This window comes from Salmo trutta, chromosome 39 (genome assembly GCF_901001165.1).
Source record: "Salmo trutta chromosome 39, fSalTru1.1, whole genome shotgun sequence".
Classification (NCBI taxonomy): domain Eukaryota; kingdom Metazoa; phylum Chordata; class Actinopteri; order Salmoniformes; family Salmonidae; genus Salmo; species Salmo trutta.
The window spans coordinates 24159714-24231802 of NC_042995.1; the positions used below are offsets into that span (position 1 = coordinate 24159714).

Below are 72089 nucleotides of genomic sequence, written 5' to 3' on the forward strand. Positions count from 1 at the left end.
CTTGGTCTAATATGTTAATTATTTAGGTGTCCTTTATAAGCACTCTGGCAAAAAGGGTGTTCCATCCTTTTGGCATAATGTCTGTGCTCACGTGGGCGTGGTTACTGACTGGTTAAAACTTTACATGAAAAACAATTATCTCATTTGGAAGGCTAAAATCACATTTCATCTTCTCACAAATTTGTTCATCTTAAGTCATATAAGTTTACAACATTTAAATGTAAATCTCATAACTGGGACGCACACATTTGTAGAGTTACCGTTATTTGGTTATACAGTCCTCAATGATATCACAAAACACCAACTGATTTGACATGATTATTGTTTAGTGCCCCACCAACCATTTCCCACATTATTTGTGTTAGGAATACTGTGTCATTATCCATTTTGGGATGTTGTAGTTTTGGCAGGAGGAATCTCCTTTTAACGAAAGGGTTATTTACCCTCAAGCCTGCATGCCAAATGAGAGACAGTTCCTGCAAGGTATTTATGACCATCATAAAACTGGCCAACTTCGTCCCTCTCCCCCTCTGTGGGAGAGAGAGGGTGCTGTAGAGCTGACCCACTGTAACCTGATCCTTCGGATCCTCACAGGAGAGTCATGACATTTCAGTATGAACAAATCACCTTTACGTACAGTTATTCATCAAAACAATTCTGTGCTTTTTCAATCTCACTCATACACTGCTGGGGAGATGTTTTAACCTATTATCATCACATTTACATTTCTGTTAATATTGTAATTATTTTAGAAATGCATAACAATGTAGACATCCAACAGATTACCTAACACTTTTTTTGTATTTTTTGCCTTTTCTAAAGACAAGCTCAGTGTCATCGGGAACATCATGCGCATCGTCTTGTTCGTGTCTCTCACTTTGGTTGTCATGGGGTTGTGTGGGCGTTGGGTTATGAAAGATAAAGGTATGGTACCAATCTTCCTACTCCAGCCAAAATAATCTAAACAAACAGAGGACAATATCCATGTTTTACATTTCCTTTTATGTTTTGTTATGAAATCATTGTTGGGAGACTTTGGACCAATCCCAAATGTATAGCTAAACCTTTTGGGATTATTTGATTGCTATAAGCAAACTGAAAAAACCTCCACCTAGCCTTTCCGAGGGCAAGGTGGAGTTGTTATCATATTGATTGCACCTGTCAAATCCTCTCAGATCTCCACAAGTGTATAGCGTGTAGGGTCTAGTGGTCCACTTGGGCCCCTTATGTTACTGAATGTCACCCCTGTGACCTGCAGGAAAATGCTGTCCTGTGTGGATCCCAGCACCAGAGGGCAGTATAATGCAGTGTTCCAATGAAGAATCCCCACAGGCTGGCTCGTCTAATGTGGAGATGACCACTATGGCTGCAGCAGCAGGGGCTGACTCCCCAGAAGACTCCTGTGAAGAAGATTATGATGACTGTGTGTGATGCTGATCTGAGAAATACTATACAATAATACAATAAGGCTAATATTGTGTCGCTTCCACCAGTATAGTGTAACTGTAGATTAAGCATTCATTGGGCATTTCACTTTTAGATGAAAGTTTCATTTTTCCAGACCACAAAAGGAGACTGGTAGACTATTTTTGAGATATGTCAACAAACCCATCAATTGTGTAGATCCAGCTATAGGCCTCAATCACCAATGAATTGGAAAGATAAGCAACATCTAACTACCTAGGTTCATTTGGTGCTTATCTTTTCCATTTTTTGGGGGGGTTGAGGAATATAGATGGATCTACACAACCAACGGTCTGGGAATAGGATACACTGTACCTTAACACTGGTTACCCTCTTGCAATCTATTGACTTTGATAAACATCTTCATTCTACATGGAGCTGTATTTCCATATTAATACTGTCAGGAAATCAGTTCGCTCATTCAGGTCTAAGGTCAAGTGTATAAAACTGACCAGGGGGTCCCTGCTTATATGTGCCTGCTTTACTCATGTGCTTTTATTAATTTTAAAGAAGTTTATCTAGATACATTGTAGTTAAAATCATATTGTTAAAGTGATGCAGCAGAGTTTTTGTATAATTTCAGCTAGTAGTTTTGAAAGTAGTGCTCACGAGTCAAAACGGGTTGACTGAAATTGTACACAATTGTGTACAACGTCAACCATTTCGAATGATATGTTACATCCCAGAATTTTTTTTTTTTTTAAATCCTGCAAGTCGTATATATTATGAATTTGTAAGTGCTTAAGATCCCGTTCAATCACTTTAATGAATAACAAGGCAACAGTAAAGATGTCATCCACAACGTATGATGCAGCGCCTCCCCTTTCGTCAATTAGTGACAACAATTCAAGCTCAAATGGGACAGCAGATATGCTTGTTCAAAGTTTGGAATTACTAACGTACGAACGGACTAAGACAGAGCCATAGTCTCCCCTCCGATTTCTTTCTGGGGGAGAATAAAGTGCCAATTACACGCCAGCGAAGAGCAAGACCGATGTGTGAGTTAAATCTACTCCCTTTTCACTTTTAGTATTTGTCCAAATTTGAACCTACTAGGTAAGACAGAACCTACTAGAGAAGATACCAACTAGGGAAGAAAGAGAATAAGCAAATAGCCTAATACACAAACTCTGAACCTCTATCTATTGAAGGGGAAATCTGGGATTGGTATATCAATTTGGGAATTTCACCAGGGTGGTCGCTTTGTTGTTGTTTGAATCGCAGACTGCCCCTTTAATTCTGTGCTCATTTTCAAACATTAATAGGTAGCTATTTATTCATAAAATTATGATTATTCAATTACATCAGAGGGATTCATTCACTTTTGCCCAGACATCAGGCTGCTTTTGCCTCCAGCAGATAATACGTACTCAGATAGAAAGGATCAAAGAAGATGACATATCCCTTCATCCAAATAATAGATGGATGATAAGGGTGCACTCTCCTGTGCTCATGCATCACACACATGCAGGCACACACACACACACAGATGCATGTCTGTGCACACACACTGCTGTGATTTTACAAGGCTTCTCCATCAGACTCCCACTCAGATTGGTCCTAAAAATGATCCAATTAAATGGCTTTCTCCTTTCATCACTGTCACTCCCCATCATTACCCAGGATGCTTAGCGCCCTCTCTGATTGGTCACTGACTCAACACAAAGTAGTACACAATAGGACAGGCAGCGGAGTCTGTACATTCCAAATGGCACCCTATTCCCTAGTCTAGTGCACTACTTTTGACCAGAGCCCTATAGGCCCTGGTCACAAGTAGTGCAATAAATATCCATAAATCAATCAAATGTATTTATAAAGTCTTTTTTACATCAGCAAATGTCACAAAGTGCTTATACAGAAACACAGTCTAAAACACCAAACAGCAAGCAATGCAGATGTAGAAGCATAGTGGCTAGGAAAAACTCCCTAGAAATGCAGGAACATAGAGAGGAACAAGGCTTTAATGGGTGGCCAGTCCTCTTCTGTCTGTGCTGGGTGGAGATTACAAGAGTACATGGCCAGGAGGTTAAGGTCTGATTGTTCTTCAAAATGTTCAAACATTCATAGATGACCAGCAGGTCAAACAATAATCACAGTGGTTGTAGAGGGTGCAGTAGGTCAGCACCTCAGGAGTAAATGTCAGTTGGCTTTTCATAGCCAAGCATTCAGAGGTCGAGACAGCAGGTGCGGTAGAGAGAGAGAGAGAGGGAGAGAGAGAGATGGTCGAAAAAAGCAGGACCAGGGCAAGGTAGCATGTCCTGTGAACTGGTTAGGGTTCTTAGCCCCCCGGCACATAGACTATTGCAGCACAGATAATGGAGGCTGAGACAGGAGGGGTCAGGGATAGTGTGGCCCTGTCCGAGACAGCAAGGGTGCTTCGTCACTCAAGTGCCTTGCTGTTCACCTTCACACCCCTGGGCCAGACTACACTCAATCATAGGACCCACTGAAGAGATGAGTCTTCAGGAAAGACTTAAAAGTCGAGACTGAGTCTACGTCTCACATGGATAGGCAGACCATTCCATAAAAATAGAGATAAATAGGAGAAAGCCATGCCTCCAGCTGTTTGCCTACAAAGTCTAGGGAGAATAGGGAGGCCTACGTCTTCTGACCATAGCGTATGTGTAGGTACAGTATGTACGGCAGGACCAAATCAGAGAACAAAGTTGGAGCAAGTCCATGCGTGTCACAATTGTCGTAGTGATGAGACCAAAATTCAGCAGGGAAGTGTATACTCATCTTCTTTATTGACGGGAAAAGAAGGAAAAACCAAACAAAAACGTATACAAAAATAACAAACCGATGAACGCCGAACAACAGTCTTGAAGGCAACACAGCAATCCAAGAACAATCTCCCACAAACACTAAACCAAACACATACCCATATATAGGACTCTGAATCAGAGGCAACTAGAAAACACCTGCCTCCAATTGAGAGTCCAACCCCAATAACTAGACATAGAAATACAAAAGACTAGAGACCACATAGAAATACTAACATAGAACATAACCCCAAAAACCCGGAACTAACTAAACAAACACCCTACTAAATAAATCACCACCCCGAACCACATAAACAAAATACCCTCTGCCATATCCTGACCAAACTACAATAACAAATAACCCTTATACTGGTCAGGACGTGACAATGTGATGCTTTATAGGTTAGCAAAAAAACATTGAAATCAGCCCTTGCCTCAACTGGAAGCCAGTGTAGAGAGGCTAGCACTGGAGTAATATGCTAGATTTTTGAGGTTCTAGTCAATATTCTAGCAGCCAAATTTAGTGTATTTATTGCTTTATCCGGGTAGCCGGAGAGTAGAGCATTGCGGTAGACTAATCTTAAAGTGAAAAGGTATGGATTCGTTTTTCTACATAATTTTTGGACAAAACATTTTAGATTTTTTGCATTGTTATGGAAATGGAAAAAAGCTGCCCTAGAAATATTCTTGATACTGTATGTTCATCTAAAGAGAGATCAGGTTCCAGAAAAATGCTGAGGTCCTTCCCTGTGTTATTTGCAACGACTGTACAACCATCAAGATTAATTGTCAGATTGTTTCTTGTGACCTAGAACTAGCATCTCTGTCTTGTTGAAATTTAAAAGTGAAAAATGTGCCTCCATCCACATCCTTATGTCTGAAACACAGGCTTCCAGGGTAGGTAATTTTGGGGCAGCACCATGTTTCATCTAAATGCACATCTGTTTGTTGTCCACATAGCAGTGAAAGTTGACATTGTGTTTCCTCTTTACCAAGAGGTAAAATATATAGTGAAATCAATAGTGGTCCTAAAACGGAACCTTGAGGAACATAAACTTACCATTAATTTGTCAGAGAACAAACCATCCCCAAATGGTGTCAAAATCGGAATTGATGGTGTCAGAAATGGCACTAAGGTCTAAGACCACAAGGACAGACGGAGAGCCTTGGTCTGACACCATTAACCTGTTTGGGATAGGGGGCAGTATTTTCACAGCCGGATAAAAAACGTATCCGATTTAATCTGGTTACTACTCCTGCCCAGAAACTAGAATATGCATATAATTTGTATATTTGGATAGAAAACACTCTGAAGTTTCTAAAACTGTTTGAATGGTGTCTGTGAGTATAACAGAACTCATATGGCAGGCCAAAACTTGAGAAGATTCCATACAGGAAGTGCCCTGTCTGACAATTTGTTGTCCTTCTGTAGCATCTCTATCGGAAATACAGCCTCTGTGCTGTAACGTGACATTTTTTAAGGCTTCCATTGGCTCTCAGAAGGCGCCAGAAAGTGTCATTGGGTGTCTGCAGTCTCTGGGCGAAGAACAGCAGGAGAATTTGTGAGTGGTCAGGCTGGGAACAGTGACACTGGAGATGCGCGTCCACGAGACTACTCCATTTTTTTATTTCAGCCTTTGAATGAATACAACGTCGCCCGGTTGGAATATTATCGCTATTTTACGAGGAAAATAGCATAAAAATTGATTTTAAACAGCGTTTGACATGCTTCGAAGTACGGTAATGGAATATTTTGAATTTTTTTTTCACGAAATGCGCTTGTGCGTCACCCTTCGGATAGTGACCTGAACGCACGAACAAAACGGAGCAATTTCAATATAACTATGGATTATTTGGAACCAAAACAACATTTGTTGTTGAAGTAGAGGTCCTGGGAGTGCATTCTGACGAAGAACAGCAAAGGTAATCCAATTTTTTGATAGTAATTCTGAGTTTGGTGAGGGCCAAACTTGGTGGGTGTCAAATTAGCTAGCCATGATGGCCGGGCTATGTACTCAGAATATTGCAAAATGTGCTTTTGCCGAAAAGCTATTTTAAAATCTGACACCGCGATTGCATAAAGGAGATCTGTACCTATAATTCTTCAAATAATTTGTATGTTTTTTGTGAACGTTTATCATTATCTTTTTGTCGAAGTAGTTCATGAATTCATCACTGCAGAAGCGAAAGCCATCCTCACTTGGAGAATGTCGTTTCTTTTGTTTTTTTTTGCTTTGCGACAGTATAAAAACCACATTTTTGATTGTTTTTAATTCTCCTCAATCAGGTTGGAAAAGTAGGCTGATTCAGCAGCAGTAAGGGCTCTTCGATATTGTACGGTACTGTCTTTCCAAACTAGTCAGAAGACTTCCAGTATGCTGGAACACCATTTTCGTTCCAATTTTCTGGAAGCTTGCTTCAGGGTTCTGGTATTTTCTTTATACCAGGGAGATAAAGTTTTTTTTTTGTTTTTAGCAGTTCGACTGCATCAAGGGTATTATGCAAGGTTAAGTTTAGATCCTCAGTTAGGTGGTACATATTTTTGTACTCCAATGTCCTTGGATAGGTGGAGGGAGTCTGGAAGGGCATCTAGGAAACTTTGGGTTGTCTGAGATCCAGGGTATGATTGTGGCAATAAGTAGGTCCGGAGACAGGTTGGACAAAACCCAGTCGATAATGGCGCCAAAAGCCTTTTGGAGTGGGTCTATGGACTTTTCCATGTGAATATTGAAGTCACCAAAACGTTGGATATTATCTGCCATGACTACGAGGTCCAATAGGAATTCAGGGAACTCAGTAAGGAACGCTGTATATGGCCTAGGAGGCCTGTAAACATAAGCTATAAAAAGTGATTGAGCAGGCTTTATAGACGTTATGACTAGATGCTCAAAAGACAAAAACGCAGTCATTTGCTGTCATAAATGTTAGCAACACCTCCATCTTTGCGGGATGCGAGGGAGATATGGTCACTAGTAAACCAGGAAAAGAGGCTTCATTTAACACAGTAAATTCATCAGGCTATGATCAGTGATTAGTTCATTGACTCTGACTGCCTTGGAAGTGAGGGATTTAACATTAAGTGGTCCTCCTTTGAGATGTGAGATATTATCAAAATCTCTTTCAATAATGACAGGAATGGAGGTCTTTATTCCAGTGAAGGGTAGAGAAGAGAACCGAGAAGATCAGGTTCTGACTCCAACTCATTGCTTAGAGGGGACAACTGGTTGAATGTTTTTATTGGCTGAATGAACGTCACAAGTTAAGCATGCCTACAGCATTTCTTTCCAGAAGCCATGAGAAAATTGTTCATCTGTGGGGACTGTGGAGGGGTTTTAACACCAATACCTGTATTTACTTGTGACACAGAAACTTTACCATCCTTTCCTAGACTTAAATTGCCCTTGCCTAACGATTTCGTCTTAAACCAAGCTTGCAAGTCGGCTCTCCTCACCATAAGGCAATAGTTCTCCTGTATATTAAGAGTACAGCGACTGCAATGAGAAGGCATAATGTTACTTAGCTTTTTTTTTCGGCCAGGGAGATCCCACAGATCTATGTCCAAAAGCGTCCGGGTGAAAAAGTTTAATGAAAAATGTTGTGTGAGGACAAAACTAAGATCTTGGTAGACTTGTTAAATACAGAGTTTTATCAAATAGTTATTAAGAATAAAAAATGAAAAAGTTTGGCAGGTAGCGAAGTAGCAATAAACAATGTAGCGGTACGGAGACAACGCAGAAGTGTGTTGCATCACCAGCCACCAGTCAATAGGGAATAAGGTGGCATTTGGGATACATCCACTGACACATTAGGCTTTCTTCTTTGGATACATGCAGAAGGAAATTAGGAATCCTCTTGAGGTCAAGGAGAAAATAATAGGATGAAAGTATGTTTGAGTCATTGCCTTTTTTCTAGGGGATTGTGGATTGTATGCTTTCACACTGTAGTCTGTCAGTGATCTCCAAGGCATTTGTAGTCGATCACCAAACACTTCTGTAAAACCAACAATGATAAAGCCTTGCTTTTCTTTTTTCCTTTGTTTAGCACTTTTGGCGGTAGGTGCACTTGATTCAGCAGCCCATCGCCAGGAAAGCAATGTGTTCCCATTTTGAATCATTTCATGTGTCTGAAGGTAGAACTCTGCATACCCAGCAGGCCCAGAGAGCAAATGAAGTGCACCGATAGGCCTACCGCTGGCCAATCAGACAGCTCCGATCACCGTGTCTGCACAGCTTAGAAAGAAGCCTCGATACTGTAAGATTTCAAAATGTTTAAAATCATGACTAGAGAGATAATCAATGAATACAGCAAATAGCTGTATTAGGGAGGGAGAGCAGAGGGACGGGGAGGTGGATGAGAGGCAGCCTCACTGCTGTCCCTCCCTCTCTCCCTCTATTGCTCACTCAGTGTGATCACATACCGACAATTTTGAAAGATAATTTTGCAGGGCAATTTAATCATAGACAATATGCTTTAAAAAAAATCGTAATGGTAGAATCTCGGCTTGCTTTTGGACTCAAAAAGTAATCTTGACTCAGAAAAGGTTGGTGACCACTGGGCTAAAGTGTTGTAACTTCCACTGGGAGGCAGTATCAAGCTACATTATATGCTACTGTGCTGCAGTTAAGTAACTGCATGGCCCCTCATCCCAAACACCCCTCTCCAACGCGTGTTTATATGGTGACACAGAGAGAGAGGGGAGAGAGAGCGAGAGAGAGAGATATCCTTCAGTATAAAAACACACACCCTCTCTCTATATGCCAGAAAATTTCTCAGGTCTCCACGCAACAGTAATGCCAGTGTGCTCTCGGTGACTCTACTCACGGATCTGCATCTTTCTACAGACTGTCAGTGGATTGACATATATGACAGCTCGCCTACAGAACATTTCTATGTCAAAACGACAGGAGTAAATTGGAAATAATCCTGTGGACCAGATTTGCTACCATGGGCATTTTTGTGATGCACTTCGCAACTTTATAATTCTTTCATAGAGATAAAACTGATAAGGATGAAAAGTCATTTATTTGATTAATTTTAATAGCTTGAAGAACAGAGAAAAAAAACATGGCTTTACAAACTTCGAATGACACTTCTTTGTCAACATTCCTGGACTGTCTGCCACGCCTGCAGAGCAAATCATCCATGAATGCATCTGGAAATATGAGCAAGGAAGTTACCAATACCACCTGTACCAATGCGTCTGTCATCACAAAACCTCCATCCACACGACAAAAAGGTAATACTGGAAGATTCCTAAAGATTCTCTATAACTATCTCTGTTGTTTTGAGGTTCTTGAATAATTTCCTATCATTAAATTAATTACATGAGATGAATTCCTCCATTAAATGATATGATGGGTTGCGAAGAAAATTATTTTCTATATTTGGCATTGTTTGTCACAGCAGCAGGTTGTTCCCACCACATTGAACAATAGGGTAACTTGGGGGAAAACGCCCACCTTATTAAGGGAAATGTATATTTTCTGACAGAAAAAAAGTAAAGTTTGGTAAGATTTAGATATGTGCATGCTGGCTATCCTTAGGCAAACACATTTTGAAGGGAAATAAGTGGGCAGAAGTTTTGTTGTTGTAAAATGACCCCTGAAGATTTGTGTGTTAAAATTTATTTTAGTTTGTCATTTTTGAGTAATTGTCTCTTAAAAAACAATAAATAAATCAAATTTTGGAACAAAATGACATTGCACATGTAAAGGACGTCACATGCTGCTTGCTTAGAGAGTACTACTTCCTCCCGATTTGGCCCATACCTGGTGCAAACTCTGCCTTGCTGGCACAGGTGACACCTTCCTGAAGCGTCTTACCAGTCAATGCCACACAAAAGCTAGTTATTCGGTGATGCAAGTGGGGACACTTTAGATAAAACAGATGAAATCTTTAGTTGAACAAGACTAGTGGCATCCAGGGAAAGTGTTGAAAATAAAATTGGTGACCACTCATTCAGTGTGCACGTAAGGTAATGGTTCTTTATCAAGGCACAAAAAAAAGTTAATATACAATACCAGCTAAAAGGTTTGGACACACCTACACATTCAAGGGTTTTTCTTTATTTTTACTATTTTCTACATTGTAGAATGATAGTGAATACATCAAAACTATTAAATAACACATATGGAATCATGTAGTAACCAAAAGTGTTATATAAAAATATATTTACATTTTGGAGATTATTCAAAGTAGCCACCCTTTGCCTTGATGACAGGTTTGCACACTCTTGGCATTCTCTCAACCAGCTTCCCCTGGAATGCTTTTCCAACAGTCTTGAAGTTCCCACATATTCTGAACTCTTGGTGGCTGCTTTTCCTTCACTCTGCCGTCCAACTCATCCCAAACCATCCCAGTAGGGTTGAGGTTGGTTGATTGTGGAGGCCAGGTCATCTGATGTAGCACTCCATCACTCTTGGTCAAAGAGCCTTACACAGCCTGGAGGTGTGTTGGGTAATTGTCCTGTTGAAAATCTAATTATAGTCCCTCTAAGCGCAAACCAGATGGGATGGCGAATCGCTACAGAATGCTGTGGTAGCCATGCTGGTTAAGTGTGCCTTGAATTCTAAATAAATCGTAGACAGAGTCACCAGCAAAGCACCACTACACCATCACACCTCCTCCATGCTTCAAGGTGGGAATCACACATGCAGAGATCATTCGTTCACCTACTCTGCGTCTCATAAAGACACGCGGTTGGAACCAAAAATCTCAAATTTGGACTTTCCGCTGGTCTAATGTCCATTGGTCGTGTTTCTTGGCCCAAGCAAGTCTCTTCATCTTATTGGTGTCCTATAGTAGTTGTTTCTTTGCAGTAATTCAACCATGAAGGCCTGATTCACGGACTCTCCTCTGAACAATTGATGTTGAGATGTGTCTATTACTTGAACTCTGTGAAGCATTTGGGCTACAATTTCTGAGGCTGGTAACTCTAATGAACTTATCCTCTTCAGTGGTGGTAACTCTGGGTCTTCCTTTCCTGTGGCGATCCTCATGAGAGCTAGTTTCATCATAGCGCTTGATGGTTTTTGCAACCGCACTTGTATTTCTTGGAAATTTTCCGCATTGACTGACCTTCATGTCTTAAAGTAATGATGGACTGTCATTTCTTTTTGCTTATTTGAGCTGTTCTTACCATAATATGGACTTGGTCTTTTACCAAATAGGACTATCTTCTGTATACAAATAGGGCTATCGTCTGCCTGTCACAACTGGCTTAAACGCATTAAGAAGGAAAGAAATTCCACAAATTAACTTTTAACAAGGCACACCTGTTTATTTGAAATGCATTTCAGATGACTACTTCATGAATTTGGTTGAGAGAATGCCAAGAGTGTGCAAAGCTGTCATCAAGGCAAAGGGTGGCTACTTTGGAGAATCTCAAACTGTTTTCTGGTCACCTGGCTGGAGTGATTTCTATTGATACCCCAACCGCATCGATCTCAACACATTCAAATTATATTATTCAATTAAATGTGATATCCTTCAATTTTATATTTGGTAATATTTCATTTAAATGAGGCATCTTTAATTCATATTCAAGCTTATTATGATCTACAAGAATAAAAAACAAGCAGTTGTTATATGCTCGACTCTCTTTGAGTGACAATAAGAACAAATCCGTTTTTGCTGCTGCTTGTCACGTACCACTGAACATTACAATAGTTGAGAAACACCTCACGGCTGGCTGTGTCTGGTGCATACCTAGTAGACTAGGGGTCTATTATCAGACTGAAACAGACCTTGTGGTTTCAGGCTATTCGCTGTTCTCTCATAAGTTTTTACTATAGTAGAGGAGGAAATTAAATCAAAGTCCTCTAAATAATTCTATATATTTCACACTCCACTGGTGCATCACTTTTATGGCCCAATATGCTGAAATTGCATTTTCCATAGAGCATCACTATTAAAGTTAATATATTTTTAACTTAACTATCACCAGACAAAGTTGTGTAATTAATAAATATGGAAAAAAATGTAAAACCTGTAGAGATACCTTTCCTCAAACTAGGAGAGGTATGGACCAAAATTATGGGGAAAAGGTATAGAACTGCACCCATAGATATGACACAAGCCCCCCTTACATACAAGCGTATGCACGCATGCACTGACATGCACGCAGACAAGCACACACACACACATACAGCCCTGACATACCTTTCTTATAATGTAGACTTCATCTGCAGACTCCATGGCTAAAAGGTTTTTAGCTGACTCAGCTGTCTCGTAGACAGAACAATTTATGGCCTGACAGTAGCTGTGTCACGGCTGTCTGAAGAATGGACCAAGGCGCAGCGGGTGTATCGTTCCACATTTTATTATAACTGTGAAACTATGCAAGACATACAAATGAACTAATAAACAAAACAACAAACCGTGACGAAGAGGTGCAACATACACTTACTCAAAATAATCTCCCACAAAACCTAGTGGGAAAAATAACAACTTAAATCTGATCCCCAATTAGAGACAACGATGACCAGCTGCCTCTAATTGGAGATCATCCCCCCCAAAAAACATAGAAATACAGATTACTAGAACCCCACATAGAAATACAGAAACTAGACAAAACCCCCAACATAGAAAAAAAGAAACTAGAACCAACATAGACATAAATAAACTAGACAAAACCCCCTGTCACGCCCTGACCTACTCTACCATAGAAAATAAAAGCGGACTCCAAAGGTGCGGACTCCGAACGCACAACCTAAACAACAACAAAAAAACAGGGAGAGTTAGGGTGGGTGTCTAATGTCGGTGGCAACTCTGGTGCAGGACGAAGAACCTTCACATCCCGCGGATCCTCCTGCATCGGAGGCGGTTCTGGTGCAGGACGAAGAATCCTCACATCTTGCTTATCCGCCAGCATAGGAGGCGACTCTGGTTCGGGGTGTAGCCCCCGCTCCGCAAGCTGATCGCTCCGCTTTCATGTCACCGGACCGTGGATCATCGCCGGAGGCTCTGGGCTGCGGACCACCACTGGAGGCTCCGGACTGTGGGCCATCTCAGGAGGTTCCGGACTGTGGGCCGTGTCAGGAGGTTCCGGACTGTAAAACATCGCCGGAAGCTCTGGACTGGGAACTGTCGCCGGAAGCTCTGGACTGGGAGCTGTCGCCGGAAGCTCTGGACTGGGAACTGTCGCCGGAAGCTCTGGACTGGGAACTGTCGCCGGAAGCTCTGGACTGGGAACTGTCGCCGGAAGCTCTGGACTGGGAAGGCGCACTGGAGGCCTGATTCATGGGGCTGGCACAGGTGGCGACAGACTGGCACCTCAGGGCAAGTGCGAGGAGCAGGCACAGGGCGTACCAGGCTGGAGGCTCACTGGAGGCCGGGTGCGTGGGGCAGGTACAGGATATACTGGGCCGTAGAGGCACACCGAAGGTCTCGAGCATAGAGCTGGCACAACCCGTCCTGGCTGGATGCTTACTTTGGCCTGGCAAATGCGGGGCGCTGGCACAGGACACACTGGGCTGTGAATGTGCATTGGCGACACAGTGCGTGGAGCCGGCGCAGGATATCCTGGACCGAGGAGGCGTACTGGAGACCAGGAGCGCTGAGCTGGCACCACCCTTCCTGGCTGAATGCTCACTCTAGCCTGCCTCGTGATGCCATCTATTTTGTGAACTGCACCAGTCCCTCCTGCAGCAAAGCACCCCCACAACATGATGCTGCCACCCCCGTGCCTCACGGGTGGGATGGTGTTCTTCGGCTTGCAAGCCTCCCCCTTTTTCCTCCAAACATAACAATGGTCATTATGGCCAAACAGTTCTATTTTTGTTTCATCAGACGAGAGGACATTTCTCCAAAAAGTACAATCTTTGTCCCCATGAGCAGTTGAAAAACTGTAGTCTGGCTTTTTTATGGCGGTTTTGGAGCAGTGGCTTCTTCCTTGATGAGCAGCCTTTCAGATTATGTCATTATGTCATGTTTGTCGTAAGAAGGAGCGGACCAAAGTGCAGTGTGATTATCGTTCCACATTTTTATTGAACTGTGAAACTATGCAATACATACACAATAAACTGAATGAACAAAAAGAACAAACCGTGACGCAGAGTTAAAACATACACTACTCAAAAACAATCTCCCACAAACCAAGATGGAAAAAACAACTACTTAAGTATGATCTCCACTTAGAGACAACGAGGACCAGCTGCCTCTAATTGGAGATCATCCCAAACAAAACCCAACATAGAAATACAAAACTAGAACATAACAACATAGAAAAACTAAACTGGAAAAACCCCTGTCATGCCCTGACCTCCTCTACCATAGAAAACAACAGATTTCTATGGTCAGGACGTGACAGTACCCCCCACCCCAAAGGCGCAGACTCCGAACGCACCAACACAAAAAAAAACAAAGGGATGGTTAGGGAGGGTGATAAATGTCTATGGCGGCTCTGGTGCAGTACACAGAACCTTCTCATCGCGCGGATCCTCCAGCAGAGGAGGCGGCTCCGGTTCGGGGCGTAACCCCCGCTCCGGCCGCTGATCCCGCCGCTTTTGTGTCACCGGACCGTGGATCATCACCGGAGGTTCTGGACTGCCGACCGCCTCTGGAGGCTCTAGACTGCAGACCGCCGCTGGAGGCTCTGGACTGCAGACCGCCGCTGAAGACTCTGGACTGCAGACCGCCGCTGGAGACTCTGGACTGCAGACCACCGCCGGAAGCTCTGGACTGGGAACTGTCGCCAGAAGCTCTGGACTGGGAACTGTCGCCGGAAGCTCTGGACTGGGAATGCGCACTGGAGGCACAGTGCGCAGAGCTGGCGCAGGATATCCTGGACCGAGAAGGCGAACTGGAGACCAGGAGCGCTGAGCTGGCACCACCCTTCCTGGCTGAATGCTCAACCTAGCTCGACAAATGCACGGCGTGGGCACAGATCGCACCGGGCTGGGAATGCGCACTGGCGACACAGCTTTCTATGGTCAGGACATGACACATTATAAGACTTGTTTTACTGTGGATATAGATACTTTTGTACCTGTTTTCTCCAGCATCTTGGTCCTTTGCTGTTGTTCTGGGATTAATATGCACTTTTCGCACCACAGTACGTTCATCTCTAGGAGACAGAACACATCTCCTTCCAGAGCGGTATGATGGCTGCGTGGTCCCATGGTGCTTATACTTGCATACTATTGTTTGTACAGACGAACGTGGTACCTTCAGGCGTTTGGAAATTGCTCCCAAGGATGAACCAGACTTGTGGAGGTCTACAATTTTTTTCTGAGGTCTTCACTGATTTCTTTTGATTTTTTCATTATGTCAAGCAAAGAGGCACTGAGTTTGAAGGTAGGCCTTGAAATACATCCACAGGTACACCTCCAATTGACTAAAATGATCAATTAGCCTATCAGAAGCTTCTCAAGCCATGACATAATTTTCTGGAATTTTCCAAGCTGTTTAAAGGCACTATCAACTTAGTGTATGTAAACTTTTGACCCACTGGAATTGTGATACAGTGACTTATAAGTGAAGTAATCTGTCTGTAAACAATTGTTGGAAAAATTACTTGTGTCATGCACAAAGTAGATGTCCTAACCGACTTTCCAAAACGGTAGTTTGTTAGCAATACATTTGTGGAGTGGTTGAAAAACAAGTTGTATTGACTCCAACATAAGTGTATGTAAACGTCCAACTTTAACTGTAATACTGATGTTTTAGTATGTGATCATTATCATCTGTCTCTCTCTCTCTCTCAGAGATGGACTCGGTGCGCATCCTGCTCTACTCTCTCATCTTCCTGCTCAGTGTCTTTGGCAACATTCTGATCATTGTGGTCCTGACGGTCAACAATCGCATGCGCACGGTCACCAACTCTTTCTTGCTGTCGCTGGCAGTCAGTGACCTGATGATGGCTGTCTTCTGCATGCCCTTCACGCTCATCCCCAACATGCTGGAGGACTTCATCTTCGGAGCCGCCATGTGTAAAACGGTCACCTACTTCATGGGTAAGATTGTGGCCACATTCCAGACCGTCTGCAAAGCAGTCGAACTGCACAAATTCACCAATTATCTAATACCATGTTGTCGTGTCTGGACTATCATTAAGTGTGAAGACGTGTTTATATAAAATCCATACTATAGGTTTATTACGTGATTGAACTAATCCTGTAAACATTCATTAACTAGGAAGTCGGGGCACAACGGAAAATGTTGAGAATTACAGAGTTATAATTTCCCAAATATAAATCTTCAGATATTTTAATATCTGATCAATTAGTCTTCTACTAATGACATATTATTACCTCATCAGTTCCCATTACTGAATGTCGCAAACCCTTGGATATCTGCACGAACCCTAGCCTAAATGATAAATCTGCGAAAAAAATGCTTAATTATTTATTTACTAATGAACTAATAATCACAAAAATACATCCGTAACATACGAAGAGTAGATATTGGTTACTACACAATATATTGATATGTCCCTAGTGGGCTAAACCGGTATGGCGGCTTGGTAGACAATGGAAAGGGGTGGGGACAGATAAAAGAGCGGGAAAGACAAAATGGATTCACTACACACAGTTGTTAATTATATTCATTGAAATGCTAATCCTTTGCACATGAACGGCCGCTCATTCTTAAAGAAATTGCAATGTACATATTTACGCTTGTATGTCTTGTTGTCACTCTCTGATGAAATCGCTGGTCCGTCTGCTGTAGAGTCAATCGACAGAAAGTCTTGGGTTGTGTTCATAATGGATACGTCAGGCGTACCATGTTCTTAGAATAGATGTTTCGGCAGATGTCAGTATTCTCGTCCTAGGTTTATATAATTTCTAGCTACAGACTAGTAATTCTACGTTTAGGATTTGCTCTTATTCTGTAGTGATCGATAGTCTCAGAGTTTAACCATTTCTAGCCGTGTAGCCAACACCACACACGGTCTGGTTTTCTGGACTTGTAGTCAGGAGTGGGTTTTATACACTTCTGAGAAAAGGGCGGTCCATGACACCGATGTAATGTCTGGGCTCAAGGGGGTGTGGCCACTGACTAGTTAAAACTTTATAACTAAACAAGTATCTCATTTTGAAGGCCAACATGACATTACATCTTCTCACAAATAGTTTAATATTCAATGATATATTTTAAACATTCAAGGAAGGTAACTAATAACTGAGAAATGTTCACTTCCAAAGCTACCGTTATTCTGTGCTACCGTCCTTCCTGATGTCACAAAATAAACAACTTCAACAGGATTGTTCTTTAAATACCCACGGACCATTCCCACATTCTCAAAAAGATAAATATTGTTTAATCCTCCAATTGTGTGGATTAGGAGTTTATTTCCCATCTCTTTCTACATGACCAGGGGGAGAGAGTCTCTGCCAGAAATGTATGATCTGTCATAAAGTCATAAAACTTGTGGTGGGAGAGAGAGAGTGAGAGGGGAGGGGCACGATATGCTGAGGTCAGGGTGCACACAACCCATCATGCCAGAGCCAGTTGGACTGTCATACGTCTGCAGGAGTGTGACTTACTGATGAGCTGGCCATTCATCAGGCTGGGCCCAATGGACCACAATACATCCCTGAGTCAGAGAGAGAGAGAGAAAAAGAGGAGAGAGGGGGTAAGAGAGAGAGTGAGAGGGAGAGAGAGTGAGAGAGAAGGGGAGAGGGGCAGACAGAGAACAAAAGAGAGAGAGAGAGAGAGAGAGAATGCGAGAGAGTGAGAGAGAGACTTTTGACTTTTTGTCTTTCTTTAATGAAACGTTGTCATTTCATTAAAACCTGACCACCCCCCTTAAAATAAAACACCAAAATATATCCTGTACTGCAGTACTGCATACATGTACCATACTCACCTTGCCCAATGATGAAGACAGCCCGTTTCCTGCTTGGTGGTTGGTGACGCAACAGTGACTGTAACTGTAACTAATTTCCTTTTCTATTTTCTGCATTTTTGGGGGGTATTGTTTCCACTTATGGTCTCATAATTGGTCAATGAATAGACGTTTTTAGAGCTGGGATGCTTGGAGGAAAACATACACAGTGGCATGTTACATCAACATAGCATCTAGCAGTCGCTAGGCCCCGCAGTTGCGGCTGAACAATTTGTTTGTGTGTTTAAAACCTGTTAGGGCTAGGGGGCAGTATTTACACGGCCTGATAAAAAATGTACCCGATTTAATCTGGTTACTACTCCTACCCAGTAACTAGAATATGCATATAATTATTGGCTTTGGATAGAAAACACCCTAAAGTTTCTAAAACTGTTTGAATGGTGTCTGTGAGTATAACAGAACTCATATGGCAGGCAAAAACCTGAGAAGATTCCTTACAGGAAGTGCCCTCTCTGACAAGATCTTGTTCTTCTTGTCTCTGTTTATTGAAGACTGAGGATGTTTGCTGTAACGTGAAACTTCCTACGGCTCCCATAGGCTCTCAGAGCCCTGGAAAAAGCTGAATGATATCGAGGCAGCCCCAGGCTGAAACACATTATCGCCTTTGGCAAGTGGCCGATCAGAGGACAATGGGCTTAGGCGCGTGCACGAGTCGACCCCGTGCTTTATTTTCTTTCGTCTATTTACCTAAACGCAGATTCCCGGTCGGAATATTATTGCTTTTTTACGAGAAAAATGGCATAAAAATTAATTTTAAACAGCGGTTGACATGCTTCGAAGTACGGTAATGGAATATTTAGAATTTTTTTGTCACAAAACGTGTCGTGCGCATGACCCTTATTTACCCTTCGGATAGTGTCTTGAACGCATGAACAAAACACCGCTATTTGGATATAACTATGGATTATTTGGGACCAAACCAACATTTGTTATTGAAGTAGAAGTCCTGGGAGTGCATTCTGACGAAGAACACCAAAGGTAATCAAACTTTTCTAATAGTAAATCGGAGTTTGGTGAGTACCACACTTGGTTGGTGCCAAAATAGCTAGCCTGTGATGGCTGGGCTATCTACTTAGAATATTGCAAAATGTGCTTTCACCGAAAAGCTATTTTAAAATCGGACATAGCAAGTGCATAAAGGAGTTCTGTATCTATAATTCTTAAAATAATTGTTATGTTTTTTGTCAACATTTATCGTGAGTAATTTAGTAAATTCACAGGAAGTGTTTGGTGGGAATGCTAGTCACATGCTAGTCACATGCTAATGTAAAAAGCTGGTTTTTGATATAAATATGAACTTGATTGAACAAAACATGCATGTATTGTATAACATAATGTCCTAAGATTGTCATCTGATGAAGATCATCAAAGGTTAGTGCTGCATTTAGCTGTGGTTTGGGTTTATGTGACATTATATGCTAGCTTGAAAAATGGGTGTCTTATTATTTCTGGCTGGGTACTCTGCTGACATAATCTAATGTTTTGCTTTCGCTGTAAAGCCTTTTTGAAATCGGACAGTGTGGTTAGATAAAGGAGAGTCTTGTCTTTAAAATGGTGTAAAATAGTCATATGTTTGAGAAATGGAAGTTTTCGGATTTTCGAGGAGTTTGTATTTCCCGCCACGCCTATCATGCTGTAAAATAGTCATATGTTTGAGAAATTGAAGTAATAGCATTTCTAAGGTATTTGAATAACGCACCACGGGATTCCACTGGCTGTTGAGTAGGTGGGACGCAAGCGGTTAAAGCTTGGTCACAAATGGGTCTTACAAATGGACAATGACCACAAGCATACTTCCAAAGTTGTGGCAAAATGGCTTAAGGACAACAAAATCAAGTTATTGGAGTGGCCATCACAAAGCCCTGAGCTCAATCCCATAGAAAATTTGTGGGCATAACTGAAAAAGCGTGTGCGAGCAAGGAGGCCTATGTCAACTCAACTAAAACTGCCCACTGATGTTGTGCGTAATGTCACTTTCTTCAGAGTCCATAGAATAGGTAAATCCTCTGGAAATAGGCCACGGGCTATTATTGCATGTTTTGACAAATTTAAGCAAAAGGAAATGACGAAGAACATGGGCAGAGAACTCAGAAACACTGATTTTGGAATGAACGATCACTTCCCCACCGAGATCAATGAAAGGAGAAAAACTATATCCCATCATGAAGGAAAAACGTTGCCTGAATCAACGAGTCTCTATGGTGATGGATAAACTTTATATCAACGGGCAATTGTATCGGGACTCTAGAGTAACTCCCTGGCTATTTTAATTTAATGTTCAAATTTGAGTTTGTGTGTTGTAGTGTATCATGACAACTTCAACTATAACGAATACATGCTCTATTGATCTTCACTTGATAAGGAAAGGGTTGCATATAGCTCAGGTTAATGTATGTAGCTTTCCTAACAAAATACATGCTTAATGATGTCCCTTAACATACCCACTGATCTTGAATGAGGCTCCTCCCCATTTCTATCTTTCGTAAAATCCATTGTGCAGGTCCAGACCCCGCCGACCACCAGCGTCTCCTCAGGCGCTACCTGTGAGAGTTCCTGTCTAAGACACCCAAATAGACACCCTCTCTCCCTGTGTTAGGCGCAAACACATTTATAAAGACACAACACCTGTTGTTAATTTCTGCTTTTACTACAAGCAGTCTACCCCTATAAAGCTCCTCTGAGGAGCAAATTTTTACAGGTACAAAAAGGACTGCCACCCTTGCAATAACATTTGTCCCATGGCTCAGCACACTTGCCCCTTTCCACCAAAGCCCTCAATTGACTTCATTCACCAAATCACTATGCGTCTCCTGCAGAAACAAAACCTTTACTTTTTTTGTCCTACATATTCACCCAACACACCCCTTTTCCCGCATCTCTGGCACCATTTATATTAAGCGAGCCTATCCAAAGAGTCTCCATAAGAAGTGGGAGAAAAGCAGGAAAGAAAGAGAGCAATGGAAAAGCTCAAAAAGACCCAGTGACAGAAATAAACCATTCATCTAAACAGCATCTGAAGGTAGACCTTTACCCACTTCCACAACATAAACCGTTTCCTGGGAGAGAGGACACCATGCCCCTCATACAAACTTTACCAGATCGCAAAAAAAAGCCTCAAGATTAACTTTTTTCCCCTTAGTCTCATTCAGGAACCTTGAGAATTCCCTCACCATATACTTTGTCCCCGATTCCTGACTGGCTGTCAGCTCTGGACCCATTGAGGAGGAGTCTTAAAATAAATCCTCCTCATCGTCCTCTTCCTCAGATTCACCTTCCTCCTCCTCATCCTCCTCCCATCTCCCATCCTGAAGACCTGCCCTTTTTCTCTAGTCTCTCTCACACCAGCCTCTCCCCTACCTTTTCCTTTTCCTATCTTCTGCCCCTTTTTTCTCTTCCCCATGACACCGTCCTCCACCCCCCAGTCGCTTCTCCTTCCCCACTATACTCTCCTCATCCACTAGCTTAAACAATTCTCAGCAATCTAAGTCAGAGTACATTTTTCATCAGTATTAAACAAATCATCATGTTGACACTTGCACACCCCCATTGGTCAGCAGGAAGAAACAGACGCCTCAAAAGTCCTCAAATGGCAGCTTCATTAAATAGTACCCGCAAAACACCAGTCTCAATGTCAACAGCAAAGAGGCAACTCCGGGATGCTGGCCTTCTATGCAGAGTTCCTCTGTCCAGTGTCTGTGTGGTTTTGCCCATCGTAATCTTTTCTTTTTATTGGCCAATCTGAGATATGGCTTTTTGATACTCTGCCTAGAAGGCCAGCATCCCGGAGTCGCCTCTTCACTGTTGACTTTGAGACTGGTGTTTTGCGGGTACTATTTAATGAAGCTGCCAGTTGAGGACTTGTGAGGCATCTATTTCTCAAACTAGACATTCTAATGTACTTGTCCTCTTGCTCAGTTGTGCACCGGGGCCTCCCACTCTGCTTTCCGTTCTGGTTTGAACCAGTTTGCTCTGTTCTGTGAAGGGAGTAGTACACAGCGTTGCACGAGATCTTCAGTTCCTTGGCAATTTCTAGCATGGAATGGCTTTCATTTTTCAGACTGATGAGTTTCAGAAGAAAGTATTTGTTTCTGGCCACTTGGAGCCTGTAATCGAACCCTCAAATGCTGATGCTCCAGATACTCAACCAGTCTGAAGAAGGCCAGTTTTAATGCTTTTTTAAATCAGCACAACAGTTTTCAGCTGTGCTAATATAATCACAAAAGGGTTTTATAATGATTGATTAACTTTTAAAAATGATAAACTTGGATTAGCTAACACAACATACCATTGGAACACAGGAGTGATGGTTGCTGTTAATGGGCCTCTGTATGCCTATGTATATATTCCATAAAAAAATCAGCAGTTTCCAGCTACAATAGTCAAATCAAATCAAATTGTATTGGTCACATACACATGGTTAGCAGATGTTAATGCGAGTGTAGCGAAATGCTTGTGCTTCTAGTTCCGACAGTGCGGTAATATCTAACAAGTAGTTCACAACAACTACCTTAAACAGACAAGTGTAAAGGGATGAATAAGAATATGTACATAGAAATATATGGATGAGCAATGGCCGTGCGGTATTGGCAAGATGCAGTACATAGTATAGAGTACATTATATACATATGAGATGAGTAATGTAGGTTATGTAATCATGATATAAAGAGAAATTGTTTAAAGTGAGTAGTGATACATTTATTACATCAAATTCTGAATTATTAATAAACTCTTACATCTAGACGTTCCGCTAGCGGAACACCTGCTCCAATATCCAATGATAGGCGTGGCGGGAAATACAAACTCCTCGAAAATCCGAAAACTTCCATTTCTCAAACATATGACTATTTTACACCATTTTATCTAACCACACTGTCCGATTTCAAAAAGGCTTTACAGCGAAAGCAAAACATTAGATTATGTCAGCAGAGTACCCAGCCAGAAATAATCAGACACCCATTTTTCAAGCTAGCATATAATGTCACATAAACCCAAACCACAGCTAAATGCAGCACTAACCTTTGATGATCTTCATCAGATGACACTCCTAGGACATTATGTTATACAATACATGCATGTTTTGTTCATATTTATATCAAAAAACAGCTTTTTACATTAGCATGTGACGTTCAGAACTAGCATATCCACCACAAACTTCCTGTGAATTTACTAAATTACTCACGATAAACGTTCACAAAAAACATAACAATTATTTTAAGAATTATAGATACAGAACTGCTTTATGCAATCGCTATGTCCGATTTTAAAATAGCTTTTCGGCAAAAGCACATTTTGCAATATTCTGAGTAGATAGCTCGCCATCACGGGCTAGCTATTTTGAACCCCACCAAGTTTGGCCCTCACCAAACTCCGATTTACTATAATAAAAATTGGATTACCTTTGCTGTTCTTCGTCAGAATGCACTCCCAGGACTTCTACTTCAATAACAAATGTTGGTTTGGTTCAAAATATCCTCTGTTATGTTCAAATATCATCTGTTTTGTTCGTGCGTTCAAGACACTATCCGAAGGGTGACGAAGGGTGACGCGCCCGATGCGTTTCGTGACAAAAAAAATTCTAAATATTCCATTACCGTACTTCGAAGCATGTCAACCGCTGTTTAAAATCAATTTTTATGCGATTTTTCTCGTAAAAAAGCGATAATATTCCGACCGGGAAACCCTGTTTTCATTCAAAGACGAAAAAATAAAAACATGGTGTTGCCTCGTGCACGCGCCCCAGTCTCATTGTTCTCTGATCGACCACTATCCAAATGCGCTACTGTTTTTCAGCCAGGGGCTCCAAAGGCATCATTCACCGTTTTGCCGCCTTCTGAGAGCCTATGGGAGCCGTAGGAAGTGTCACGTTACAGCAGAGAACCTCAGTTTTCAATAAAGAGAGTGTAGAAGCCCAAGAAATGGTCAGAGAGGGCACTTCCTGTAAGGAATCTTCTCAGGTTTTTGCCTGCCATATGAGTTCTGTTATACACACAGACACCATTCAAACAGTTTTAGAAACTTTAGGGTGTTTTATATCCAAAGCCAATAATTATATGCATATTCTGGGCAGTAGTAATAACCAGATTAAATCGGTACGTTTTTTATCCGGCCGTGCAAATACTGCCCCCTATCCCCAACAGGTTAAAGACACCCAGAAATGTGAGGGGTGCGCCATCCTCAGGAAATGAACTTATCAAGGCGTCAAGCTCATTGATGAACCCTCCAAGGGAACCTGGAGGGCGAAAAATGATAAGGATGTTAAGCTTGAATGGGCTAGTGACTGTGACAGCATGGAATTCAATGGAGGAGATAGACAGATGAGTCAGGGGAGAAAGAGAGAATGTGCACTTGGGAGAGATGAAAATTCCAGTGCCACCACCCCGCTGACCAGATGCTCTCGGGGTATGCGAGAACACGTGGTCAGACGAGGAGAGAGCAGTAGGAGTAGCAGTGTTTTCTGTGGTAATCCATGTTTCCGTCAGCGCCAAGAAGTCGAGGGACTGGAGGGTAGCATAGGCTGAGATGAACTCTGCCTTGTTGGCCGCAGACCGGCAGTTCCAGAGGCTGCCGGAGACCTGGAATTCCACGTGGGTCATGCTCGCTGGGACCACCAGGTAAGAGTGGCAGCGGCCATGCAGTGTGAAGCGTTTGTGTGGCCTGTGCAGAGAGGAGAGAACAGGGATAGACAGACACATAGTTGACAGGCTACAGGAGAGGCTACGCTAATGCAAAGGAGATTGGAATGAAAATTAACTAAACAACTGGGGAAGCGAGAGAGCAGGGCCTCCCTCACTAACCATTCACTGAAACACTCAAATATAACTTTTCCAACTTCCACTTTAGAAATTATAATTGATGTAAACTACAGTGGTTCAATGTTTCCAGGAATAGGCTCAAACTTAGTTTATTCAGCTAGATAACTTGGAACAGTATTCTTCCGCGAAACCCACCCAGTGCACCGTGTCCTATGACGCCGTAGCTAACTAGCATGCTAGCATCCAATAACACACGGTTTGCACCAATACTTGGTTACAACAAACTACCAATGGATCATTCGTGTCCATGTCTAGTTCCTTTCATAACGCAGAAGTAATCAAACATTGGCTAGCTAACACAAAGTCAGTCCTGCTAGCTACACAAGTGGACTACACAACTCGAAAGTTCAGAAAGTTAAGCTTACGTTGCAAAAATCTTATTGACTAAAAATGATACACTACTGCTAGCTGATAGAGTTGGTAGAGTTGGCTAGCTAGCAGTGGCTGCGTTTAGCTTTATCTTTTATCTTTGATACAGAGACAACTATGTAGCTATGTAGCTAGCTAACATTACAGCTAGCTAACATTACACTAATCAAAACGTTCCGTTGTAATGTATTTAGTTTCTACAGTACTGCTAGTTGGTAAAGTTGGCTAGCTAGCAGTGGCTGTGGTGTTGTGGTGTTGACGCCGTTTGGAAAATGCCGCGAACGAACAAACGAATACAGCTGGCTAGCTAACCTTGTTAGTTTCTCAAACTTAGTTTCTCAAAGCTACACCTACACCTTTAGCTACAACTTTATCCTTGATGCAAAGACAACTATGTAGCTAACTAGCTAACATTACACTAATCAAATCGTTCCATTGTAATGTAATGTAATGAAATGTAATATTACCCGCGGAGCGAAGTACAGCACGACGACTCACTCCAGCATCCGGTCCAGGATACTCTCCTCCATATCCCCCTATTATGGCATATTATGGCAAGAACAGCTCAAATATCCAAAGATAAATGACAGTCCATCATGACTTTAAGACATGATGGTCAGTCAATACAGAAAATTTCAAGAACGCAATACACATTGAGCACTATGTTGAAACTGGCTTTCATGAGGACCACCACAGGAAAGGAAGACCTAGAGTTACCTCTGCTGCAGAGGATACATTCATTAGAGTTCACTGCACCTCAGATTGCAGCCCAAATAAATGCTTCACAGAGTTCAAGTAACAGACACATCAATTGTTCAGAGGAGAATCTGTGATTCAGGCCTTCATGGTCAAATTACTGCAAAGAAAACACTTCTAAAGCACACCAATAAGAAGAAGAGATTTGATTTGGCCAAGAAACACGATCAATGGACATTAGACCAGTGGAAAACTGTCCTTTGGTCTGATCAGTCTAAATCTGATGGTCTGATGAGTCCAAATCACTGTGTCTTTGTGAGATGCAGAGTAGTTGAACAGACGATCTCCGCATGTGTAGTTCCCACCGTGAAGCATAGAGGAGGAGATGTGATGGTGTGGGGGTGATTTCCTGGTTACATTTTCTGTAATTTATATAGAATTCAAGGCACATTTAACCAGCGTGGCTACCACAGCATTCTGCAGTGATATGCCATCCCATCTGGTTTGCGCTTAATGGGACTATCATTAGTTTTTCAACAGGACAATGACCCAAAACACACCTCCAGGCTGTGCTAGAGCTATTTGACCAAGGAGAGTGATGGAGTGCTGTGTCAGATGACCTGGCTTCCACAATTACCCGACCTCAACCCAACTGAGATGGTTTCGGATGAGTTGGACCGCAGAGTGAATGAAAAGCAGCCAACAAATGCTCAGCATATGTGGGTTTCCTTCAAGACTGTCGGAAAAGCATTCCCCATGAAGCTGGTCGAGAGAATGTCAAGAGTGTGCAAAGCTGTCATCATGGCAAAGGGTGGCTACTTTGAAGAATCTAAAATATTTTAGATTTGTTTACATTTTTTGGTTACTACCTGATTCCATATGTGTTATTTCATATTTTTGATGTATTCACTATTCTACAATGTAAAAATAAAGAAAAACCCTTGAATGAGTAGCTGTGTCCAAACTTTTGACTGGTATTGTACATGTAGGTAGAGGTGTTTGGTTACTACATGATTCCATTCATGTTATTTAATAGTTTGATGTCTTCTATATTATTCTACAAATAAAGAAACCCTGTAATGAGTAGGTGTGTCCAAACTTTTGACTGGTATTGTACATGTAGGTAGAGGTAATGTGACTACGCTGGTGTAATAAACAGAGCAGCGGGGGGGGGGGGGGGGGGGGTACAAGCTGTTAAGAAGCATTTTGGACCTAAAACTTGACTCTCCGGTACCGATTGCCGTGCGGTTGGAAAGAGAACATCGTATGACTAGGGTGGCTGGAGTCTTTGGCAATTCTTAGGGCCTTCCTCTGACACCGCCTGGTAAAGAGGTCCTGGAAGGCAGGAAGCTCGTCTCCTGTGATGTACTGGGCCATATGCACTGCCCTCTGTAGTGCCTTGTGGTCGGAGGCTGAGCAGTTGCCATTGCAGGCAGTGATGCAGCCGGTCAGGATGCTCTCGATGGTGCAGCTTTTTGAGGACCCATTCCTAATGGGGAATATGCTTTGTCGTGCCCTCTTCACGACTGTCTTGGTGTGTTTGGACCATGTTAGTTTGTTGGTGATGTGGACACCAAGCAACTTAAAGTTCTCAACATGCTCCACCACAGCCGATAAGAATGGGGGCGTGCTCGGTCCTCCTTTTCCTGTAGTCCACAATCATCTCCTTTGTCTTGATCACATTGATTGAGAGGTTGTTGTCCTGACACCACACTGCAAGGTCTCTGGCCTCCTCCATATAGTCTCATCGTTGTCAGTGATCAGGCCTACCACTGTTGTGTCGTCGGCAAACTTAATGATGGTGTTGTAGTCAGGAGTGGTGTGTGGCAAAGATGCACTATAGGCGCACTGATGATGGTGCATACTTAATGATGGTGTTGGATTCGGGAGGGGTGTGTGACGAATATGCACTATAGGCGCAGTGATGATGGTGCAAACATAATGATGGTGTTGGAGTCGGGAGGAGTATGTTGCGAAGACGCACTGATGATGGTGCAAACGTAATAATGGTGTTGGAGTCGGGAGGGGTGTGTGGCGAAGACGCACTACTTTTGCGCACTGACTCCGGCCAATTAGTGCGTGCTGTTTGTTTCATTGTGTTAATTGTTTGTCAATGTTTATCAACGCACCTTGAAATATATATTCATCAGTGAAGTATGCATTGTTAATCCCAACATATTTCCCCATAAATGTAGAAGGTTTCCATATGGAAATGTTGTTAATTCATTGAATATAATATACATTTACACCATTTTCATTCTCGAAGTGGAAACAATGCTACACTTCTGATAAATAACTTTGGATTTATTCAGTTGCATTTACCAGTTTCCTGTACATTTCATTGTTGTCTTTGTTTGTCGTATTTAATATTGTGTGAACTCGTGCATTTTAACGTGCATAGATATACATTGCATTCGAAATATTTTCAGACCCCTTGACTTTTTCCACATTTTGTTACATTTTAGCCTTATTCTAAATTTGATCAAATATTTTTTTCCTCTCATCAATCTACACACAATAACCCATAATGGCAAAACAAAAACAGGTGTTATACATTTTTGCAAATGTATCAAAAATAGATAAATGAAATTTCACATATGTGACCCGTTTCAGGAAACTAGGTGTATGTCGCAAGTCATGACTTCACAGGAGAGCCATTTGAACATTTTTTTTTAAAAGAAGAAAAAAAATCATTTTTTTGGGCAGATATGTCTTCTGGAACATGTGAACTTTCATGTCCCTTAATAACAAACTTGTATGCCATCTGTAAATACTAATATAATTGTTACATTACGAGCCTTGTTGGTAAACCACCGAAAAAACGAGCAACCTTCCCACCAGCCATGATTGGCTGAGATAATGAGTGGGCTGGACATGCCGAGAAAGGAGTTTGGATTGGTCTACAAATAGAAGGCTTCTGTCTATTTGAGCTCAGTCTGTGTTGGTAATCCTGTCTAACACATTTTTTTTTTTAATGTAGCTGCATAAGTGTTGCTCTCCACTTTCCGGAAGATTGTATTTTGAAATCAGTGGAATTAGAGTATGATGGCTAAAGAGATGGCAAACCACCTATTTCCGGATTATGTCTTCAAACTAAGGCCATTTCTGACATGGATCCGTGACAGGGAGATGTGTCCAGCATGCATGATGATGTATACAGGTAAAACAGTCTTGCGTCAGCTAGCTACATGCTACATTTTCAGACATTACATGTTCCTAATTTTGACAGAAAGTAGATTCATTTCAAGCTAAAGTGTACTGTTAGCTAGCTAACATTAGCTGGCTGGCTCACTAGCTAACACTACGTGTATTATGTTATTATTCATTTTTGTTTAACTAGCTAATGTTAGCTGGCTGGCTCGTGATGTGTAAATATTGCACTTTGTTTACCTAGCTAGGTTCATTGTTTACCTAGCTAGCTCGCTACATGTCTTAAGCTAATGTGTACTGTTAGCTAGCGTCAGCTGGCGTGCTCCCTAGCTAATGTTAGGTGGCTAGCTTGTTAGCTAACGTGACGTGATGTGTGTGATCTTACATGTTATGTATCTAGCTAGGTTCATTGTTTACCTAGGTACCTAGCTACATGTTTTAAGCTAAAGTGTACAACACTCGTTGAATATGGCCGGCGTCAGTAAACGTTGGCAAAAAAACATAATGAAATTCTTGCCAGCAGGGCTGGTTAGGCTGTTTTCATGTTAGCCAGAGATAAACAAATCATCGGCCAGATTGTCACGTGTGCGCTCTGAACGCTCCGAGAATGAAACGAGATGGGTGGGGCTAAAGCTTAAGAGGGTGTGAACAATGCTGAATGGGTATAGACAAAGAAGAGCTCTCTCACTGAACTACTAAAATGCCATTTTCTCAAAAGTGAGTTTACAGGTTTTAAACTTTCAAAGCAGAATTACTTTCCCATTGTTCCTCAAATCCATGTATGATATACCGTTTTGTAGCTCTTTACCTTTTTCAAATGTAAAAAGAAATTCAAATTTTGCTACGTAAGACTGAATCCAGGTGGTGAGTCACATTTACTTAAGTATTCAGACCCTTAACTCAGTACTTTGTTGAAGCACCTTTGGCAGCGATTACATCCTTGAGTCTTCTTGGGTTTGACGCTACAAGCTTGGCACACCTGTATTTGGAGAGTTTTCCCCATTCTTCTCTGCAGATCCTCTCACACTCTGTCAGGTTGGATGGGGAATGTCGCTAAACATTTTCAGGTCTCTCCAGAGATGTTAGATCGGGTTCATGTCCGGGCTCTGGTTGGGCCACTCAAGGACATTCAGAGATTTGTCCCGAAGCCACTCCTGCATTCTCCTGTTGGAAGGTGAACCTTCGTCCCAGTCTGAGGTCCTGAGTACTTTGGAGCAGGTTTTTATCAAGGATCTCTCTGTACTTTTCTCCGTTCATCTTTCCCTCAATCCTGACTAGAGTCTCCCAGATTGACCATCGGTTCTTGGTCACCTGCCTGACCAAGGCCCTTCTCCCCCGATTGCTCAGTAGTTTTTTTTTACCCCGTTTTCTCCCCAATTTCATAGTATCTAATTGGTAGTTACAGCCTTGTCTCATCACTGCAACACCCATACGGACTAGGGTGAGGCAAAGGTCGAGAGCTGTACGTCCTCTGAAACACAACCCAACCAAGCCGCACTGCTTCTCGACACAATGCCCACTTAACCCGTAAGCCAGCCGCACCAATGTGTCGAAGGAAACACTGTACACCTGGTGACCGTGTCAGCGTGCACTGCGCCCGGTCAGCCACAGGAGTCGCTAGTGCGGGTTGGGACAAAGACATCCCTGCCGGCCAAACCTTCCCATAACCAGGACAACTCTGGGCCAATTGTGCACCACCCCATGTGTCTCCCGGTCATGGCCAGCTGCGACAGAGCCTGCACTCGAACCCAGAATCTCTAGGGCACAAATAGCACTGTGATGCAGCCCACTGCGCCACTCAGGAGGCCCACCAATTGCTCAGTCTTGGTGGTATAGTGCTGTCCTCATTCATCTGTGTAGCCAATATCAGGTTTACAGTCACAGTAAGCACACACGTAACACACATAAAAGCAACAGTTCACCCATCATCAATACTTGAATTGAAAATAAACAATCGGCAATGTTATTAACTAAAAATGTACAATTATTTTGTTTAAAACTAACAGTGAAATACAACTTAGTGTCAAGGATATCCTTGGTAGCAGGAAAGGGGCAGAGTCAAGTGCAGGAGACTGAGGTCCGTTAACACAGATGTTTATTAAACACCGTATAAATAAGGTAGCCACAAGGCAGGGTGCGCAAAACACACGACAGGAGAACAGCTCCAAAATTCAAATTGCACGGGGCGCAGCCCGACAATCCCAGTGTCTGATCCAAAAGTACGCTGCGTAGTAAAAGCAGCGTAAAATACCAACTGCCACTCATACATGACATGAAATAATCCCGCACGAATTCCAAACGAAAAAGACAAACTAAATACCCCCCCACTAATGACTAAAAAGGAACAGGTGCGGACCTAGACAGACAAAACCAAAAGACACAGAAACATAGATTGGTGGCAGCTAGTAGGCCGGCGACGACGACCGCCGAGCACCGCCCGACCGGGGAGGGGTGCCACCTTCTGTGGACACTGTGACACTTAGACTCATTATCTGGCTTCAAAACGTTAAGTCCAACACTCATGGTAGTTCAATTGTAAATGTTGTCTGGAGCTGTATTCCATCTAGTCACAAACGCTATTTCTGTCTATTAAAACTTCTTATGGATCAAATCCCGTTAGCGGGATCGATTTGACAACATCCGGTGAAATGGCAGAGCGCCAAATTCAAATTAAATTATTACAAATATTTAACTTTCATACAATCCCAAGTGCAATACACCAAAATAAAGTTTAACTTCTTGTTAATCCAGCCACTGTGTCAGATTTCAAAAAGGCTTTACGGCGAAAGCAAACCATGCTATTGTCTGAGGACAGCACCCCATCAAACAAACACATGACAATCATATTTCAACCCACCAGGTGTGACACAAAACTCAGAAATAACGATATAATTCATGCCTTACCTTTGAAGATCTTCTTCTGTTGGCACTCCAATATGTCCAATAAACATCACAATGGTCCTTTTGTTCGATTAATTTCGTCATTATATCCCCAAAATGTCTATTTATTTGGCGCGTTTGATTCAGAAAAACACTGGTTCCAACTCGCCCAACATGATTACAAATGATCTAATAAGTTACCTGTAATCTTGGTCCAAACATTTCAAACAACTTTCCTAATCCAACTTTAGGTATTTTAAAACGTAAATAATCAATAAAATTTAAGACGGGATAAACTGTGTTCAATAGCAGATAAAATCAAATTGGAGCGAGCTTCAGGTCGCGCGCCCCAAACAAAAAAAGTACACTTGGCTCTACTCTCAGAAAGGAAAGGGCTACTTTTTCATTACTCAAAGGAAAAACATCAACCAATATCTAAAGACTGTTGACGTCTAGTGGAAGCCATAGGAACTGCAAGCATATTTCTATTAAAACTATTGTTAACTAAATGTTTCATACATTTTATGAAGATTTTGTAATGTTTATTGACCGAGTTGGAAAACGTGCTGAGATTGTGCCAGTGCTTTGCTACCTAGCTACATTAGTGAATGATGGGGAAATGCTAGCTTGCTTTATCACCACCCTGTGTTAGTACATTTTAACATACTTATTGCTTTGAGTCTGAAATGGGGAATTGAATTTGAATGGTTTGAATATGAATCTTTGTCAAATCCATTAAATAAAAGTTAAACTGAAAAGTGTTCTCCTGTCACCTTATTTCTCCTGGTCAGCCTATTGTCTGCAAAGGTTGTTACATTGTAACTGCAAAGTAATTTAAATTTCACTTAAATTGCTTGCTCCTGTGTAAGTACATTTTAAATACATGTATATCCTTGTAACAACATTGTAATTACAGAGTTGGTGGTTAAAGATTATTACATTGTAAGAACATTTTACTAGAAGGGTTAAGCCTAATGTTCTTCTGTCTCCTAATTTCTGCTAGTTAGCCTATTGTCTCTAAAGGTTGTTACTTTGTAACTACATTTTACATATAAAGGTTATACCCTACCCTGATTGAGAACCAAACATAGAAAATAAAGAACATAGAAAAAGGAACATAGAATGCCCACCCTAGTCACACCCTGGCCTACCCAAAATAGAGAATAAAAAACCTCTCTATGGCCAGGGCGTGACAGTACCCCCCCCCCCCCCCCCAAAGGTGCGGACTCCGGCCTCAAAATCTGAACCTATAGGGGAGGTTCTGGGTGGGCTTTTCTCTGTGGTGGCGGCTCCGGTGAGGGACGCAGACCCCGCTCCACCTCTGGCACGGCCCACTTAGGTGGCGCCTCTGGAGCGGGGACCCTTGCCGCCAACCCAGGACTGGGCACCGACTCTGGCAGTTCCGGACTGGAGGGCGACTCTGGCGGCTCCGGACTGGAGGGCGACTCTGGCGGATCAGGACTGGAGGGCGACTCTGGCGGCTCCGGACTGGAGGGCGACTCTGGCGGCTCCGGACTGGAGGGCGACTCTGGCGGCTCCTGACTGTAGGCCATCGCTGTCGGCTCCGGACTGTAGGCCGTCTCTGTCGGCTCCAGACTGTAGGCCGTCTCTGTCGGCTCCGGACTGTAAACTGTCGCCGGAAGCTCTGGACGGGGGACTGTTGCCGGAAGCTCTATACGAGGGACTGTCGCCGGAAGCTCTGGATGGGGGACTGTCGCCGGAAGCTCTGGACGGGGAATGCGCACTGGAGGCTTGATGCATGGGGCTGGCTTTGGAGGCGCCAGACTAGTGACACGCACCACAGGGCTAGTGCGAGGAGCAGGAACAGGACGTACTGGACTGGACAGGCGCACTGGAGGCCTGATGCGTGGGACTGGCTTTGGAGGCGCCAGACTAGTAACACGCACCACAGGGCTAAGCGAGGAGCAGGAACAGGACTCACCAGGCTGGTGAGACATGCAGGAGGCCTGGCTCTGGGAGCAGGCACAGGACTCCCCAGGCTGGGGAGACCTACTGGAGGCCTGGTCTGTGGAGGTGGCACAGGATAGACCGGGCTGTGGGGGAGCACTGGAGATCTGGTGCGTAGGCTTGACACCACTCTTCCAGGCTCAATGCTCACTTTCGCCCGGCACAGGCGCAGCGCAGGCATAGGACGAACTGAGCCTTCCCAGCGCCCCGGAGACACGGTACGCAGAGCCGGCGCAGGATACCCTGGGCCGAAACGTCACACTGGAGACCAGACGCGCTGAGCTGGCACAATCCGCCCTGGCTGGATGCCCACTCTCGCATGGCACTTGCGAGGGGCTGGCATATAGCACTCCGGGCTATGAGCACGTACTGGAGACACCTTGCCCTTCACCGCATAACACGGTGCCTGACCAGTACCACGCTGCTTTCGGTAAGCATGGGGAGTTGGCTCAGGTCTATCGTCTGACTCCGCCAATCTCTCCGTGTGCCCCCCCCCCACAATTTTTTTGGGGGGGCTGCCTCCTCACCTCCTGAAATGGAGGATATAATGCCTCATACCTCCGTCGTTCCCTCTTAGCTTCCTCCAGCTCCTCCTTTGGGCGCTGGTACTCCCCAGCCTGGCTCCATGGACCCTTACAATCGAGGATCTCCTCCCATGTCCATGACTCCAAATAGCTCTCCATCTGCTCCTTCCTCCGTTGCTTGGTCCTTTTTTGGTGGGAGATTCTGTCACATCGGTTGAAAGGAGAGGACCAAGGTGCAGCGTGGTGAGTGTATATATTCTTTTTATTAGAAAAGACGCCCCGGAACAAAACAATAAACACTACCCAACAAACCGTGAAGCTAAAGGCTAATTGCCAAAAACAAAGTCAACCTCCCACAACACAAGGAGGGAAAAGGGCTACCTAAGTATGGTTCCCAATCAGAGACAATGATAGACAGCTGTCCCTGATTGAGAACCATACCCGGCCAAAACATAGAAAATAAACAACATAGAAAAAGGAACATAGAATGCCCACACTAGTCACACCCTGGCCTACCCAAAATAGGGAATAAAAAACATCTCTATGGCCAGGGCGTGACATCCTGTCCCCGCAGGAGGCCTTATGCCTTTTAGTAGGCCATCATTGTAAATAAATTGTGTTCTTAATAACTGACTTACCTAGTAAAATAAAGGTTAATAAATAAAAAATACAAAAATTCAGAAGTGTAAATGAATTCCCTGTAAGAGATTAAAGCGATACTATTGTACTGTATGCTGACTTAAAATGTAATTTGAACACAGAGCACATAGCTTTACAATCTTCACTTCAGAGGGATAGAGTAGAATTCTATTATCTTAGCATGGAGCGCACGTTGCATATAGTGCTTAGGAAAATATACTGCCGAGTGCTCACTATAAAGCTGGGGTTTCCAAACCTCAAGAGGGTCAAATTGTCTTTCTGTGTGTGTTATTGTCTGTCTGTCTGTCTGTCTGTCTGTCTGTCTGTCTGTCCATGCCAAAAAAAACAATAAACAGGTAGTCTATGAAATTAATGCCTCTGTGGATGCAGCCTTCTGCTGATCAGAGAAATGTAGTGCAAAAACAAAGCATTTCTGTGATTGTGAAATAGAGTATGAGTTGTCATGACTCTCGCTCCTGGGTGAGAATCAAAGATAGCCCCCCCCTCTCCCACCAGAGAGGAAGAGGGGAAGTGGAGCCGGTTGTATGACTTTAACGACCGGTTGTAAACTTTCTCTCTCTGGACCTGCATTATGGAAAAGTCAAAAATTGAGAAAGACTCTTGTTAAAAACTTTAGCATCAAAAGATTGGACATTGGAACATTAGTTTTGAAATCCAAACTTTTGGGAAGGTTGGTGGAGATCCAAACAATAATCATGTCAGATCATTTATTATTTAGTGATATCATTAAAGACGTTATAATGGAAACATTGTAACTTTATGTCACGACTTCCGCCGAAGTCGGCTCCTCTCCTTGTTCGGGCGGCATTCGGCGGTCGACGTCACCGGCTTTCTAGCCATCGCTGCTCCATTTTTCCATTGTTCCATTTGTTTTGTCTTGTTCCCTGCACACCTGGTTTTCATTCCCTAATCACACTGCATGTATTTATTCCTCTGTTCCCCTCCATGTCTTTGTGTGAAATTGTATTTGTTACATGTTTCGTGGGTATGCGCCAGGCTGGGTTTTTCCCGTTATTTCCGTGGTAGTTTCACGAAGGTTGTTTATTGTAACATTTACTCATTTTTTGAGACTCTTTCGCGCCTTGCACTTTTCCTTTGGCTTGAGGTTTTGACGCAGTGGCGTCTGTCTGTTTTATTGCCTCTGCCCAAGTAAAGTGTGCACTTGTTCACAACTCTCTGCTCTCCTGCACCTGACTTCTGCACCAGTAATGCTCACCGTGACACTTTAAGAGCTTTCACAATGTATATGTCAGAGTTACATCTAAATTTTATAAAACATATATGATTCAATAAAAAACTATTTGTGAGAAGATTACATTTGATTTTAGTCTTCTAAATTAGATCATTGTTTTTCACGTAAAGTTTTACCCAGTCAGTAATCACGCTGACGTGAGCACAGACATTATGCCAAAAAGATGGCATGCCCCTTTTGCCAGAGTACTTTCTAAGGACTTCTAACAAAATTTACATCAGACCAGTACATTGCCTGTGGCGTGTAAAATGGTCGGGAGCTGAACCCTGAATAATCAACCATTGAGACAAAGCAAGTGGACGGTGTTCAGTTGAACGTCACGAATGGCTAGACTCTACCAGACCAGTATACGTGCAGTGCGAGCTGAATACGTGGAAATGGTTTAAAACTACAAAACTAGAAAATGGTTAGAAACCCTTAAACTTTCAACAGAGTAGAAAAAGACATGCACCGCTTGCAGCTCTAATTTAAAGTAGTCTAGAACTCTGACCAAAAACATGAGGAAGATCTCAGCAAACGACCATTGGAATGTCTGATGTATCCATTCTATTGAACACCCAGAGACAAAGAAACCTACAACTAAGGACATTGTGACCTCTGGTGGACAACCAGAGACTTACACAACCAGAGACTTCAATCGAACTGCTCCCCATATAGACAGACCGGGTGATATCAACAGAGAGATGACCAAGACATACAATCGTAAATATATACATTGCAATTGTTTTGAATGAGCGGTCGTTCATGTGCAAAGTATTCATTCTCATGAGCATAGCTTCCACATGTATGCACCAGCCCACTCACTTAGTCTCTCCCGCTCTCTTTATCTTGCCCCTCCCTTTCATTATGTAACAAGCCCTCATACCGGGTTACTCCACTAGGGACTTTTCATTGCATTATGTTACTAATCTACCTATAATCTATCCTGTGTGTGTGTTTATGTACTTCTGTATGATTATTTTGTTAGTTAGTAAATAAATAATTAAGCCAATTTGTGTATCGCTGAATGATCATTTAGACTAGAGTTCACGCAGATTTGAAGTCAACAACGTTTAGAATGAGACTGATATAAGGTAATAATTCATGAATGACTGGTATGACAATGGTATATTCTGATATATTCTTGAGTTAATTCGGGAAACGATAACTCATTAAACAAACTTTTTCCGTAGTGCCCCAAGTTACAATTGAGTTAATTGTTACATGATTCATTTAATTACGTAATAATTAAACATAGTTAATTGATTTGATAAAATAGATGTCATCACATTAATGATAGTCACGTCACGACAGAGTGCTAATGGTGGGTCTGGTGTTGAAGTTGTGGATCTTTCTAAAGAGGGAGGATTAGTGGGTGGAATATATTAGAGGGTCTCAGGTTTTGGGTAATGGCTGCCGGTTTAGTGCAGGTACAGTATGCCTTTATTAATGCTATTTATCTTCACTGCTGACTCCTTGTCTGACTGCAGACCGATTGAGCGCACTCCCTCAGTGCAGCTTCATACATATTCATGTAGGCAAACACAGTTTGGGTTGAAGATTTTCACTAAAGGTTTTTCACTCAAGTTTGAAACCAATTACTAGGGTGTCCTTGGGTATTATAATGCACTTTACAGATCTAACATTGAGCAGGACAAAACGACAATGGTGTGATTCCATAAGTGTGAGGCTATTTGTCTGGAATGTAATGTTCTTCATGCCTTTACTTAATGATAAGCTAAAGAGGCTTCACCATTTGTCTTCACTTTTTTGGTGGCATACTGGCATCTCTCTGATGTGTCAAGCCTGCTCAAATATATAGGTGTGTATCACTATCAGACCTGGTAATATAGTATTTGTTTTCATTCAAATATGTTTTCTGCTTAATTGAACTTGCCTTGCTCAACGGAGACAATGGAATTGTCCCAAAAGTTGAAACCCCGTACATCTGGCACTCCAGACAGAAAGAAAATAAAACAAGTACTATTTGAACCCAGGTTTGATCACTGTTGATACTTTCATTTTAATCTCTCTCTTATTGACCTCTCCGCCTTCCATGCGTTCCCATAGGGCTCTCCGTCAGCATCTCCACCTTCAGCCTGGTCGCCATAGCGACTGAGAGGTACAGCGCCATCTGCAACCCACTGAAGTCGCGGGCGTGGCAGACTCGTTCCCACGCCTACCGTGTCATTGCTGCCATCTGGGTGTTGTCGTTGGTCATGATGTTGCCCTATCCAGTGTTCAGCCACCTCAAGTCCTTCCCCAAACCCGACCGAACTACGGGGCACATGTGCCGCCTGGAATGGCCAAGCGGTGGGGTGGAACAGACGTGGTGAGTAAGTTTCTGACTGGAGACCTCTAGTGCAGTGGTCAGAACGGGCTTCTGACCGGTCCCTTAGATAATTTCCTGACAATAATTGTCAGTTCTTGTGTGGTAGTTTCAAAGTAAGCAGGCATCAAAGGAACATAGATTGCCAGTCCCTTGTACAAAAAAGTATCTTGGGTTTGTTCGGTTTGTTTTTATGTTTGATTGCTTTTATTGAATAGATTTGTTTCAAAATAAATATTTTCTCATCAGGGAAACAATCAAGCATGTTATGCTATTTTCAATATATTTCCACTGACATTACATTTGCCCAAAAGTAAAGTCTTCCCTTTTCCCCCTGCAAGACTGAACTGAATTGTCACATTTAGGAGCACCCCAGCAACATCTAAGGCAAAGCAATTATATTTTACGACAGATTAGTTCGCATTGACTCAGGGCTAGGGAAGCAGTTTTAGAAGGTAATTCCACTCTAAAGATCAGCAGTTTATTAAACAATGGTCTAAGATTAGTAATATAGCTAGAATAAAGTTCCACTGCCCGAGTTTCTGCATCTGCAGTTCAAGCCCAGGCTTTTTCTGTAGAAACTGTTGCTGTTAAGTTTGGGCACAGAGGACTATTCATCAATTTGCCCATAAACAAACAGAGAGGCGGTGGAGCAGAGCAATTAAAGGAAAATTGACATTCTCCAGGGGTTCTCCCCGGCCTAATACAGCTCTCTCGTCTCTCTCCTCCAGACCATACTTATATTTTACACAAAATAAGCTCTCTCTCTGCAGACCTTACTACTTTGATTGTAAACTCAGCAAAAAAAAGAAACGTCCCTTTTTCAGGACCCTGTCTTTCAAAGATAATTAGTAAAAATCCAAATAACTTCTCAGATCTTCGTTGTAAAGGGTTTAAAAACTGTTTCCCATGCTTGTTTAATGAACCATAAATAATTAATGAACATGCACCTGTGGAACGGTCGTTAAGACACTAACAGCTTACAAACGATAGGCAATTAAGGTCACAGTTATGAAAACTTAGGACACTAAAGAGGCCTTTCTACTGACTCTGAAAAACACACAAAAAAGATGCCCAGGGTCCCTGCTCATCTGTGTGAATGTGCCTTAGGCATGCTGCAAGGAGGCAGATGTGGCCAGGGCAATAAATTGCAATGTCCGTACTGTGAGACGCCTAAGACAGCGCTACAGGGAGACAAGACGGACAGCTGATCGTCCTCGCAGTGGCAGACCACATGTAACAACAGCTGCACAGGATCGGTACATCCGATGTGGGACAGGTACAGGATGGCAACAACAACTGCCCGAGTTACACCAGGAACACACAATCCCTCCATCAGTGCTCAGACTGTCCGCAATAGGCTGAGAGAGGCTGGAGGGCTTGTAGGCCTGTTGTAAGGCAGGTCCTCACCAGACATCACCGGCAACAATGTCGCCTGTGGGCACAAACCCACTGTCGCTGGACCAGACAGGACTGGCAAAAAGTGCTCTTCACTGACGAATCGCCGTTTTGTCTCACCATTGGTGATGGTCGGATTCGCGTTTATCATCGAAGGAATGAGCGTTACACTGAGGCCTGTACTCCGGAGCAGGATCGATTTGGAGGTGGAGGGTCTGTCAGGGTCTGGGGCTGTGTGTCATAGCATCATCGGACTGAGCTTGTTGTCATTGCAGGCAATCTCAACACTGTGCGTTACAGGGAAGACATCCTCCTCCCTCATGTTGTTCCCGTCCTGCAGGCTCATCCTGACATGACCCTCCAGCATGACAATGCCACCAGCCATACTGCTCGTTTTGTGCATGATTTCGTGCAAGACAGGCATGTCAGTTTTCTTCCATGGCCAGCGAAGAGCCCGGATCGCAATCCCATTGAGCACGTCTGGGACCTGTTGGATCGGAGAGTGAGGGCTAGGTCAATTACAGCCAGAAATGTCTGGGAACTTGAAGGTGCCTTGGTGGAAGAGTGGGGTAACATTTCACAGCAAGAACTGGCAAATCTGGTGCAGTCCACGAGGAGGAGATGCACTCCAGTACTTAATGCAGCTGGTGGCTACACCAGATACTGACTTACTTTTGATTTTGACTCCCCCTTTGTTCAGGGACACATTATTCAATTTCTGTTAGTCACATGTCTGTGGAACTTGTTTAGTTTATGTCTCAGTTGTTGAATCTTGTTACGTTCATACAACTATTTACACATGTTAAGTTTGCTGAAAATTAACTTAGTTGACAGTGAGAGGACGTTTCTTTTTTTGCTGAGTTTAGTTGTTCACTGATTGCGGCCTGTCAAAACCTCCCACCCATCCCCATGCTATAATTATTTTTCTTTTACACTACAACCGCAAGAGTCCTTTGGGGATATACAGTGTATTTGGAAAGTATTCAGACCTCTTGACCTTTTCCACATTTTGATACATTACAACCTTATTCTAAAATGTATTAAATAGTTTATCTTCCCCTCATCAATCTACACAATACCCCATAATAACAAACACTGTATGAAAGCAAAACCCAAATTTTTTAAAATGTATAAATAAAAAAAAAAACATAACTAATTTACATAAGTTTTCAGACCCTTTACTCAGTACTTTGTTGAAGCCTTTGGCAGCGATTTCAGCCTCGTCTTTTGGGTATGATGCTACAAACTTTGCACACCTGTACGAGGAGTTTCTCCCATTCTTCTCTGGAGATCCTCTCAAGCTCTGTGATGTTGGATGGGGAGAGTCGCTACGCAGCTATTTTCAGTTCTCTCCAGAGATGTTCGATCGGGTTCAAGTCCGGGCTCTGGTTGGGCCACTCAAGGACATGCCAAGACTTGTCCCGAAGCCACTTCTTCTGTCTTGGCTGTATGCTTAGGGTCCTTGTCCCTGTTGGAAGGTGAACCGTTGCCCCAGTCTGAGGTCCTAAGCACTCTGGAGCCGGTTTTATCAAGGATCTCTCTGTACTTTGCTCTTTTCATCTTTCCCTCGATCCTGACTAGCCTCCCAATCCCTGCCGATGGAAAAACATCCCCACAGCATGATGCTGGCACCACCATGCTTCACCGTAGGGATGGTGCCAGGTTTCCTTCAGACATGGCATTCAGGCAAAAGAGTTGGTTTCATCAGCCCAGAGAATCTTGTTTCTCATGGTCTGAGAGTCCTTTAGGTGCCTTTTGGCAAACTCCAAGCGGGCTGTCATGTGCCTTTTACTGAGGAGTGGCTTCCATCTAGCCACTCTACCATAAAGCCTCATTGGTGGAGTGCTGCAAAGATAGTTATCCTTCTGGATGGTTCTCCCATCTCCACAGAGGAACTCTGGAGATCTGTCAGAGTGACCATCGGGTTCTTGGTCACCTCCCTGACCAAGGCCCTACTCCCCATTTCTTCAATTTGGCCAGGTGGCCAAACTTCTTAAATTTCTTGGTGGTTCCAAACTTCTTCCATTTCAGAATGATGGAGGCCACTGTGTTCTTGGGGATCTTCAATGCTGCAGAAATGTTTTGGTATCCTTCCCCAGATCTGTGCCTCGACACAATCCTGTCTCGGGGCTCTACGGGCAATTCCTTTGACCTCATAGCTTAGTTTTTGCTCTAACATAAACTGTCAACTGTGGGACCTTATATAGACAGGTGTGTGCCTTTCCAAATCATGTCCAGTCAATTTAATTTACCACAGGTGGACTCCACTCAAGTTGTAGAAACATCTTAAGGATGATGAATGGAAACAGGATGCATCTGAGCTCAATTTTGAGTCTCTGAATACTTTTTTTATATACATTTGCAAAATCTTCAAAACCTGTTTTCTCTTTGTCATTGTGGATTATTGTGTGTAGATTGATTAGTTTTTTTTGTTGTTATTTAATCCATTTGAAAATAAGGCTGTAACCTAACAAAATGTAGAAAAAGGGAAGGGGTCTGAATACTTTCCGAATGCACCGTATCTCTTAACAGTGGCAGGTACAATCCTTTTTATCGGATTTATATTATAATGTGTATTGATATTCAAAAATGTATAAAAGCAGCGGTGACAGTAGATGTCATCAACAAGCACACAAAATATAATACCTATCATTTTTGAGTTACTACAATATACTTCAGAAAAGATGCTATTGAAACACAACTTGGGACCTTAGTACTTTTGGTGACCTCTTTGAGGCTGAGCATCTTGGTGTAATGGCTAAGGTGTTGGACTGACAGTTCCAGGGACTGTTTGAGTCCATTACGGGCTACTCTCCAAATTGGCTATTAAATCAGAGTGTGTAATTATGATTATGCTTACTAATGATGCCAGCCATGAAGAATCCTCAAATAATGTGAAACAGAAATATTAGTGTAGCACCTGTTCCTCGCTCCCTTCCATGTTCCTCTCTGATGATAGAGAATAAGGATCAAAGACTAAACAAAAGACGAACCGAAACCTCTAACCTCTATTTACTTCCTCTCTGTATGTACCTCCTTCCTGTCACCTTTTGTCCCCCCCACCCCTGATATGTGACCCACTATCAAACAGAGTACTGATGAAAAGCTTTGAGTATCAGAGGCTGCATTAATGAATGAATGAGAGCCTAACCTGCTGCAAAGGCTGATGGGAGATGAAAAAGGAACCATCCATGGAGGATGTTCACAGGAAAACACCCACGCACCCATTCGAATTTCACACAACACAAAATAAGGGCTTCATCTCTACTAATTCTCAAAGTGTGTGGAAGGAACAATAGTGGATTTGTACTTTTTTTGTATACGGCCAAGTTGATAGCATCCGGATGATGTAAAGATAATTGGTAAAATGTTAATGACCACCATAGAAATATTATACAATTTTAGGACCACAATGATCAAAGTCACTTTTTTCTCTTCCTGTCTGGCTTCCTGTCCCTCTTTCCCACTGTCTTTCCCTCTTTTTCCCCTCTCTCTTTCTCTCTGTTTCCCTCTCTCTTTCTCTCCTTTTTTCTCAGGTACATGCTGTTGCTTTTAATCTTGTTCTTCATCCCTGGGGTGGTGATGATCGTTGCCTATGGACTCATCTCCAGAGAGCTATGCCGGGGGATGAAGTTTGAGCTGGACCAAAACAGAGAGCGCAGTGGTGAGACTCCTACACCACATGTATCTCCTGCCGTGGATTTGATTGAACATGTCATTTGTTTCATACAAATGGAAAGTTACATAAGTGAAGTTGAGGTTTTGGGTTAGGGATTGGGGTTTTGAAATAGGGTTGTGCTGGGTAGAAGCAATGAGGGCAAGGACTAGGATTAGTGATTTTAAAACAGGAAATTATAAGTCTGGGGCCAGGGTAAGGGTTTTGCATTCATACAGTAACAATTTTTTCATAAGGCCTATTTGTTTGTGAATGCATGTTCCCCACAATGCAGGCTTATGTCATCAACTCTTTGCTCATGCTATTATTAGTCATGTACTCTGTCTTCAACCTACACACATACACTCACCTACACACTTACACCCAATTTAGACCCACTTACACACTTCCATGTACATTCCTCAGCACTGAAGAACGGCGTAAACACCACCGTGACCACCAGTAACAACGACACAGACGATGATGGCTGCTACATCCAGATGCCGAAAAAGCCACCGTCCATGGAGCTGTCCACCCTCACCACCTCTACTCCGGCCCCTCCCAAACCCAGAGTGTCCGCTGAGCACCCTCGAAGCAATACCTCGGAGGCTAAACTCTTGGCCAAGAAGCGCGTGATCCGCATGCTCATCGTCACTGCCGTCCTCTTCTTCCTCTGCTGGATGCCCCTGTACACAGCCAACACGTGGAAGGCTTTCCACATCAGCTCAGCCCACCGGCTCCTCTCGGGGGCACCCATCTCGTTCATCCACCTGTTAAGCTACACATCGGCGTGCGTTAACCCCGTTATTTATTGTTTTATGAATACACGCTTCCGCAAGGCATTGCTCACCACCTTTGCCCACTGCCGTCCGCCCTGCTGTCGGCGCCGCCGGGGGAGGCGGGACGGCAGGGATGATGAGATGACAGTGACAGGGACTATTGGTCGTTCGTCCATGTCCAAGATCAGCTATACCACAGTGAGCACCGCGGGGACCTACTGATTATTTGTGAAGGGGGCTAGGGGTACAGTGTCCACATTAGGACAGCCTCAGTCTCAGCAGGACTTCTTCCTAATATGGACCCTGTATAGGGTGAACACAGGGGGCTGTAGCATTGGGTACACAGGTAGTTGTGACCAAGGTGACCAAGGATGACAACCGACAGAATGCTTGTGCATTTCTTTGCTTGTTTGCTACTATCTGATTAGCTGCAGGTGTTTATGCTCTTTGTGGAATACTTTATTGACTGTCAAGTGTCTGTGGTCTACAGTGGGCATCATAAATATTCAACCCCCTTGGATTTCTTCACATTTTATTGTGATACATACTGGGATTAAAATTGATTTAATTGACATTTTTGCCTACAATCTACACAAAACACTCTGTAATGTCAAAGTGGAAGAACATGTCTAACATTTTTTACAGATTAATGAAAATAAAAAAGTATTCACCCCCTGAGTCAATACATGTTATAAACACCGTTGGCAGTGATTACAGCTATGAGTAATCTTGGGTAAGTCTCTAAGAGCTTTGTACACCGGGATTGTACAATGTTTGCCCATTATTCTTTTCAGAATTCTTCAAGCTCTGTCAAGGTTTTGGGGACCATGACTAGACAGCAATTTAAAGTTTTCCCATACATTTTCAAGCAGATTTAAGTCAAAATTGTAACTTTGCCACTCAGGGACATTCACTGTCTTCATGGTAAGCAACTCCAGTGTAGATTTGGCCTTGTGTTGTAGGTTATTGTCCCGCTGAAAGGTGAATTCCTCTCCCAGTGTCTGGTGTAAAGCAGACTGAAGAAGGTTTTCCTCTAGGATTTTGCCTGTGCTCAGCTCCATCCCATTTATTTTTGTCTTTGCCAATATCAAGCATACGTATACCATGATGCAGCCAACACCATCATTGAAAAAAAGGCAGCAGTTAGTCAACGATGTGTTGTGTTAGATGTACCCCAAACATAAGGCTTTGCATTTAGGCCAAAAAGGTTATTCCTTTGCCGTGTTTTTTTGCAGTATTACTTTAGTGCCTTGTTGCAAACATATGCATGTTTTATTCTGTATATTTGTATTCATCTTTTCACGCTGTCATTTAGGTCATTATTGTGGAGTCACTACAATGTTGTTGATCCATCCTCAGTTTTCTCCCATCACAGCTATTTAACTCTGTAGCTGTTTTAAAATCACCTATGTCCCCATGGTGACATCCTTGAGCAGTTTTCTTCCTGTTATGCAGCTCAGTTCAGAAGGACGACTGTATCTTTGATATTTCTGGGTGGTTTAATCAGGGGCGGAAATCCCGGAGGGGACGGGGGGGACACGACCCCCCCATCCTGGGAAAAATATGATTTGTCCCCCCCAATATATCACTGAAACATAACTATGTAATTTAAATAATATTAATAATACGCAATGAAAGCAATTGCGCTGATTATAGACACTTAATAGTGCATTTTTAAGTTTCAAAAGATTGTGACACTTCCACCCTTTGCCTCACAATGGTTTGATCCACTGCCAGTTTCTTAGTTGGCAAGGTAACAGAGGGGTCGTATCTACTGTCTGAAAGGCACTCAATGAACGTAACTGACGTGAGGTTAATCTAGTCAATCGCGCACACACACTAGCTGAATATGCAGAGCTAGCGCGCAAATATTAACTATTAAGCTAGCTAGTACCTATTCCATTTATGTGGCGTCGTCAAAGATGGAATCTTTGCTATCGTCAATTTATTCCAAGATCAGCATGCAGATGATGTAAGTTAGTGCTTCAAAGTTCCTGTGATAAGGTTAGCGATAAACTGAAGTCCAAACTGAACAGAACTACACTCTCTTCTACCATTGTCTTAAATATATTTAATGGTCTCGTTGCAAAAGCAAAATTGTCGCAAGGGAACTTTTATTTATTTATTTTATTTCACCTTTATTTAACCCGGGTAGCAAAGATTATAACAAACACCACTGAAACTGAATTGGTGCTCGCTAGCTTTGCAAATTCAGCTATTGTTGGAAGCCAGCCAATATGAAACAAACTATTAAAATTACAAAAGGTTGCAGCATATGTTGTGTAAACTCATACAGCTGTCAACTCTTGTCATTTTAATCCGTTTCACATTTGCTAGCTACCTTTTAGATCGAAGCCCAAATAGAATGATAGAAGATGATAGAAGCCCATCTCCTACTGTAAATAACCTACACACTGTGTGTGTGTGTAGCCAGCCAGCCAGCCAGGTAGAAAAATGGCAGAAAAATAAAAGACGGACATCAGAGTATTTTTCAATACACCAAAACGCATAGTAAGAACCCTAGCAGCCTAATATCTCAAAGACTAGTTGATAAAATGTTCATAAGAAAGAAATGAAATTCTAATGGAAATGTTTCACAATGATGTCATTAGGCAGAGCAGGCAACAGATGGCACACAGACAGCAGAGTTGGGGACAGATATGCAGGGACAGACTGGCAGAGACAGGGAGTCTCAGGTAAGTTTGTTGAGTCTTTGTTTGGCAACATTATGAAAGGTTCTCCATTTTTTTTACTTGTAAAATAGGAACATAATTGGAAAATGCCATGGATACCCCCACTGTCAACTTAAACTGGTGACTGAACTAAGATTTGTTAAAGGCAATGGTATTGCTGTTGTGATTAGTTGTGTAGTTTTGGGTACCGGTAGTTAGGAGTACGGCAAACACCTTATTTCTTTGGTTCCTCAATATACATTTACCATATTACAATGTAGGCTATGTGTTACAGCACTACTTTTGGTGTCCCCCTCAGGAATTGCTCTTGAGAAAATGTCATGTCCCCTCCAAAGTTGATATCAGATTTTCGCCCCTGGGTTTAATACATCATCAACAGCATAATCATTCACTTTTTTATTTAATTGTATTTATTTAGCCTTTATTTAACTAGGCAAGTCAGCTAAGAACAAATTATCATTTACAATGACGGCCTACCAAAATGCAAAAGGCCTCCTGCGGGGATGGGGAATTAAAATAAAAAAAAATATATATAATATAGGACAAAATACACGTCACGACAAGAGAGACAACACAACACTACATACAGAGAGACCTAAGACAACAACATAGTATGGCAGCAACACATGACAACACAGCATTGTAGCAACACAACATGGTAGCAGCACAACATGGTAGCAGCACAACATGGTGGCAGCACAAAACATGGTACAAACATTATTGGGCACAGACAACACAGGGCAAGAAGGTAGAGACAACAAAACATCACGCAAAGGAGCCACAACTCTCAGTAAGTGTCCATGATTGAGTCTTTGAATGAAGAGATTGAGATAAAACTGTTTGTTGCAGTTCGTCCCAGTCGCAAGCTGCAGCGAACTGAAAAGACGAGCGACCCAGGGATGTGTGTGCTTTGGGGACCTTTAACAGAATGTGACTGGCAGAACGGTGTTGTATGTGGAGGATGAGGGCTGCAGTAGATATCTTAGATAGGGGGGAGTGAGGCCTAAGAGTGTTATATAAATAAGCATCAACCAGTGGGTCTTGCGACAGGTATACAGAGACGACCAATTTACAGAGGAGTATAGAGTGCAGTGATGTGTCCTATAAGGAGCATTGGTGGCAAATCTGATGGCCGAATGGTAAAGAACATCTAGCCACTCTAGAGCACCCTTACCTGCAGATCAATAAATTACGTCTCCGTAATCTAGCATGGGTAGGATTGTCATCTGAAACAGGGTTAGTTTGGCAGCTGGGGTGAAAGAGGAAAGATTACGATAGAGGAAACCATGTCTTGATTTAACTTTAGCCTGTAGCTTTGAGAGAAGGACAATGTACCATCTAGCCGTACTCCCAAGTACTTGTATGAGGTGACTACCTCAAGCTCTAAACCCTCAGAGGTAGTAATCACACCTGTGGGGAGAGGGGCATTCTTCTTACCAAACCACATGACCTTTGTTTTAGTGGTGTTCAGAACAAGGTTAAGGGCAGAGAAAGCTTGTTGGACACTAAGAAAGCTTTGTTGTCGAGCGTTTAACACAAAATCCGAGGAGGGGCCAGCTGAGAATAAGACTGTATCATCTGCATATAAATGGATGAGAGAGCTTCCTACTGCCTGAGCTATGTTGTTGATGTAAATTGAGAAGAGCGTGGGGCCTAGAATCAAGCCTTGGGGTACTCCCTTGGTGACAGGCAGTGGCTGAGACAACAGATATTCTGACTTTATACACTACACTCTTTGAGAGAACTTGATTAAGTTTAACACTTATATGTCAGATTTGTTTTTGTTACCCATCTATCAATCACTGCCCTTCTTTATGTGCCTTTCAAAAAGCTCCCTGGTCTTTGTAGTTGAATCTGTGCTAAATTCAATACTTGAATGAGTGACCTACATATGTTGTATGTATGGGAGCCAGCGGAAGGGGTAGTCATAAAAAAAATGTCAACCCCTATTATTTCATACAGAGTTAGTCCATATATTTTACTGCTGAACTAATTTAGGTTTGCCTAAACAAAGGGGGTGAAAACGTATGCAACAACTATATCTTAGTTATTTAGTTGTATTACTTTGTACACATCTGAAGATGTATCTTTTCACTTTGACATTATGGAGTATTTTGTGTAGATGGAAGACAAACAAATTACAATTAATGCCACAAAATGTGAAAAAATCCAAGGGGAGAGAATACTTATGATACACACTGTATGTGTGGTTTATTTATAGGACTGATTACCTGAACATATATTACCTGAACAAGTACAGTGAGGGAAAAAAGTATTTGATCCCCTACTGATTTTGTGCGTTTGCCCACTGACAAAGAAATTATCAGTCTATAATTTTAATGGTAGGTTTATTTGAACAGTGAGAGACAGAATAACAACTAAAAAATCCTGAAAAACGCATGTCAAAAATGTTATAAACTGATTTGCATTTTAATGAGGGAAATAAGTATTTGACCCCCTCTCAATCAGAAAGATTTCTGGCTCCCAGGTGTATTTTATACAGGTAACGAGCTGAGATTAGGAGCACACTCTTAAAGGGAGTCCTCCTAATCTCAGCTTGTTACCTGTATGAAAGACACCTGTCCACAGAAGCAATCAATCAATCAGATTCCAAACTCTCCACCATGGCCAAGACCAAAGAGCACTCCAAGGATATCAAGGACAAGATTGTAGACCTACACAAGGCTGGAATGGTCTACAAGACCATCGCCAAGCAGCTTGGTGAGAAGGTGACAACATTTGGTGCGATTATTCGCAAATGGAAGAAACACAAAAGAACTGTCAATCTCCCTCGGCCTGGGGCTCCATGCACGATCTCACCTCGTAGAGTTGCAATGATCATGAGAACGGGGAGGAATCAGCCCAGAACTACATGGGGGGATCTTGTCAATGATCTCAAGGCAGCTGGGACCATAGTCAACAAGAAAACAATTGGTAACACACTACGCCGTGATGGACTGAAATCCTGCAGCACTCGCAAGGTCCCCCTGCTCAAGAAAGCACATATACATGCCCCTCTGAAGTTTGCCAATGAACATCTGAATGATTCAGAGGACAATTGGGTGAAAGTGTTGTGGTCAGATGAGACCAAAATGGAGCTCTTTGGCATCAACTCAACTCGCTGTGTTTGGAGGAGGAGAAATGCTGCATATGACCCCAGGAACACCACCCCCACCATCAAACATGGAGGTGGAAACATTATGCTTTGGGGGTGTTTTTCTGCTAAGGGGACAGGACAACTTCACCGCATCAAAGGGACGATGGACGGGGCCATATACCGTCAAATCTTGGGTGAGAACCTCCTTCCCTCAGCCAAGGCGTTGAAAATGGGTCTTGGATGGGTATTCCAGCATGACAGTGACCCAAAACACATGGCCAAGGCAACAAAGGAGTGGCTTAAGAAGAAGCACATTAACCTGTTATGGCTAGGGGGCAGTATTTTCACGGCCGGATAAAAAACGTACCCGATTTAATCTGATTATTACTCCTGCCCAGAAACTAGAATATGCATATAATTATTGGCTTTGGATAGAAAACACCCTAAAGTTTCTAAAACTGTTTGAATGGTGTCTGTGAGTATAACAGAACTCATATGGCAGGCAAAAACCTGAGAAGATTCCAAACAGGAAGTACCTTCTCTGACCATTCCTTGAGCTTCTTGGCTCTGTTTAAAGAAAATTTAGGATCTTTGCTGTAACGTGACACTTCCTACGGCTCCCATAGGCTCTCAGAACCCGGGAAAAAGCTGAATGATGTAATTCCAGCCGCTGGCTGAAAAACTTTAGCGCGTTTGGATGGTGGTCAATCAGAGGGCCATCAGACTGAGGCTCGTGCACGAGGGGATCCCATGCTTTTACTTTCTCTCTCTTTGAACGTAAACACGCTTTGCCGGTCGGAATATTATCGCTTTTTTACGCGAAAAATGGCCTAAAAATTGATTTTAAACAGCGGTTGACATGCTTTGAAGTACAGTAATGGAATATTTAGACATTTTTGTCACGAAACGCGTCGGGCGCGTAACCCTTATTTACCCTTTCGGATAGTGTCTTGAACGCACGATCAAAACGCCGCTATTTGGATATAACTATGGATTATTTGGGACCAAACCAACATTTGTTATTGAAGTAGAAGTCCTGGGAGTGCATTCTGATGAAGAACAGCAAAGGTAATAACATTTTTCTTATAGTAAATCTGACTTTGGTGAGTGCTAAACTTGGTGGGTGTCTAAATAGCTAGCCGTGATGGCTGGGCTATCTACTGAGAATATTGCAAAAATGTGCTTTCACCGAAAAGCTATTTTAAAATCGGACATGGCGAGTGCATAGAGGTGTTCTGTATCTATAATTAAAATAATTGTTATGTTTTTTGTGAACGTTTATCGTGAGTAATTTAGTAAATTCACCGGAAGTTTGCGGGGGGTATGCTAGTTCTGAACGTCACATGCTAATGTAAAAAGCTGGTTTTTGATATAAATATGAACTTGATTGAACAAAACATGCATGTATTGTATAACACAATGTCCTAGGGGTGTCATCTGATGAAGATCATCAAAGGTTAGTGCTGCATTTAGCTGTGGTTTGGATTTATGTGACATTATATGCTAGCTTGAAAAATGGGTTTCTGATTATATCTGGCTGGGTACTCTGCTGACATAATCTAATGTTTTGTTTTCGTTGTAAAGCCTTTTTCAAATCGGACAGTGTGGTTAGATAAAGGAGAGTCTTGTCTTTAAAATGGTGTAAAATAGTCATATGTTTGAAAAATTGAAGTTTTTGTATTTTTGAGGAATTTGTAATTCGCGCCACGCCCATCATTGGCTATTGGAGCAGGTGTTCCGCTAGCGGAACGTCTAGATGTAAGAGGTGGTCCTGGAGTGGCCTAGCCAGTCTCCAGACCTTAATCCCATAGAAAATCTGTGGAGGGAGCTGAAGGTTTGAGTTGCCAAATGTCAGCCTCGAAACCTTAATGACTTGGAGAAGATCGGCAAAGACGAGTGGGACAAAATCCCTCCTGAGATGTGTGCAAACCTGCTGGCCGACTACAAGAAACGTCTGACCTCTGTGATTGCCAACAAGGGTTTTGCCACCAAGTACTAAGTCATGTTTTGCAGAGGGGTCAAATACTTATTTCCCTCATTAAAATGCAAATAATTTTATAACATTTTCGACATGTGTTTTTCTGGATTTTGTTGTTGTTATTCTGTCTCTCACTGTTCAAATAAACCTACCATTAACATTATAGACTGATCATTTTGTCAGTGGGCAAACGTACAAAATCAGCAGGGGATCAAATACTTTTTTCCTTCATTGTATTTCAAATACAATATGTAATGTTGATATCTTATGTATTGCTGTATATGTAATGTAAATGTTTTTGTGTTACTGTATCACACAATGAGGAAAAGATAGCATAAGGTCGCATACACTGAGAATACAAAACATTGTGTATATGTGCCATTCAGAATGTGAATGGGCGAAACAAAATATTTAAGTGCCTTTCAATTGAGTGCGTCAAGAACTGCAACACTGCTGGGTTTTTCACGCTCAACAGTTTCACATGTGTATCAAGAATGGTCCACCACCCAAAGGACATCTAGCCAACTTGACACAACTGTGGGAAACATTGGAGACAGCATGGGTCAACATGCCTGTGGAATGCTTTCAACACTTTGTAGAGTCCATGCCCCGAAGAGTTGAAGGTGTTCTGAGGGCAAAAGGAGTTGCGACTAAATATTAGGAAGTCATCCTCAATATTATATACTTTCAGTGTTGAAGTTGCCTGATGACTCATCCTGAATTTAATTTAGCTGCTCGATCGCTGAACCTACTACCCAAGAAGTTGTTTGTGCTGAAGATATGTGTAGGCCCAACCCATCAGTTTTTGGGGCCAACCAGAACGGATTGAATGTGTTCGCATTCAAGAAGGCAAAATCCAGACTCATCGTTGAGAAGAAACTTTAGTGGGTGTGGCATTTGGCCAGAGATGTGGATGGGTAGCCAGGCAAAGCCTACCGGAAATGTACAGCCTACCTGAAATGTACAGTACATGTTAAAAACTAGTTGGAAATACAATAATTACACAATAGCATATTTTATTTTAACACATTGAATTGTAAAAAAAAACATTTTTCTCCCAATTACGATCTTGTCTCATCGCTGCAACTCCCCAATGGGCTTGGGAGAGGCGAAGGTCGAGTCATACATGCTCCAAAACATGACCCGCCAAAGCACGCTCCTTAACACCCACCTGCTTAACCTGGAAGGTAGCTGCATCAGTGTCGGAGGAAACACTGTTCAACTGACGACTGAAGTCAGCCTGCAGGCGCTCAGCCCACCACAAGGAGTCATGAGAGCGTGATGAGCCAAGTAAAGGCACCTTGGCCAAACCCTCCCCTAACCTGGACAACCTGTCACGCCCTGATCTCTTTCAGCTTATTTTCCCGTGTATTTATCCCTGTGTTGTTCAAGTCAACCAGCGTGTTTTTCCCATGCTCCCTGCTTTTCTAACAAGCGAATTGTAAAACGCTTGTTTGGAGTGCAGTTTTTTTTCTCCCTAAATAATCTTAAAATGTATTGGAAAGAGGTTATCAGGTCCTTTCAAATACATGGAACATGTTACAATTGCAAATGTGTAAATCTTGTGTCGAATTTCCTGTATGGCTGTTTCCCACAGACAGTTATTACCTCATCTGAAATGCTGTTGAAGCTTTTTATTGAGGGATGGTACCACAGCCACATATGATCATATGAAAAACCATGTTGTACCTGCTGTAGCAAGTATTTGCCTTGTTATTTTTTGTTCAGGCGGTAAACTACTGCTAAAAATATGTAGCAATGTACCTGTTCGCGCATTACAATATTTCCGTCCATGCATTATGTGATTGGCCTGTAACAAGTAGAAGGTGAACTTGCTCTTTGCTCAATGGTGTTCTGGCTACAAATGGTACTATAAGGGCACAAGACGAGACCCAGATGCAGACACAGGAGGCAGATGGTTAGAATCCAAGATGTTTATTAACAATCCAAAAGAGGTAGGCAAGAGAATGGTTGTGGATAGGCAAAAGGTCAGAACCAGTTCAGAGTTCCCAAGGTACAGAATGGCAGGCAGGCTCGAGGTCAGGGCAGGCAGAATGGTCAGGCAGGCGGGAATGGAGTCCAGAAAAACAGGCAAAGGTCATAACCGGGAGGACTAGAAAAGAGAATAGAAAAGCAGGGAGCATGGGAAAAACACACTGGTTGACTTGAACAACCCAGGGATAAATACACTGGAGAAAATAAGCGACACCTGGAGGGGGTGGAGACAATCACAAGGACAGCTGAAAGAGATCAGGGCGTGACAGGTACAGAATAGTTGTTTAAGTCCAAGTCACCCTTCATGCTTGAGTTTCTCTGCCGTGTACTCTGCATGCCTTTTGCGCCATGTCCGCACCCACCAGCCGTAGCAGAGCCAAATTGTTCGCGCTCAGCTTTAAACATGCACTAAACTTCAATTTTATGGTTATAGATGACTAGCTGTATTTTGGAGAGCTCCTACAATGCGTATCTCATTGCTTACTCATCTTAAAATGGTTTACAAATAGCTGTATACTGATCTATCTCTGTATTATTGACTGTGCCATGGTAAAGACTAAATCCTCCTTTTAATGTATGGTAATACACTGTACTTTCTAACAATCCACAATGTAGCAAAGAACTGACACCATTTGAATTATGCTGTGTTACAGTGTCCATATTAGGATAGCCTCAGTCTCATCAGAACTGCTTAGAATAATCATAACACAGTAATGAACTGATGAAACCCAAAATGTGCAGAAATCCCATGAAATCAGAAATGCACAGAAACTGTCTACAGAAGGCCACACACATTGCATGCTTATTTATTTCCACACACACATAGACACGCACGCACACGCACACACACACAAAGGATCAGAGCTAAATCCTATGCAGGATTATACAATTATACAATTTCAATGCTCTCGCTGTTTCACCTTTACTTTTTCTCCCTTTAAAGGAAATTAAAATAGGCCTCTCTCTGCGTCCTAACCTTACCCCCCACCACCGGACCTTTTCTCTCTCAGCAGAAAGGCGTTGAATATATGAATGGCAATAGAGACACTGCTGTGATATGCTTATGGTCCGTGTTCGTTAACGGGATGTCACAGAGACCTTAGGGATTATTTGACACCAATGGGCACATGCATAAACTCGCACATAGCTTGTAAAAGACGTTGTTCATTCGTAGGTGTCTCTTAATCTTGGTATGACAAATGCCTGGAAGGGAATTCAGTAAGGCTCCACCTAAAGCCAGTAGGTGTAATGCTTTATAAGTATCATGAGCCCTACAATGCATTATAATGTATTATAACTGCAGGCTTTAAGTAAAGTGTTACTGGGAATTAATCACTTGGCTGTCTCTCTCTCTCGTTTTCTGCTCTCCCTGGCCTCAATTTTACCTTGTTTATCCACAATCTGTTCATTTTGTTATGATCCTCTGTTCCGGTTACACAAAGCCAATATCCATTTTAATAGTTCTGTTTAGTTTGGGTTAATCTAAACTTCGTCCCTACGCACAAAATGAATAGCAAATATAGCATTGTGCAGTGTGCCTCTCACTTGTCGTGTCAGCTTCACGAATGCTGTACATATGAGGACCATAAAGAAGAGGAACAACCGTTCACAACAACGTTATGTCTACAAATCTGTCTTTCTTTTGAAAACGTTTATATTTCTTTATTTTGTTTATTTTTTCCCCCGAATTACAAACTTTCCTCTGCCTTTGTAAGAACAATTTTTTATTAGTCGATATGGTTGGAGCTAAGACGGCAAAGTCAACAATATCTACAAACAGCATTTTGATGATAATATGTTCTTATCCTCCAAGATATAAAAACGCGAACACAATTCTCCAATGTAATTGAGGGAAATGACTCCTGGTAATCGAAAATAGGACCAAGAATAAGACCCTGGTGTTAAAATGTCTACGGCTGATTCCAAAAATTCTAAAGTAAACATGGCACCCTTAATGGAAATGTAAAATTTAAATGGACCTAGCCAAGGTGAACATGTCACTTGTTCCTGTGAGAACATTTATTCAGGATAAACTCCATGTCTCTCTTCTTATATATGTGTTAAAATAAGAAAAATGCAGGCGCCATGGACAAACAACCTTGGTCTCGCCTAGTTTTTCAATAATTGTCTTGTGCGTTTCGAGGCACCACATGTGGCACCAACTAAATTACCTTGGGGACTTCATTAATTTACAATACATGATTAAACTGCCTTGATGTCTTTGTCTATCATTTGTTCTTAGTCTGGTGATGCATGCTTCTTATTTAGTTAAGGATCTATTGCTGTTTTTCTTTGTTCTGTTCCTTCTTGTTATTCGCATTGACAGAGTAATGCATGTAATGTAGTCTAAATGAGAACTTGATTTAAGGCGGTATTGAATGATAGTGGCTTTCCTGATAGTTCATTCAGAGGTGGCTTAGTTTTGCACAGAAATGCCAGTGTCTCGGACGGAGGGAGAAGATATACAAACTTTCTGTCATGTGGTGTGACCCGTTCAATTCTGATGGAAAACCTGACTGAAAATGAATCCTGCATACAAAACCAGACTGACAATTTATACATCAAGTGACAACTCCATTCTTCATCCAGGACATGCTGCTGTGCAAACCAAAGGGACAAGACAGACCAACACAAATGTCGGATGTGCGCAGTTGATCACCTCCTGGGTGATATATGTAGAATCGTCTGGAAATGAACAGAAAAAGATGGCTGATGTTCTGTGGTCAGAGGCGATAGGATGGCCACTCACTGTGCACGACGGCCACCCACTTAAACACACTTCTGAAAGTGTTATCTGAAATCGAATTAACTGCAATTGATTGAATACTAGATAAATGGGAATCTAAATGTGATTTGATGTATAATTTCTGCCAAATAATAGTAAGCCAATAGCATATTTTCAAAGGATGCTGCCATTATATGGTTCATTCTATGGTTCTGTTTACTGTATAAAAATATCTGTGCTTAATCTTTGAAGTCATTTTTACATTATATCAAATGGGTGTTATAGAGAGTCATTTTTCAAAGACAATATTCACACAATCTTCCCATATTTTTGAGGATTTTGAGTTATTGAGATAGGCGTTATTGAGATAGGTGTAAGGGCAGATGACTGTTTGTATTTGGGGTCTTTTGAATCATCCATCATCTTGCTCTCTGATGAGTAGAGAAAAGCATGATAAATGTTTCAGCCCAAGCTTTAGTGGATTACACACTGTCAACCCGTTTTTGGAATGGTGAAGGTATGTTAACCTCTACGGGCCACGGGGGCAGTATTGAGAATTTTGAAAGAAATATGTTGCCATTTTTAACTGCCTCCTACACCAACTCAGAAGCTAGGATATGCATATTATTAACACATTCGGATAGAAAACACTCTGAATTTTCTAAAACAGTTTGAATGGTGTCTGTAAGTATAACAAAACTCATATTGCAGGCAAAAACCTGTGAAAAATAGATAAAAAAAAAAGAGAATTTTGTGACTGTACTATTTAGTGTCATTGTTTTAAAGATACCACAGTGAGAAAGGATTCAGTTCGCAACTCCTACTGCTTCCACTAGATGTCAACGATCTTTAGAAAGTTGTTTGAAGCATCTGTGATAAATACACACCGAATTAGAAAGCTTACAAGTTGACACGTCATCACTTCATTTTTTGCGCCTGCGCATGAATCTGAGAAGAGTGCCTTTGTCATTATCGTTTATTCTAGACACTTGATAGGTTGTGTGAAAATATTACTGATGTTTACTGATGTTTCACGTTAAAAATGGAACAAAAGATTAGTGCTAAACAACGTTTGACATGTTTAAACAAACGTAAATAGATTATTTACTAGGTTTTCTTTAGTTTTTCGACGTGACTTTACACTGCCCACCTCATTTTGTGGGAGCCTACTGAACGCTAACTATTTGGACATAAATTATGAACTTTGTCAAAAGAAACCACATTTGTTCTGGACCTGGGATCTCTGGCAGCGCCTTCTGATGGAGATAATCAAAGGTAAGGGGATATTTAGAATGTTATTATCGATATTAGATGATGCTAATGCTAACGGTATAGCTTAGCTTAGCTTAGCATATAGCTTATTGTTGTTAGCATAGTACCCAGTTTATACAAAATGTGATTTCCCAGTAAAGTTATTTTGAGATCTGGCCCTTCGGTAGCAATTACGAGATGATAATATATTATTCTTTGAATGACAATATTATAATTTACCAATGTTTTCGAATAGTAATTCCGTGATTTGTAATGCTGGATTCACTGGGTGCATTCGAGCCGAAAAAAATTCTGAATTTCACCGCGACTGTAAATGCTGTTTTTGGATATAAATATGAACTTGATGGAACTAAAAATGCATGTATTGTATAACATAATGTCCTATGAGTGTCATCTGATGCAGATTGTCAAAGGTAAGTGCATAATTCTAGCTAGTTTTCTGTCTGTTGATGCCCTTCTTTGAATTGGCTAAACATTACACGCAGCTATTGTCAATGTACTCTCCTCACATAACCTAACTTTATGCATTCTCCGTAATGCCTCTGAAAATCGGACAGCGTGGTTAGATTTAGGAGATATATCTTTCAAATGGAGGAAAATAGTTGATTATTTGATTTTTTGAAATGATTACTCTTGCAGTTTTGAATTCCCCGCCATGGTCACATGACAATGAATCCCAATACCGGGATAAGATCGGGATAAGATCCTCAACAGGTTAAAGCAAGCCAAATTATACTAGGAAAAAAACAAACTCAGCATGTAAACTGTTGGTCCCATGTTTCATGAGATTAAATAAAAGATCCCATCATTTTCCCATATTCATTAAAAGCTTATTTCTCTCAAATATTGTGCACAAATAGGTTCACATCCCTGTTAGTGAACATTTCTCCTTTGCCAAGATAATCCATCCAACTGACAGATGTGGCATATTAAGAAGCTGATGAAACAGCATAATCATTACACAGGTGCAACTTGTGCTGGGGACAATAAAAGGCCACTCTAAAAATGTTTTGAGGGAGCGTGCAATTGGCATGCTGACTGCAGGAAAAACCCCAGAGCTGTTGACAGATAATTGAATGTTCATTTATCTACCATAAGCCACCTCCAAGGTAATTTTAATGAATTTGTCAGTACTTCCAACCTGCCTCACAACTGCAGACCATGTGTAACCACGCCAGCTCAGGACCTCGACATCCAGCTTCTTCACCTGTCGGATGGTCTGAGACCAGCTGCCTGGACTGCTGATGAAACTGAGGAGTATTTCTGTCTGTAATAAAGCCATTTTTGGGGCAAAAACTCATTCTGATTGGCTGGGCCTGGCTCCCCAGTGGGTGTGCCAGGCCCACCCATGGCTGTGCCCCTGCCCAGTCATGTGAAATCCATAGATTAGGGCCTAATGCATTTATTTCAATTGACTGATTTCCTTATATGAACTATAACTCAGTAAAATTGTTGAAATTGTTGGATATTGTGTTTATATTTTTGTTCAATATATTTTCATGGCATTTTCCAACCATCGACTAGGGGCAACGCGAGTGCCTGTTCATTTGTTCGGATCGCAACGATGTAGATGAGGATAAGCTAAAACTTTGCACTATGGCGCCAAGCATCACGGGTTCAATCCTAGTGTTAGGCATTTATTTTGTGTTTTAACCCTTTCCCAAACCTTAACCTTAATAACTCAGAATTAATGCCTAAGCTTAACCCTAATGCCTAAACTTAACCCAAACCTTAACACTTACTCGGTTAATTCCAAAACATAGGTTTCTCATTTGCGCAGTTTGACTGACAGCTAACAGATGTGGAAAAAAGAAGATACTTTTGTACATGGTTCAGTTCTTACTTGGTTGAGTTTTGAAGTCCTTTTCAGACAGAATTACTGTCTGTGTCTGTGTAGTAAACTGCAACCGTCAAATCTGGACAACTGACTCTGCCATTCATTTTTGACAGCGTTATACTGTATTTGTTTTCTGTGTCAATCTTATTTGTCCATGCCAGGCCAGCTTTTGGTGTAAATTATTATCTGTAAAATATTAGTGTTCCCACTTTGTAATGTTTTCAGATTTCTGGTTAGTGTCCCCACTTTTTAATGTTTTCAGGTTTCTGTGTTTATTTGTGTTTCATGTAAAATTATATTTAAAAGAAAAAGCAATAAATGCTTAGGCAACTCAGACAGGCGGTTTGTGTGTTTTGTGTGTGTTTGTCTGTGTGTGGCTCTGTCTGTGTCTGTGTGTACGGGTGTGTACTAGTTCATGGGAATTTGAATTCCACCAGCACTGAACAGTATTTCCTCATTTGATGTAACTTCTCTGGATGCTGCTGATACCATAAAACAGGTTCTCTCTTGGGTCCGTTTATACGACTGTGTGAAGTCAGGCCAGGCCTGTGAAAGCTTTTGCGTGTGGTCAACACTAAATAAAGCTCTATAGAGGGCAGTCTTTCATGCTAACATCAGGGTCAGGTCTCAAAGCTCCCTTTGATGTGGCACCCCCTCAGGCGAAGGGCATTTAAAATGAGGCAGTGGCTCCGTACACACTCAGTTTTTACAACTGATGTTACAACTGATAATTGTGTAAAAAAAAATTGTGAAGACAAACTCTGTTGCATCACCAAAATATCAGTTGTATCAACCATTGTATCAAATGTGTTTTACGGGGCCAGTGTGGCTGGATACGTTTTTGTCAGTTTGTGTGGGTGTGCGGGAGAGCACTTTTGGAAATGTTTGTGTGTTTGTGCATAAATGCATGAGATTCGACTTGCTCATCCACACATTACTCTGACAATCGGAGTCTTCAAAAAACTGTTTCTCGGTCCTCAATGGACCCCATTTTGGTCAATGTTGGAAATATGTGTAGATTTTCTCTTTCTACTACTTTCTCTTACTCTTTCTCAACCCTGACTGGGGAAAAGCTCATTGTTGAATGGAACAGGACTTTCAGATAGGTACAGTATAGGAGACGATGGTATAACAAAACAGAAAAATGAGAAAAAAACTAACCTTTTTAGAATGTATTGCCATAGTTTTTTCCTCAGACTTCTTTACTCATAAAACTGGAGCAATACATTTCTAACAGTTATCTATCAAAGACACTGGTCCTGTCACAGTGAAAGCAATTTCCAAGAGAGTGCCAGAGATGATATTGGGATGCAACTAGTCAAAACTTCTCTTTCAGCAGGTGTCTGAAATTGTGTTTTGTTATTTGAGCAGAGTATGTTAACACTTCTTCAGGATTGGTGGGTTCTGCGGGGTGGTTGAGCTAACATAGACTAATGTGATTAGCATGAGGTTGTAAGTAACAAGAACATTTTCAAGGACATAGACATATGATATTTTCAGAAAGCTTAAATTCTTGTTAATATAACTGCACTGTCCAATTTACAGTAGCTATTACAGTGAACGAATACCATGCTATTGTTTGAGGAGAGTGCACAGTTTGGAACATGAAAAGTTATTAATAAACACATTAGGCACATTTGGGCAGTCTTGATACAACATTTTGAACCGAAATGCAATGGTTCATTGGATCAGATTAAATTGTTGCACATACACTGCTGCCATCTAGTGGCCAATATCTAAATTGCACCTGGGCTGGAATAATACATTATGGCCTTTCTATTGCATTTCAAAGATGATTGTACAAAAAAAAAACATTTGTTTTTTTCTTTGTATTATCTTTTACCATATCTAATGTGTTATATTCTCCTACATTCCTTTCACATTTCCACAAACTTCAATGCGTTTCCTTTCAAATGGTACCAAGACAATGATATCCTTGTTTCAAGGCCTGAGCTGCAGGCAGTTATATTTGGGTATGTCATTTTATGCGAAAATGAAAAAGGTTTAAGGTGTTGACTTGTTTCTTCAACATAAAGTTTAAGGAATAAATACGTTCTTTCAGAGCACATGGCATCTTATCATTAGGCTTATATTTGCCATACTCTTAAACCTGTCAAATCTTCCAGAGTAGATGCAGGTGTTATCCACATAAGGATTTCAATATCTACAGTATATGACATGATGTCAAAAATGAAACAGTCTTAAGTATGAACCTTTTTTCCCCATTATCTTTACAAACAGTAAATAGTATGTATTTTTCTATAATGTTACACAAACAAAACACGTTTGGAATAGATGCATAGTGTCCATTAGTCCCCTGCCTCCATCCCCTGCCTCCATCCCCATGTGTTATGTCTGTGGTCCGCTCCAGGGTGCATTACTAACGTCAGATCCAGCACTCCAAGCAAATGGACTCTCACTCTCCCAATCAGCCTAACGAGACAGACATTCATCTCTCTCCTGGCCCTGATGCACTCTCAGGTGTACCTCACTCTCCTTTTCTATATAAATTGTTCTCTCCTCCCTTCTTCTCTCTCTCTCTTCTGTATATATTCCTACATGTCTCTCTCTCTCTCTCTCTCCCTCTTCTGTATATACTCCTACCTTTCTCTCTCTCTCTCTCCTCTCGCTATCTCTCTCTTCTGTATATATTCCTACCTTTCTCTCTCTCTCTCTCTCTCTCTCTCTCACCATCTCTCTCTTCTGTATATATTCCTACCTTTCTCTCTCTCGCTATCTCTCTCTTCTGTATATATTCCTACCTCTCTCTCTTCTTTATATATTCCTACCTCTCTCTACTGTATATATTCCTACCTCTCTCTCTTCTGTATGTATTCCTCTCTCTCTCTCTTCTGTATATATTCCGCTCTCTCTCTCTCTCTTCTGTATATATTCCTCTCTCTCTCTCTCTTCTGTATGTATTCCTCTCTCTCTCTCTCTTTCTCTCTCCTGTATATATTCCTCTCCCTCTCTCCCTCTCTCTCTTCTGTATATATTCCTCTCTCTCTCTCTTCTGTATATATTCCTCTCTCTCTCTTCTGTATATATTCTTCTCTCTCACTCTCTCTCTTCTGTATATATTCCTCTCTCTCTCTTCTGTATATATTCCTCTCTCTCTCTTCTGTATATATTCCTCTCTCTCTCTCTCTCTCTCTCTCTCTCTCTCTCTCTCTCTCTCTCTCTCTTCTGTATATATTCCTCTCTCTCTCTCTCTTCTGTATATATTCCTCTCTCTCTCTCTTCTGTATATATTCCTCTCTCTCTCTCACTTCTGTATATATTCCTCTCTCTCTCTCTCTTCTGTATATATTCCTCTCTCTCTCTCTCTCCTGTATATATTCCTCTCTCTCTCTCACTTCTGTATATATTCCTCTCTCTCTCTCTTCTGTATATATTCCTCTCTCTCTCTTCTGTATATATTCCTCTCTCTCTCTCTTCTGTATATATTCCTCTCTCTCTCTTCTGTATATATTCCTCTCTCTCTCTCTCTTCTGTATATATTCCTCTCTCTCTCTCTCTTCTGTATATATTCCTCTCTCTCTCTCTCTTCTGTATATATATTCCTCTCTCTCTCTCTTCTGTATATTTATTCCTCTCTCTCTCTCTTCTGTATATATTCCTTTCTCTCTCTCTCTCTCTCTCCTGTATATATTCCTCTCTCTCTCTCTTCTGTATATATCCCTCTCTCTCTCTCTTCTGTATATATTCCTCTCTCTCAATTCAATTCAATTCAATTCAATTCGCTTTATTGGCAAAGCTTATTTTGGATATTTACAATATAAAAATAAATAAAAATGAGAATCAAAAATTGTCAACGGGACAACAATAACAACAATAACCAAGGGTCAAAATAACCATACATTCAACAATAACAATAATCATACAGTAGAGGACATGTGCAGGTTTATTGGTCTGTCAGACACTGTCCCTCAACTTATGGCAGGCAGCAATGTAGTGCGCTGCCAACACACAGCTCTCTGTGTCCTCCCCCTCTCTCTCCTGTATATATTCCTATCTCTCTCTCTCTCTCCTGTATATATTCCTCTCTCTCTCTCTCTTCTGTATATATTCCTCTCTCTCTTCTGTATATATTCCTCTCTCTCTCTCTCGCTCTCTCTCAATTTTTAAAAGCTGGATTTTATGGCAGTAATGTTGTGTAATAGTTGTGAAAGGCTGACGAGGACACACACACTTTAACAATGTTCCAATTTGGAGAGACTGAAACACTTGGCTATTTTCATGCTTCAGGGAAGTAAAAGTATGTTACACTAGGCTAATGGCTAGAACACACCTCTAGAGTTATGTACAGTATATCTCAATATACATACCTGTCAGCTCGGTGAAGTGACATGGTTTGGAGAAAAGAAAGCAGGAGAACAAGAGGTACTGTACATTAGATGCTAAGAAGGTTTGTTTTAGTGTTTGTGGAGTTGAATTCAAACAGATTTGATTTATTATTTAGGCTGAGTATATGTAAAGCATTTTGTGATAACTGCTGATTTAAGGGCTACATCAGTGATGTGCACTTCCCCCGTGAAAATATATGAAAAAATAACTGTACATAAATAAATATACATTTTATCAATAATAATTTTGCCATCTTCATGTTTTTTCTGCCTGAAAAAAATTGATTTCTGAACTAGTACTTCCAAGGTCAGGGGAAAGACAGCCTCGCAATCTCCCACCTGCCAGCTAACAGATGGCGAAAGGCAGGCAGAGAGCTTCGCAGCCTTTCATTTGTCAGCATGTCCCATTCATTTTTCTTGCACTCAAATAATAAATGTGCAGGTATATATTGGTGTGAAAAAAATTATGGGATAGACAGGAGGACAGGCAGAGCTCGCTATTGCCTATGGACAGCACAGGTCAACTGCCGCCTTTTGGCCATTATGTTTGTTTTACTGCTATCTAAAGTAAGCTGATCAGGATGGCTAACATATTGCATCTGAAACAGTTTTCAAAGTTGGATTTTCTAGCGAAATAGGGCCAGGGGTGATAAGGGATGGAAGAACAACAACTGAGCTTAGGGACCTACATCAAAGGAAGGGCCAGAAAATACACAATTATTTCAAACTGAGTGGTATCAACAAAAACACTGGCTCTGTGGCTGCGGTGCTAGCAGCCGACCCTACTGCTACTCTACTGTCTGCTGTTCCCCATCAGCGACAGTGTGTGGACAATAACCTGTTACTGCGATTTGAACAACTTGCCTAACGCACTCAAAAAGCATGAGAAATCTGTGTCTCACATCCAAAGGCACATAATGCTTAAGATATTTGGCAGCTCACAGATAGATCTGGCATTGAATGAACATCTTACAAAATGCAAAGGTAAAAGAGAACCATGATATTTTAAAACACCTAGTTAATTAATGCTACATGCTACCAAGGTAAACATGAGTTGGCATTTCGTGGCAACGATGAGAGTGCCAGCTCATCAAACAGGCCCAGGTGCAACTACAGTGAGTGTACAAAACATTATGAACATGCTCTTTCCATGACAAAAACTGACCAGGTGAATCCAGGTGAAAGCTATGATCCCTTATTAATCAATGTAGATGAAGGGGAGGAGACCGGTTAAAGAAGCATTTTTAAGCTTAAAGACAATTGAGACACGGATTGTGTATGTCTGGCATTCCGAGGGTGAATGGGCAAGACAAAATATTTAAGTACCATTGAACAGGGTATGGCAGTAGGTGACATGCGCAGCGGTTTGTCTGAAGAACTGCAACGCTGCTGGTTTTTCAACATTAGAAAGTTGTTCTTAATGTTTTGTACACTCAGTGTATGTGGAAGAATTACATGCCTTTGCTGATAAAAATGAACAACTAGCAACCCATTTAGATAACTCCACCGTGTTTGCTTTTTGCTCATGGCCTATGATGGCATTTTCAATGAAACTGATGAGCTTTTTTGTGTTCTGCAGAACTAACTGACGTATATGGGTTTATGTCGTAATAGTACCAGCGACACAAAGAAAGCACTGGAACGGCAGCAATAATACTTTTATAATTTATATGAGTGATTTTAGCAGAAATACAATGAACTGGGCCTGGCAGAAAGCAAAACTCGTAGTAAACAGATGATCAGAGTAGAGAGGGGGAGAATCTATTAAAGCATAATGGACAATATCAATGTTCAGATGAGAAACAGGTTTGACTACATTGGTTAACTTAATGTCACAAAAGTTTAACTCCTGAAAACGAGAACCTGTCAAAATATACAGAGTACATTGATTTTGTTAGGTTTCAGGCTGATCTTGTCAGATTGTACAGTTCACAAATGGTACAAGAATATCACCTGGACAGCTCCTCAGCTTTTTGTTCCAGCATGACCTGACACACACTGTCCCCGAGGCAACAAAGTTACTGCAGTTGGTCCTCACTATACCAGCTGTAACAGCGTCCGTTGAGAGGTAATTTTCTGCGTTGAAACGAATATAAACTTATAGTCTAAACCGGACCTATCAAGGATGACTCTCATCCCTTGCCATTCTCTCCATTGAGACCGAGAGACTTCTAAAACTGACGGCCAACAAGGAGGAATTTTATAGTTCAGTCATTGATGTCTTTACCCCGAGGGATAAACGTATGGACTTCGTTTACAAGTAAACATAAGTGCAAGCAAGTGTTTATCTGCAGTATAGCCGTCTACTATTATTACACAACAAATCTATTTTGTAAGTATACAGTACCAGTCAAAAGTTATTACAGGGTTTTTCTTTATGTGTGCTATTCTCTACTTAGTAGAATAATAGTGAAGGCATCAGAACTATGAAATAACACATATGGAGTCATGTAGTAACCAAAAATGGATTAAACAAATCAAAATATATTCTTTATTTGAGATTCTTCAAAGTAGCCACCCTTTGCCTTGATGATAGCTTCGCACACTATTGGCATTCTCTCAAAAAGCTTCATGAGGTAGTCACCTGGAATGCATATCAATTAACAGGTGTCTTGTTTAATGTTAAATAGTGTAATTTCTTTCCTTCTCAATGTGTTTGAGCCAATCAGTTGTGTTGCGACAAGGTAGGGGTGGTATACAGAAGATAGCCTTATTTGGTAAAAGACCAAGTCCATATTATGGCAAGAACAGCTCAAACAAGCAAAGACAGTCAATCATTACTTTAAGACATGAATGTCAGTCAATGCAGAACATTTCAAGTTTCTTCAATTGCCATCACAAAGACCATCAAGCGCTATGATGAAACTGCCTCTCATGAGGACCGCCACAGGAAAAGAAGACCCAGAGTTAACTCTCCTGCAGAGGATAAGTTCATTGGAGTTACCAGCCTCAGAAATTGCAGCCCAAATAAATGCTTCACAGAGTTCAAGTAACAGACACATCTCAACATCAACTGTTCAGAGGAGACTACATGAATCAGGTTTTCATGGTCGAATTGCTGCAAATAAACCACTACTAAAGGACACCAATAAGAAGAAAAGACTTGCTTGAGCCAAGAAACACGAGCACTGGATATTAGACCGTTGGAAATCTGTCCTTTGGTCTGATGAGCCCGAATTTGAGATTTTTGGTTATAACCGCCATGTCTTTGTGAAACGCAGAGTAGGTGAACAGATGATCTCTGCATGTACGGTTCCCACCGTGAAGGATGGAGGAGGAGGTGTGATGGTGTGGGGGTTCTTTGCTGGTGACGCTGTCAGTGATTTATTTAGAATTCAAGGCACACTTAACCAGCATGGCTACCACAGCATTCTGCAGAGATACGCCATCCTATCTGGTTTGCGCTTAGTGGGACTATCATTAGTTTTTCAACAGGACAATGACCCAACACACTTCCAGGCTGTGTAAGGGCTATTTGACCAAGAAGGAGAGTGATGGAGTGCTGCATCAGATGACCTGGCCTCCACAATCACCTGACCTCAACCCAATTGAGATGGTTTGGGATGAGTTCGATGGCAAAGTGAAGGAAAAGCAGCCAACAGTTGCTCAGCATATGTGGGAACTCCTTCAAGACTTTTGGAAAAGCATTCCAGGTGAATCTCGTTGAGAGAATGCCAAGAGTATTCAAACCTGTCATCAAGTCAAAGGGTGTGTACTTTGAAGAATTTGTTTAACACTTTTTTGGTTACTGTATGATTCCATATGTGTTATTTTATAGTTCTGATGTCTTCGCTATTATTCTACAATGTAGAAGAAAAAAAAACACTTGAATGAGTAGGTGTGTCCAAACTTTTGACTGGTACTGTATATCAATCAGTAGCGCTGACTACTAGGCATTTTGTGTGTGTAGCGTTGTCTACAAGTAGGCCTAATCGCTGGCACTTGGGATGTTGTCTGTGGTGCTGAAAGTCGTCTGTTCATGCAGGGCAATTGCGTGGGGCACAAGCTAGTATGGCCTGTGTGAATGTGTGTTTATGTGCCAACCAACCTGCAAGTGTTTGATGTTTGGTTGTGGTTGTTTTATGGTTGTCTTTGTGATTGTGTCATACCGCTAAACATCGTAGCAAAAATCTGTAGCAAAAAAAACGCACGTTAGTGGGCTTTATGAAATACATTTGATCGATTGATTCAATAGATGTGTGTTTTCCCCGAAGGGCAATTATTGGGCACTGTAAAAGACATATACAGTACATACATAAAACATACGCTCAGCAATATACAGAGACATGGGGATTTGTTTAAACCAGGAACTAGAGATTGCCATATACTTGACCTGAAGGCCAATCAAATGATTGATTTGCTAAATGTTAGAATACTATATACAATGTAACTTCTCCATCTTTCATAAAGGACAACAAATCAATATGACACATAATACAAAATAGAACTAGAAGAACCAGTCACACCAAGGGAACCTCTTTGCAACCCGTGGGGACCAATGCCCCAATCCAAATTAAATGTTCAACACTCTACTCCCCATTCTAAACACACACGGTGTAGCTCTCTAATGCGCTGTACACGTTCCACATATGTGATGATTAATCTCACCTCCCTCCCTGCATTCCCTCTGCAAGGTGAAGCTTTGGCGCTGAGATCATATCCTGTGTGACACATCTGGCCACCAGTGGCATGTATTAACGGCCATAGAATGGTAACGGGCCAATAATGGACCTTGTCTTGGCTGCGGGGGTCGTGCCTGGGGACATCAGCATGAAATTTGGCAGAGTGATGGAACCTATTACCCAAACCATTACAAGTGTCTTTCTCACCCTAGGGATCATGGGACACAATTGAGCTTGTTAGAAGGTGTATTCAAGTTTTGTATCTGCTCATTAATCATTACTATATGTCAGAGCCAAATGTACTGTAACTCTACATTTACATTTTGGTCAATTAGCAGCTTTCTTTTACACAGAGCAATTTACAGTCAGTGCAGGTAAGACATCCACATATCTCTCCCTCCTGACTTGTCACTTATCCATATACGTTACTGATGCATGCAGTATTACCTTCATGCTTTAGCAGTGTTTCTTTGATCTCGTTGAACGTGCCCTCAGGTTAGAACAATGCAGTTCTTTATGCTTTGGCTGTGTTCTCTTTTATGTTACCTCATGGTACAGCTCTGTATTCAAATATTGACACAGTACACTAGCACAGCAAAAAAGATTAGCATATGCATTCTTATTACTGAGTCTTTGAACACACATCATAAAGACATCATTGTCCTTCACATAACTATAGGTTACATGAGCATCATTTGTATACATACTTCTGTTATAATATTTGAACACGAAAGGACTCTCTTTACATGTCACTTGTACTCCTGACAGCATAACATTTTCCAACATGCACACCACGTTTGCTAAACTCTGAGACCATTTCAATATAAATTATGTGTTACCATTGGTGTAATTTGATTGCAATGCCAACTCAAATTATAATGTTGAACAATAAAGTTTTATTTAGTCAGGAGTATAACTTTGACCACGTTTAAAGCTTAGGGTTCAAAACCTTTTTATAATTTTGTTTCATTCATTCATTTTTAATGCTTTACCTTAATCTCGGTTAACACAGAACTAAAGTCTTGCAATATTGGTCAGAGTGTAACAATCGTCGTAATAACATTCGGACCGAAGCGCAGTGTGATATGGGTTCCACATGTTTATTGAATGAAATGCACAAAAACAATAAAGAACGAACGAAACGTGAAGCAAATTAAGTGCTCACAGGCAACTACACATAAACAAGATCCCACAGTGGGGAAATGGCTGCCAAAATATGATCCCCAATCAGAGACAACGACAACCAAAACCTGACTCTATAGGGGAGGGCCCTACAAAGTCAGGAAAGTAGATTTGTATCATGGAAAGTAGAATTATATCAGCACCCTGTATGTTCAATTTGTTTTCATTTGTTCTGTAAGATTGCAAATGTCCATATGTTGCAAAGCCATGACGTTTCTGGCTTTTATTGTCTTGTGTTGTGTGTGTGGGCATTTGCGTCGGTGGCGGCTCCAGTGCAGGTCGTAACACCCGCCCAGACCCCTGATCCGACCATGGCGTCCGGCTGAACACCGTGCCTGGACTAGGCACCGGCGCAGAAGAAGGCTCCGGCCATGGAGCTGGGTTGGACGCTGTGCCTGGACTGGGCACCGGCATAGAGGAAGGCTCTGGCCTTGGAGCGGGACTGGACACTGGCGCAGAGGAAAGCTCCTGCCCTGGATCTGGACTAGACACCTTGCCTAGAGGTTCCGGACCGTGGACCGTCGCAGGAGGCTCCGGACCGTGGCCCGTCGCAGGAGGCTCCGGATCGCCGGAAGCTCCGGACTGGGGACCGTCGCCGGAAGCTCCGGACTGGGGACCGTCACTGGAAGCTCTGGACTGGGGACCGTTGCCGGAAGCTCTGGACTGTGAATGCGCACTGGAGGCCTAGTGCGTGGAGCCGGTGCAGGGGGCACCGGACTAGTGACACGCACTTCAGGACGAGTGCGTGGACCAGGCACGGAACGTACCGAACTGAGGAGGCGCACTGGAGGCCTGATGCGTGGGACCGGCACAGGTTACACCGGACTGGTGACACGCTCGTCAGGGCGAGTGCGAGGAGCTGGCACAGAACGTACTGGGCTGTGGAGGCGCACTGGACACCTGGCGCGTAGAGCCGGCACACATGGTACCGGACAGATGACATGCTCCTCAAGGCGAGTGCGGAGAGCTGGCACAGGACAAACAGGGCTGGGGAGGCGTACTGGAGACCTGGTGCGTGGAGCCGGCACAGATTTTACCAGACTAATAGCACGCTCCTCAGGACGAGTACAGAGAGCTGACAGGTGGCATCAAACGCTCCTTATGGTGAATGTCGTGCATCATGCACCAACACAACAACTCTCTCCTTTCTCTCTCCTCCAATTTCTCCATCTTCTCCCAGACTGGCTCTGGTTCACTCCTCGGCTCCGCCGACCACCCCGTGTGCCCTCCCCCCAGAATAATTTTGGGGCTGTTTTTTGGGCTTTCGTTGTGGCCGCGAACCCCGGCGTCGTCACTGACCTCCTTTATCTCCTTGCGTCTGCTTCCAAGGAAGGCTTTCGTGTCCCTCCATCCTCCCATGTCCAGGATATCTTCTCCTCTTTGATCTCCTCCCAAGCCCAAGATACCTTCTCCTCCTGGGCACGCTGCTTGGTCCTGGTTTGGTGGGATCTTCTGTCACGATCGTCGTAATAACATTCAGACCAAAGAGTAGTATGATATGGGTTCCACATGTTTATTGAATGAAACGCACAAAAACAATAAAGAACAAACGAAACGTGGAGCAAATGAAGTGCTCACAGGAAACTACACATAAACAAGATCCCACAAAACACAGTGGGGAAATGGCTGCCTAAATATGATCCCCAATCAGAGACAACGACAAAACAGCTGCCTCTGATTGGGAACCATACCAGGCCAACATAGAAATAAACAACCTAGATTACCCACCCTAGTCACACCCCGACCTAACCAACATAGAGAATAAAAAGGCTCTCTATGGTCAGGGCATGACACAGAGGCTCAACAAAGTTCTGGG

The 72089-nt window shown here is 42.1% G+C and overlaps 1 protein-coding gene and 1 long non-coding RNA gene across 2 annotated transcripts; both read left to right on the plus strand.

Annotated features, from left to right (window-relative positions):
- Window positions 1-8992: 8992 nt before the first annotated feature.
- Window positions 8993-45209, plus strand: cckbra (cholecystokinin B receptor a). The gene is made up of 5 exons (XM_029741298.1): window positions 8993-9462; window positions 15932-16180; window positions 38436-38697; window positions 43629-43756; window positions 44174-45209. The coding sequence occupies exons 1-5, from the start codon at window positions 9291-9293 to the stop codon at window positions 44746-44748; spliced, it is 1386 nt and encodes a 461-aa protein (XP_029597158.1). The 5' UTR covers window positions 8993-9290; the 3' UTR covers window positions 44749-45209.
- A 9293-nt stretch (window positions 45210-54502) lies between these two features.
- Window positions 54503-59104, plus strand: LOC115179678 (uncharacterized). The gene is made up of 2 exons (XR_003872982.1): window positions 54503-57535; window positions 59001-59104. It is a non-coding gene; the product is annotated as an uncharacterized LOC115179678 (long non-coding RNA).
- The last annotated feature ends 12985 nt before the right edge of the window (window positions 59105-72089 follow it).

Coding starts and splice junctions, on each gene's coding strand:
- cckbra (XM_029741298.1), top strand. CDS start 9,291: ATGGCTTTACAAACTTCGAATGACACTTCTTTGTCAACATTCCTGGAC. Junction 16,181..38,435: donor AACGGTCACCTACTTCATGG/GTAAGATTGTGG, acceptor GCGTTCCCATAG/GGCTCTCCGTCAGCATCTCC. Junction 38,698..43,628: donor GGTGGGGTGGAACAGACGTG/GTGAGTAAGTTT, acceptor CTTTTTTCTCAG/GTACATGCTGTTGCTTTTAA.